The sequence below is a fragment of the Triticum urartu genome, chromosome 5 (genome assembly GCF_003073215.2).
Source record: "Triticum urartu cultivar G1812 chromosome 5, Tu2.1, whole genome shotgun sequence".
In the NCBI taxonomy this organism is placed as follows: Eukaryota; Viridiplantae; Streptophyta; class Magnoliopsida; order Poales; family Poaceae; genus Triticum; species Triticum urartu.
Genome location: NC_053026.1, coordinates 620,901,247 through 620,973,335, shown reverse-complemented (window position 1 = coordinate 620,973,335; position 72,089 = coordinate 620,901,247). Strand labels below are relative to the sequence as shown.

Below are 72,089 nucleotides of genomic sequence, written 5' to 3'. Positions count from 1 at the left end.
ATAAGTTCATCGACCAAGGCTTTCATCATTTTAGATGGGCGACTGAAGGAGCTTTCAAAAATCATTATTGGTAATGTTCGTGCGGGTGAAAAAGTGACAACATCATTGTTCCAGTCTAATCCAACCTCTTTAGCAAAGTCTTTAGAGTATTCTTCGACTAGAGATTGATACCAGTAAGAAGGTGTTTACAAAATATTTCATTGTAATTCTTACTCATAGGAATTACTTTGTTTTTTCTTAGATCTTAGGTCCAAATCAGTGTACCCGTAAATTTTATGAGTATGAATAAAACTACAGGTGTTTTGGAAAGAAAAGAAAAACTAATACTCCCTTCATTCATAAATATAAGATGTTTATTATAGGCTACATACGGATTTAAATGAGTAAACAAACACGGTAAAATGTGTCTATATACACGATTCAAAAAAGAAATTAGAACATCTTACATTTGCAAACAGAGAAAGTATTTCGTTCTTCTAAAAACTAATATTTCTTTCCGCCCGCCACACTAACGGCCCATCACCACTAGTCTACCCTAGCGCAGCTTTCTTTAATCCCTAAACATACTACGTACTACTACATGAAGCAAAGCATCCTCTAACCTGTATCTGTATGTGTGACCACAGGAACAGCATCACCCCAGCTCGTTATAGCATGATCTTTATCTGCATCCACACACACGCGCACACACGTACAAATATCACTCGCCCAGCCACGCTCCCCACCATAATCTAACCGGCGTCGCCATCGCCGGTGAGCTCATCTGGGAATCTCGTGCGATGATTGGCACAGCCGGCCGGGAAGGATCTCTCGGGGGGACCGGGAATCCGTAAGGCAGGCGTTAATTACTCCTGATTAGCAGCGGAATCTTGGACCAGTGGTGTGATTAGGGTAGACTTAGACCCTCAATAATCCTTCCCGCGTCGCATTAGTGTTTGCATTAGTGTCGGGTGAGTGGCCTCGCACGGGGCCGGGCCACGCTCTGGCCCTTGTTGATCTCTCCCTGGCCTTGCTGGGATACCTCCATGCATGATCTCTCCCTAGCTTGCACAAGCTGTTGAATTGTTTTCCCCTCAGAGGATGATCAAGGTACACGAGAATACAGGATGATTTTCTATGTGCATATGTACTTGGAATAAACACGGTGCACACTACGTACTACTACTACTAGGTGGATAAGACCGAACAACCTAACCTAGACCGTAGGACCGTCCGTCACATCTTAACCAACTGCCCCCTCCAGCACTTTCATTCATTCCGTATCCATTTTTTGCAGAAGGAAAAAACATCTTTTAATTGTTAGTTTGGTGTGTCTGAACTGAACTATTTAGGATTATGGTTAATGGTTGGGTTTGTTTTATATCCGGCAGTTGCTTGGTGCGCCCGGAGGTGGTAGGTACCAATGGCGAGCCAAGAATATGATTCATGATCCACAAGTTGCAACACTACCAATTTTTTAACAATTTGGTTGTAGGGTATTAGCTACTAACTACTCCCTCCGTTCCAAATTACTCGTCACAGAAATGGATGTATCTAGAACTAAAATACATTTAGATACATCCATACCTGCGACAAGTAATTCAGAACGGAGGGAGTATTATTTTCAGCATCCAGTGAGCTATACAACTTTATTGGATTGTGATGTTAATTGGTGTGTGCTTGGACGCGCAAATGCCAGATTTAGTACATTGGTTATCCGTCCGGCACTACTTGCAGGGTTTGAAAGCGTCGTCGATCTCGATCTCCAGACCAAAACTGCAGCAAGATCGAGTGACAGGGGTTTGCAATTATGCTGAATCAAGTAGCTAGGAGTATACTAATCTAGTACTCTGCTAACCATTCACGTGAAGCCACACGTCACACTTTTACTAGCTAGAAGATGCCGTGCCAACAGCTGCTTGAGTAGCACCAGTATGCAAATTGTGACTAATGAAGCAACTCCGCGACGGATGCATAGCATAATTGGTCCCCGGCCATGGCATTTGCAAGCTGCGTGCCGCCCGCGGGTTCGCTCCGGTCTGGTCCAACAACAGGCACAAAAACGTAGAGATGTTTACATCAACTTGGGGCAACTTTTGCGTTTGTTGTCTACATATAGCGAGAATCTTTCCGGCGAAGAAGCAATGAAGCGTATAGATTGGCACATCTCTGGAGAGAGAAACAGTATCAGGGAAGCAAGTGATTAGCTTTAGTTTATTTACTCCTGCCACTACTTTGCTAGAGATTGGCACTTGGCCACGCACGCGCACACGTATGCAAACCCAAGAATTGCAGATGCAGCAACCTGACAAGCAATCAGCTAGCTAGTTAAGTGTCAAATCTCTCGTTGAGGCAAGTAGGCATCTTGATTTCTTTAGCGGTTCGCCAATGAGAGGAGATTCACATGCACGTACAGATCGCAAGTAGGAGTAGAAAGCAGCGACTTACCGTCAAGGAATAAACAAGCATCCCCCTATGTAAAGCATCAATTACCAAGTTGGTCGACGTAGCCACTAACTAGTAATCAACATGAGCCAAGCTATGCTCTCTCTAACACGCACCGTCCAGCACACGCTCCACGTACGCCGCACATAATGGATTCAGAGTCCCCGTAAACAAATCCCGTGTGGATCTTGGACCAGCGGACCACCATGTCCATGTCCATGTGAATGTGATATACCCGGCCGGCCCAATGACCTCATCGCCATGTGGCCCTGCTTTCCTTCAACTTGTTTTTTCATTCTATACTTTTTTCATTGCACAAAACAAGTGGCCCTGCTTTGTGTCCCACTAACTGGGAGACGGATCAGCTGATTTTTTTTACTTCCTCATTTCTTAGGGCATATACAATGGTGGCATATGGATACATATGCCTCGTGACAAAAAGTAATTTGAGGCATCTATGTTTATTTTTTCTCCCCAATGCAAGCTACTACTAGTGGGACTCATTAAGAAATAGATAATAAAGACTCTAGTATACATGCATCTCTACTTTTCACTCCAACCTTTTCAGCTTTTGTCATCGGGCCACACTTTTTCACTTCAAGCACCCGCCTCCTGAAGAGGATCCCACTTCTCTATCCGAACCTACTTTACGTCATATCCGATCCTACATGACATGCGAGGCATCACCTTGAAACTATGCATTATACATGCCCTTAGTCTTCATCTATCTTTTTTTTTGCGAGAGGTCTTCACCGATCTACATTGGTAGGGGAACAAAAAACTCATCAGGTTTGGACACCGGTTGCTGGTTTGATTCAGGATCAGATCAATCAGCTTAAGCTTCCTTTTCGGCTTCCATTCTCTCAGGAGACCATCATTCTGGTAGCTTGGGCCATCTTGAATACTCGCAATGAATTCACTTTCAAGGCAATTGAGTGGATCTAAATTATATGCTCGCTGGAAAAAGAAATGGAGGAGTTGAAGTGGATTACATATTTAACTCAGAGGAAGAATATAGTTGTTTCAAACATTCGGTGCAGGCCTTCCAATAGTGTTGGCACCTCGATGTAACTTTTATTATGTTTGAGGTGGTTTGTACTTCCAGTAAATCTTTATGATAGATCTGATATTTTTTGTAAAAAAAATAGTGTTGGCACCTTGCTCGTCATATTTTTACCCATTTACCTTTGCCTTTTCTTTTCTTTAGCTAGCCTTCTACTTGTTGTACATACCTTTTTATTAATTAAAGTACCCAATATGAGGAAATTGTCCAGGACAGGACACAAACCCTAACAAAACTCGAAGAACATCTAAAAACAGAGCCCCCCCCACGCGTGCACGCGTCGGCATGGTCGGTATCTGCCGTGCCCAATGGCCCTAAGGCCACATGAGACGAGGCAAATCGGCGACAGCACCGGGGAGGCAGAAACCATAGCTACCTTTTTCCTTGGGAGGAGAGATATGTGTGTGGTCCTCGCTCTTTGATACCGGATAAAGTGGCTCCACATCTTTTCAAACCAAACAACTTAATTTGGTCTAATAAAAGTGGTTTGTGTGACATGGTTTTTGACACGAATTGGAACTTTGTTGTCCAAATTATGCAGTTCGCAGTTGACCTCTCCTATGAAAATTCATAACGCTGGTCATAGTGAGGAGTAAATTAGGCTAGTAATATGCATATGTTACTACTTCTATAATGGGTAGTAACATAAGTGTTGTGTCATGCAAGTGTTTATTTAGATGTACATTCATTTTGCCTCGGGGTGCATCATGTAATGGTAACATATTATGTTACCACAGTAGTCTCTCTCCTCGTTAACTATGTCATGTAAGCAAATTTGCCTTGGGGTGCTCTATATTACTAGGTACGTTACTCCCACTATGGCCAACCTAATTGTACCAATTCAACAAGTGATGCACCTAACCAGCTCTTTATGAAGCTAGACCACCTGGAGAACCGTATTAGAACATAACACACAAACAAAAATGAGTAAGAGGGAAACAAACCATCTGAAGAGAGCACTCAAGATGGCATACTGCAAAGACTAGGCCTCTTCTTTGGTTCATAAAATAGGAAAGTCACGGGAATGGGAAAGTAATAGGAAATGAGATGACATGTATCTGAGTTCCTATAGGAAAGAGATGTCAGTTGGTTCATATGATAGGAATTTTGCCATTAGATCTGAGCTAATATTTCTTTTCTTTGAAATGTGAAGGATAGGAACCAATCCTACACATGAACAGTGATTAATTCCTACAAATCAAAGGGCTATATTGGAAATTTTCCTAAGAAATCATATCCGCTACCTACCCTTTAGAAATGAATGGGTTTGCAACAATACTTAGAGTGGTGATTTGCTTTGTTATACTAATGGATCTCATGAATGTTATGTTAGGTTTTGTGTGATTGAAGTTTTCATGTTTTGGGTGAGATCACGATGGATGGAGGAATAAGGAGTGAAAAGAGCCTAAGCTTAGGGATGCCCCATGGCACCCCAAGTTATTATTCAAAGAGAACCAAGCAACTAAGCTTGGGGATGCCCCGGAAGGCATCCCCTCTTTCTTCTAAGGACCATCAGTATTTTACATGGAGCTATATTTTTATTCGTCACATATCATGAGTTTTGTTTGGAGCGTCTTGTATTATATGAGTCTTTCTTGTTTTGCTTTTCAGTTTGTGCCATCTATGCTTGCTGGACACACCTATTTGAGAGAGCCAAATTATGCTATGATTTGTTAGAATTGTTCTATGTGCTTCACATAAATCTTTTGAGCTATGGAATTGCTCTAGTGCTTCACTTATATCTTTTTGAGCACAGTGTGCTTTAATATTTTTGAAGAAATGCTCTCATTTCACTTAGATTTGTATGACAGTTAGTAATATTTTGAAGAAATTATCTCATGCTTCACTTATATTATTTTGAGAGAAGAAAAATTTTATGCTCATGTTCTTCACTTAAATTTGTTTGAGCTTATCAAAAGCAACATACGAAACTAGTCCCAAAGTGATAGATATTCAAGAGGGATATAATAAAAACTTTCATGAAGATCATTGGAAAAAAATAAACTTGATTCTTTGTAATGGTTTTGAGATATGATGAACAAAAAACTCATCAGGTTTGGACACCGGTTGCTGGTTTGATTCAAGATCAGATCAATCAACTTAAGCTTCATTTTTAGCTTCCATTCTCTCAGGAGACCACCATTCAGGTAGCTCGAGCCATCTTGAATACTCGCAATGAATTCACTTTCAAGGCAATTGAGTGATCTAAATTATATGCTCGCTGGAAAAAGAAATGGAGGAGTTGAAGTGGATTACATATTTAGCTCAGAAGAAGAATATAGTTGTTTCAAACATTCGGTGCAGGCCTTCCAATAGTGTTGGCACCTCGATGTAACTTCTATTATGTTTGAGGTGTTTTGTGTTGGGGAACGTAGAATTTCAAAAAAAATCCTACGATCACACAAGATCTATCTAGGAGAAGCATAGCAAAGAGCGGGGAGAGTGTGTCCACGTATCCTCGTAGACCAAAAGCGGAAGCGTTAAGTAACGCGGTTGATGTAGTCGAACGTCTTCGCGATCCAACCGATCAAGTACCGAACACACGGCACCTTCGCGATCTGCACACGTTCAACTCGGTGACGTCCCTCGTACTCTTGATCCAGCTGAGGCCGAGGGTGAGTTCCGTTAGCATGACAGCGTGTTGCCGGTGATGATGAAGTTACCGACGCAGGGCTTCGCCTAAGCACTACGACAATACGACCGAGGTGTAAAACTGTGAAGGCGGGCACCGCACACGGCTAAAGATCAACTTGTGTGTCTATGGGGTGCCCCCTCCCCCGTATATAAAGGAGGGGAGGAGGAGGAGGGTCGGCCACAAGGGGCGCGCCCAAGGGGGGGATTCCTACTCCTAGTAGGAGTAGGTTTCCCCCTTTCCTAGTCCAAGTAGGAGAAGAAGGAAGGCGAGGAAGAAGAGAAGGAAAGGGGGGGCTAGCCCTAGTCCAATTCGGTTTGGGCTAGGGGGCGCCACACCTTGGCCTGCCTCCTCTCTTCCACCACTAGGCCCATGAGGCCCAATAACTTCCCTGGGGGTTCCGGTAACCCCCGATACTCCCAAACTTATCCAAAACGACCCGAACCATTCCAGTGTCCGAATGTAGCCTTCCAATATATGAATCTTTATCTCTCGACCATTTCGAGACTCCTCATCATGTCCGTGATCTCATCCGGGACTCCGAACAACCTTCGGTACATCAAATCACACAAACTCATAATACGAATCGTCATCGAATGTTAAGCGTGCGGACCCTACGGGTTCGAGAACTATGTAGACATGACCGAGACACATCTCCGGTCAATAACCAATAGCGGAACCTGGATGCTCATATTAGCTCCTACATATTCTACGAAGATCTTTGTCGGTCAAACCGCACAACAACATACATTGTTCCCTTTGTCATTGGTATGTTACTTGCCCGAGATTCAATCGTCGGTATCATCATACCTAGTTCAATCTCGTTATTGGTAAGTCTCTTTACTAGTTTCATAATGCATCATCTCATAACTAATTCATTAGTCACATTGCTTGCAAGGCTTATAGTGATGTGCATAACCGAGAGGGCCCAGATATACCTCTCCGACAATCGGAGTGACAAATCCTAATCTTGATCTATGCCAACTCAACAAACACCATCGGATACACCTGTAGAGCATCTATATAATCACCCAGTTATGTTGTGACGTTTGATAGCACACTAAGTGTTCCTCCGGTATTCGGGAGTTGCATAATCTCATAGTCATAGGAACATGTATAAGTCATGAAGAAAGCAATAGCAATAAACTAAACGATCATAGTGCTAAGCTTACGGATGGGTCTTGTCCATCACATCATTATCTAATGATGTGATCTCATTTATCAAATGACAACACATGTCAATGTCTAGGAAACTTAACCATCTTTGATTAACGAGGTAGTCTAGTAGAGGCATACTAGGGACACTCTGTATGTCTATATATTCATACATGTACTAAGTTTCTGGTTAATACAATTCTAGCATGAATAATAAACATTTATCATAAGGAAATATAAATAACAACTTTATTATTGTCTCTAGGGCATATTTTATTTAGTCTCCCACTTGCACTAGAGTCAATAATCTAGATTACATTGTAATGATTCTAACACCCATGGAGTCTTGGTGTTGATCATGTTTTGCTCGTGAGAGAGGCTTAGTCAATGGGTCTACAACATTCAGATCCATATGTATCTTGCAAATCTCTATGTCTCCCTCCTTGACTTGATCGCGGATGGAATTGAAGTGTCTCTTGAATTTCTTGGTTCTCTTGTGAAATCTGGATTCCTTTGCCAAGGCAATTGCACAAGTATTGTCACAAAAGATTTTCATTGGACCCGATGCACTAGGTATGACACCTAGATCGGATATGAACTCCTTCATCTAGACTCATTCATTTGCTGCTTCCGAAGCAACTATGTATTCCGCTTCACACGTAGATCCCGCCACGACGCTCTGCTTGGAACTGCACCAACTGACAGCTCCACCATTTAATAAAAACATGTATCCGGTTTGTGACTTAGAGTCATCCGGATCAGTGTCAAAGCTTGCATCGACATAACCGTTTACGAAGAGCTCTTTGTCACCTCCATATACGAGAAACATATCCTTAGTCCTTTTCAAGTATTTCAGGATGTTACCGCTATCCAGTGATCCACTCATGGATTACTTTGGTACCTCCCTGCTAAACTAATAGCAAGGCACACATCAGGTCTGGTACACAGCATTGCATACATGATAGAACCTATGGCTGAAGCATAGGGAATGACTTTCATTTTCTCTCTATCTTCTGCAATGGTCTGGCATTGAGTCTGACTCAATTTCACACCTTGTAACACAGGCAAGAACCCTTTCTTTGCTTGATCCATTTTGAACTTCTTCAAAACTTTATCAAGGTATGTGCTTTGTGAAAGTCCAATTAAGCGTCTTGATCTATCTCTATGGATCTTGATGCCCAATATATAAGCAGCTTCACCGAGGTCTTTCATTGAAAAAATCTTATTCAAGTATCCTTTTATGCTATCGAGAAATTCAGTATCATTTCCGATTAACAATATGTCATCTACATATAATATCAGAAATGCAACAGAGCTCCCACTCACTTTCTTGTAAATACAGTCTTCTCCAAAAGTCTGTATAAAACCATATGCTTTGATCACACTATCAAAGTGTATATTCCAACTCCGAGATGCTTGCACCAGACCATAAATGGATCGCTAGAGCTTGCACACTTTGTTAGCACCTTTTGGATCGACAAAACCTTCTGGTTACATCATATACAACTCTTCTATAAGATATCCATTAAGGAATGCAATTTTGACATTCATTTGCCAAATTTCATAATCATAAAATGCGGCAATGGCTAACATGATTCGGACGGATTTAAGCATCACTACGGGTGAGAAGGTCTCATCGTAGTCAACTCCTTAAACTTATCAAAAACCTTTCGCAACAAGTCGAGCTTTGTAGACAGTAACATTACCGTTAGCGTCAATCTTCTTCTTAAAGATCCATTTATTCTCTATGGCTTGCCAATCATCAGGCAAGTCAACCAAAGTCCACACTTTGTCCTCATACATGGATCCCATCTCAGATTTCATGGCCTCAAGCCATTTCACGGAATCTAGGATAATCATCGCTTCCTCATAGTTCGTAGGTTCGTCATGGTCAAGTAACATGACTTCCAGCACATGATTACCGTACCACTCTGGTGCAGATCTTACTCTGGTTGACCTACGAGGTTAGGTAGTAACTTGATGAGAAGTTTCATGATCATCATCATTAGCTTCCTCACTAATTGGTGTAGGAATCACTGGAACTGATTTCTGTGATGAACTACTTTCCAATAAGGGAGCAGGCACAATTATCTCATCAATTTCTACTTTCCTCCCACTCACTTATTTCAAGAGAAACTCCATCTCTAGAAAGGATCCATTCTTAGCAACGAATATCTTGCCTTCGGATCTGTGATAGAAGGTGTACCCAACAGTCTATTTTGGGTATCCTATGAAGACATATTTCTCCGATTTGGGTTTGAGCTAATCAGGTTGAAGCTTTTTCACATAAGCATCGCAGCCCCAAACTTTAAGAAACGACAACTTGGGTTTCTTGCCAAATCACAGTTCATGCGGCGTCGTCTCAACGGATTTAGATGGTGCACTATTTAATGTGAATGCAGCCATCTCTAAAGCATAACCCCAAAACGATAGCGGTAAATTGCTACCTCTTGAACACTGCGTTGGTTTTTCCTTGAAGAGGAAAGGGTGATGTAGCAAAGTAGCGTAAGTATTTCCCTCAGTTTTTGAGAACCAAGGTATCAATCTAGTAGGAGATCACGCTCGAGTCCCACACACCTACACAAACAAATAAGAACCTCGCAACCAACGCGATAAAGAGGTTGTCAATCCCTTCGCGGTCACTTACGAGAGTGAGATCTGATAGATATGATAGGATAATATTTTTGGTATTTTTATAATAAAGAGAAATAAAGATGCAAAGTAAAATAACGGCAAAGGAAATAACTAAGTGTTGGAAGATTAATATGATGGAAGATAGACCCGGGGGCCATAGGTTTCACTAGTGGCTTCTCTCAAGAGCATAAGTATTACGGTGGGTAAACGAATTACTGTCGAGCAATTGATAGAATTGAGCATAGTTATGAGAATATCTAGGTATGATCATGTATATAGGCATCACGTCCGCGACAAGTAGACCAAAACGATTCTGCATCTAGTACTATTACTCCACACATCGACCGCTATCCAGCATGCATCTAGAGTCTTAAGTTCATGAGAACAGAGTAATGATTTAAGTAAGATGACATGATGTAGAGGGATAAACTCATGCAATATGATATAAACCCCATCTTTTTATCCTCAATGGAAACAATACAATATGTGTCGGTTCCCTTTCTGTCACTGGGATCGAGCACCGCGAAATTGAACCCAAAGCTAAGCACTTCTCCCATTGCAAGAAAGATCAATCTAGTAGGCCAAACCAAACTGATAATTCGAAGAGACTTGCAAAGATAAACCAATCATACATAAAAGAATTGAGAGGAGATTCAAATATTGTTCATAGATAAACTTGATCATCAACCCACAATTCATCGGATCTCGACAAACACACCACAAAAGAAGATTACATCGAATAGATCTCCAAGAGAATCGATGAGAACTTTGTATTGAGATCCAAAGAGAGAGAGGAAGTCATCTAGGTAATAACTATGGACCTGTAGGTCTGAAGTAAACTACTCACACATCACCGGAGAGGCCATGGAGTTGATGTAGAGACCCTACGTGATCAATGCCCCCTCCGGCGGAGCTCCGGAAAAGGCCCCGAGATGGGACCTCTCGGGTACAGAAGGTTGCGGTGGTGGAATTAGGTGTTTGTGGTGCTCCTAGATGTTTGGGGGATACATGGATATATATATAGGAGGAAGAAGTACGTCGGTGGAGCAACGAGGGGCCCATGAGGGTGGAGGGCACGCCCAGGGGGGTACTTCTTGCTACCTCTTGAGCACTGCGTTGGTTTTACCTTGAAGAGGAAACGGTGATGCAGCAAAGTAGCATAAGTATTTCCTTCAGTTTTTGAGAAACAAGGTATCAATCCAGTAGGAGATCACTCTCGAGTCCCACGCACCTACACAAACAAATAAGAACCTCGCAACCAACGCGATAAAGGGGTTGTCAATCCCTTCACGGTCACTTACGAGAGTGAGATCTGATAGATATGATAAGATAATATTTTTGGTATTTTTATGATAAAGAGAAATAAAGATGCAAAGTAAAATAAATGGCAAAGGAAATAGCTAGGTGTTGGAAGATTAATATGATGGAAGATAGACCCGGGGGCCATAGGTTTCACTAGTGGCTTCTCTCAAGAGCATAAGTATTACGGTGGGTAAACGAATTACTGTCGAGCAATTGATAGAATTGAGCATAGTTATGAGAATATCTAGGTATGATCATGTATATAGGCATCACGTCCGCGACAAGTAGACCGAAACGATTATGCATCTAGTACTATTACTCCACACATCGACCGCTATCCAGCATGCATCTAGAGTATTAAGTTCATGAGAACAGAGTAATGCTTTAAGTAAGATGACATGATGTAGAGGGATAAACGCATGCAATATGATATAAACCCCATCTTTTTATCCTCGATGGCAACAATACAATACGTGTCGGTTCCCTTTCTGTCACTGGGATCGAGCACCGTAAATTGAACCCAAAGCTAAGCACTTCTCCCATTGCAAGAAAGATCAATCTAGTAGGCCAAACCAAACTGATAATTCAAAGAGACTTGCAAAGATAAACCAATCATACATAAAAGAATTCAGAGGAGATTCAAATATTTTTCATAGATAAACTTGATCATAAACCCACAATTCATCGGATCTCGACAAACACACCGCAAAAGAAGATTACATCGAATAGATCTCCAAGAGAATCGATGAGAACTTTGTATTGAGATCCAAAGAGAGAGATGAAGCCATCTAGCTAATAACTATGGACCCGTAGGTCTGAAGTAAACTACTCACACATCACCGGAGAGGCCATGGAGTTGATGTAGAGGCCCTCCGTGATCAATGCCCCCTCCGGCGGAGCTCCGGAAAAGGCCCCGAGATGGGATCTCTCGGGTACAGAAGGTTGCGGCGGTGGAATTAGGTTTTTGTGGTGCTCCTAGATGTTTGGGGGATACATGGATATATATAGGAGGAGGAAGTACGTTGGTGGAGCAACGAGGGGCCCACGAGGGCGGAGGACGCGCCTAGGGGGTACTTCTTGATACCTCTTGAGCACTGCGTTGGTTTTCCCTTGAAGAGGAAAGGGTGATGCAGCAAAGTAGCGTAAGTATTTCCTTTAGTTTTTGAGAAACAAGGTATCAATCCAGTAGGAGATCACGCTCGAGTCCCATGCACCTACACAAACAAATAAGAACCTCGCAACCAACGTGATAAAGGGGTTGTCAATCCCTTCACGGTCACTTACGAGAGTGAGATCTGATAGATATGATAAGATAATATTTTTGGTATTTTTATGATAAATAGAAATAAAGATGCAAAGTAAAATAAACGGCAAAGGAAATAGCTAAGTGTTGGAACATTAATATGATGGAAGATAGACCCGGGGGGCATAGGTTTCACTAGTGGCTTCTCTCAAGAGCATAAGTATTACGGTGGGTAAACGAATTACTGTCGAGCAATTGATAGAATTGAGCATAGTTATGAGAATATCTAGGTATGATCATGTATATAGGCATCACGTCCGCGACAAGTAGACCGAAACGATTCTGCATCTAGTACTATTACTCCACACATCGACCGCTATCCAGCATGCATCTAGAGTATTAAGTTCATGAGAACAGAGTAATGCTTTAAGTAAGATGACATGATGTAGAGGGATAAACTCATGCAATATGATATAAACCCCATCCTTTTATCCTCGATGGCAACAATACAATACGTGTCGGTTCCCTTTCTGTCACTGGGATCGAGCACCGCAAAATTGAACCCAAAGCTAAGCACTTCTCCCATTGCAAGAAAGATTAATCTAGTAGGCCAAACCAAACTGATAATTCGAAGAGACTTGCAAAGATAAACCAATCATACATAAAAGAATTCAGAGGAGATTCAAATATTGTTCATAGATAAACTTGATCATAAACCCACAATTCATCGGATCTCGACAAACACACTGCAAAAGAAGATTACATCGAATCAATCTCCAAGAGAATCGATGAGAACTTTGTATTGAGATCCAAAGAGAGAGATGAAGCCATCTAGCTAATAACTATAGACCCGTAGGTCTTAAGTAAACTACTCACACATCCCCGGAGAGGCCATGGAGTTGTTGTAGAGGCCCTCCGTGATCGATGCCCCCTCCGGCGGAGCTCCGGAAAAGGCCCCGGGATGGGATCTCTCGGGTACAGAAGGTTGCGGCGGTGGAATTAGGTTTTTGTGGTGCTCCTAGATGTTTGGGGGATACATGGATATATATAGGAATAAGAAGTACGTCGGTGGAGCAACGAGGGGCCCACGAGGGTGGAGGGTGCGCCCAGCGGGGAAATTCTTGCTACCTCTTGAGCACTGCGTTGGTTTTCCCTTGAAGAGGAAAGGGTGATGCAGCAAAGTAGCGTAATTATTTCCTTCAGTTTTTGAGAAACAAGGTATCAATCCAGTAGGATATCACGCTCGATTCCCACGCACCTACACAAAGAAATAAGAACCTCGCAACCAACACGATAAAGAGGCTGTCAATCCCTTCATGATCACTTACGACAGTGAGATCTGATAGATATGATAAGATAATATTTTTGGTATTTTTATGATAAAGAAAAATAAAGATGCAAAGTAAAATAAACGGCAAAGGAAATAGCTAAGTGTTAGAAGATTAATATGATGGAAGATAGACCCGGGGGCCATAGGTTTCACTAGTGGCTTCTCTCAAGAGCATAAGTATTACGGTGGGTAAACGAATTACTGTCGAGAAATTGATAGAATTTAGCATAGTTATGAGAATATCTAGGTATGATCATGTATATAGTCATCATGTCCACGACAAGTTGACCGAAACGATTCTGCATCTACTACTATTACTCCACACGTTGACCGCTATCCAGCATGCATCTAGAGTATTAAGTTCATAAGAACAAAGTAATGCTTTAAGTAAGATGACATGATGTAGAGGGATAGACTCATGCAATATGATATAAACCCCATCTTTTTATCCTCGATGGCAACAATACAATACGTGCCTTGCTGCCTCTGCTGTCACTGGGAAAGGACACCGCAAGATTGAACCCAAAGCTAAGCACTTCTCCCGTTGCAAGAAAGATCAATTTAGTAGGCCAAACCAAACTGATAATTCGAAGAGACTTGCAAAGATAAACCAATCATACATAAAAGAATTCAGAGAAGATTCAAATATTGTTCATAGATAAACTTGATCATAAACCCACAATTCATCGGATCTCGACAAAGACACCGCAAAAGAAGATTACATCGAATAGATCTCCAAGAGAATCAAGGAGAATTTTGTATTGAGATCCAAAGAGAGAGAAGAGGCCATCTAGCTAATAACTATGGACCCGTAGGTCTGAAGTAAACTACTCACACATCAACGGAGAGGCCATGGAGTTGATGTAGAGGCCCTCCATGATCAATGCCCCCTCCGACGGAGCTCCGGAAAAGGCCCCGAGATGGGATCTCTTGGGTACAGAAGGTTGCGGCAGTGGAATTAGGTTTTCGTGGTGCTCCTGGATGTTTGGGGGGTAAGTGGATATATATAGGAGGAAGAAGTACGTCGGTGGAGCATCAAGGGGCCCACGAGGGTGGAGGGCGCGCCCAGGAGGGTAGGCGCGCCCCCCTGCCTCGTGCCCTCCTCGATCGTTTCTTGACGCCCACTCCAAGTCTCCTGGATCACGTTTGTTGAGAAAATCACATTCCCGAAGTTTTCATTCCGTTTGGACTCCGTTTGATATTCCTTTTCTTCGAAACCCTAAAATAGGCAAAAAAAAATATCAATTTAGGCTGGGCCTCCGGTTAGTAGGTTAGTCCCAAAAATGATATAAAGTGTAAAATAAAGCTCATTAACATCCAAAATAGATAATATAATAGCATGGAGCAATCAAAAATTATTGATACGTTGGAGACGTATCAAGCATCCCCAAGCTTAATTCCTGCTCTTCCTCGAGTAGGTAAATGATAAAAGAAGAATTTTTGGATGTGGAATGCTTTCTAACATATTTCTCAATGTAATTTTTCTTTATTGTGGCATGAATGTTCAGATCTGAAAGATATAAGATAAAAGTTTAATATTGACATAGAAATAATAATACTTCAAGCATACTAACTAAGCAATCATGTCTTCTCAAAATATCATAGCCAAAGAAAGTTATCCCTACAAAATCATATAGTCTAGCTATGCTCTGTCTTCACCACACAAAATATTTAAATCATGCACAACCCCGATGACAAGCCAAGTAATTGTTTCATACTTTTGATGTTCTCAAACTTTTTCAATCTTCACGCAATATATGAGCGTGAGCCATGGGTATAACACTTTGTGTGGAATAGAATGGTGGTTGTGGAGGTGACAAAAAAGGAGAAGATAGTCTCACATCAACTAGGCGTATCAACGGGCTATGGAGATGCCCATCAATAGATATCAATGTGAGTGAGTAGGGATTGCCATGCAACGGATGCACTTAGAGCTATAAGTATACGAAAGCTCAACAAAAGAAACTAAGTGGGTGTGACTTGCTTGCTCATGAAGACCTAGGGCATTTTGAGGAAGTCCATCATTGGAATATACAAGCCAACTTCTATAATGAAAAATTCCCACTAGTATATGAAAGTGATATCATAGGAAACTCTCTATCATGAAGATCATGGTGCTACTTTGAAGCACAACTGTGGAAAAAGGATAGTAGCATTGTCCCTTCTCTCTTTTTCTCTCATTTTTTTATTTAGGCCTTCTTTTTTTGCCTCTTTTCTCTTTCTTTTCGTCCGGAGTCTCATCCCGACTTTTGGGGGAATCATAGTATCCATCATCCTTTCCTCACTTGGTACAATGCTCTAATAATGATTATCATCACACTTTATTTACTTACAACTCAAGAATTACAACTCAATACTTAGAACAAAAATATGACTCTATGTGAATGCCTCCGACGGTGTACCGGGATGTGCAATTATGCATGAGTGGCATGTATGAAGAATTATGAACGGTGGCTTTGCCACAAATACGATGTCAACTACATGATCATGCAAGCCATATGACAATAATGAAGCGTGTCATAATAACGGAACGGTGGAAAGTTGCATGGCAATATATCTCGGAATGGCTATGAAAATGCCATAATAGGTAGGTATGGTGGCTGTTTTGAGGAAGGTATATGGTGGGTTTAAGGTACCGGTGAAAGTTGCGCAATACTAGAGAGGCTAGCAATGGTGGAAGGGTGATAGTGCGTATAATCCATGGACTCAACATTAGTCATAAAGAACTCACATACTTATTGCAAAAGTCTATTAGTTATCGAAACAAAGTATTACACACATGCTCCTAGGGGGGTAGATTGGTAGGAAAAGACCATCGCTCGTCCCCGATCGCCACTCATAAGGAAGACAATCAATAAATAAATCATGCTCCGACTTCATCACATAACGGTTCACCATACGTTCATGCTACGTGAATCACAAACTTCAACACAAGTATTTCTCAAATTCACAACTACTCAACTAGCATGACTCTAATATCACCATCTCCATATCTTGAAACAATTATCAAGTATCAAACTTCTCATAGTATTCAATGCACTTCTATGAAAGTTTTTATATTAAAGCAAATTTCCATGTTGTTCTAAAGGACTCTCAAAATAATATAAGTGAAGCATGAGAGATTAATTATTTCTATAAAATAAAACCACCGCCGTGCTCTAAAAGATATAAGTGAAGCACTAGAGCAAAAATTATATAGCTCAAAAGATATAAGTGAAGCACATAGAGTATTCTAATAAATTTTAGATCATGTGAGTCTCTCTCAAAATGTGTGTACAGAAAGGATGATTGTGGTAAACTAAAAAGCAAATACTCAAATCATACAAGACGCTCCAAGCAAAACACATATCATGTGGTGAATAAAAATATAGCTCCAAGTAAAGTTACCGATAGACGAAGACGAAAGAGGGGATGCCTTCCGGGGCATCCCCAAGCTTAGGCTATTTCATTTCCTTGAATTTTACCTTTGGGTGCCATGGTCATCCCCAATCTTAGGCTCTTGCCACTCCTTGTTTCATAATACATCAAATCTTTACCCAAAACTTGAAAAGTTCACAACACAAAACTCAAAATAGAAAATATCGTGAGCTCCGTTAGCGAAAGAAAACAAAACATCACTTCAAGGTACTGTAACAAACTCATTCTCTATTTATATTGGTGCTAACCCTACTGTATTCCAACTTCTCTATGGTTTATAAACTCTTTTACTAGCCATAGATTCATCAAAATAAGCAAACAACACAAGAAAAACAGAATCTGTCAAAAACAGAACAGTCTGTAGTAATCTGTAGCTAACGCAACTTATGGAACCCCAAAAATTCTAAAATAAATTGCTGGACGTGAGAAATTTATCTATTAATCATCTTCAAAAGGAATTAACTAAATATCACTTTCCAAATAAAAATGGCAGCAATTCTCGTGAGTGCTAAAGTTTCTGTTTTTTACAGCAAGATCAAAAAGACTTTCCCCAAGTCTTCCCAACGGTTCTACTTGGCACAAACACTAATTAAACTCAAAAAACAACCAAAACAGAGGCTAGGTAAATTATTTATTGAATAACATCAAGGAAAAATATTGGGTTGTCTCCCAACAAGCGCTTTTCTTTAAAGCCTTTTAGCTAGGCATTGATAATTTTAATGATGCTCACATGAAAGACAAGAATTAAAGCACAAAGAGAGCATCATAAAACATGTGACAAACACGCTTAAGTCTAACATACTTCCTATGCATAGGCATCTTATAGGCAAACAAATTATCAAGGCAAGCAAAAACTGGCATATGCAAGGAAGCGGAAAGAAACAATAGCAATCTCAACATAACGAGAGGTAAATTAGTAACATGAAAATTTCTACCACCATATTTTACTCTCTCATAATAATTACATGTAGGATCATAATCAAATTCAACAAAATAGCTATCACATAAAATATTTTCAACACGATCCACATGCATGCAAAGTTGACACTCTTTCAAACCCACTTTCAATATTATTGCAAACATTATTATCAATCTCATATTCATCATGGGGCTTAAATAAATTTTCAAGATCAAAAGAAGAATCATCCCAAACATGATCATTACAACAGACATAGCAAAACTAGCATCCCCAAGCTTAGGGTTTTGCATATTATAAGCACAATTGACATTAATAGAATTTATACTATCATCATTGTAATCATGCTTTCTATTCAAAGATCCATCGTGAATCACTCCATAAAGTACTTCATCACAATTTTCAGATTCACGAATTTCAAGCAAAACTTCATAAAGATAATCTAGTGCACAAAACTCACTAGCAATTGGTTCATCATAATTGGATCTCTTAAAAAGATTAGCAAGCGGATGAGGATCCATAGATCTAAGGTTCTCTGTTTAGCAATAAATAAACAACTACTCCAACCAAACAAGCAAACAAGCCAAGTAAGACATCAAAGCAAATGAAAAGACGAACAGAAGAAGGGAAAATAAAACGGCAAGGGTGAAGTGGGGGAGAGGAAAACGAGAGGCAAATGGAAAATAATGTAATGTGAGGGATAAGAGTTTGTGATGGGTACTTGGTATGTCTTGACTTGTGCGTAGATTCCCCGGCAACGGCGCCAGAAATGTCTCGCTGTCGGGAGTCAAATCTTGACTTGACTTGGCACGAATCTCCCTGGCAACGGCGCCAGAAATCCTTCTTGCTACCTCTTGAGCACTGCGTTGGTTTTCCCTTGAAGAGGAAAGGGTGATGCAGCAAAGTAGCGTAAGTATTTCCCTCAGTTTTTGAGAACCAATGTATCAATCCAGTAGGAGATCACGCTCGAGTCCCACGCACCTACACAAACAAATAAGAACCTCGCAACCAATGCGATAAAGGGGTTGCCAATCCCTTCACGGCCACTTACGAGAGTGATATCTGATAGATATGATAATATAAGATTTTTGGTATTTTTATGATAAAGAGAAATAAAGATGCAAAGTAAAATAAACGGCAAAGGAAATAGCTAAGTGTTGGAAGATTAATATGATGGAAGATAGACCCGGGGGCCATAGGTTTCAGTAGTGGCTTCTCTCAAGAGCATAAGTATTATGGTGGGTAAATGAATTACTGTCGAGCAATTGATAGAATTGAGCATAGTTATGAGAATATCTAGGTATGATCATGTATATAGGCATCACGTCCGCGACAAGTAGACCGAAACGATTCTGCATCTACTACTATTACTCCACACATCGACCGCTATCCAACATGCATCTAGAGTATTAAGTTCATAAGAACAGAGCAATACTTTAAGTAAGATGACATGATGTAGAGGGATAAACTCATGCAATATGATATAAACCCCATCTTTTTATCCTCGATGGCAACAATACAATACGTGCCTTGCTACCCCTGCTGTCACTGGGAAAGGACACCACAAGATTGAACCCAAAGCTAAGCACTTCTCCCATCGCAAGAAAGATCAATCTAGTAGGCCAAACCAAACTGATAATTCGAAGAGACTTGCAAAGATAAACCAATCATACATAAAAGAATTCAGAGGAGATTCAAATATTGTTCATAGATAAACTTGATCATAAACCCACAATTCATCGGATCTCGACAAACACACCTCAAAAGAAGATTACATCGAATAAATCTCCAAGAGAATCGAGGAGAACTTTGTATTGAGATCCAAAGAGAGAGAAGAATCCATCTAGCTAATAACTATGGACCCGTAGGTCTGAAGTAAACTACTCACACATCCCCGGAGAGGCCATGGAGTTGATGTAGAGGCCCTCCGTGATCAATGCCCCCTCCAGTGGAGCTCCGGAAAAGGCCCCGAGAGGGGATCTCTCGGGTACAGAAGGTTGTGGCAGTGGAATTAGGTTTTCGTGGTGTTTGGGGGGTACGTGGATATATATAGGAGGAAGAAGTACGTCGGTGCAGCATCGAGGGGCCCACGAGGGTGGAGGGCGCGCCCAGGGGGTAGGCGTGCCCCTGCCTTGTGCCCTCCTCGATCGTTTCTTGACGCCCACTCCAAGTCTCCTGGATTACGTTTGTTGAGAAAATCACGTTCCCGGAGGTTTCATTCCATTTGGACTCCGTTTGATATTCCTTTTCTTCGAAACCCTAAAATAGGCAAAAAAACCAGCAATTTGGGCTGGGCCTCCGGTTAGTAGGTTAGTCCCAGAAATGATATAAAAGTGTAAAACAAAGCCCATTAACATCCAAAATAGGTAATATAATAGCATGGAGCAATCAATAATTATAGATACATTGGAGACGTATCATAAATCAGTAAGAGACATCAGATCGCACCATATCTAATAAAGTGTGGTTATGACGTTCGGACACACCATTACGCTGTGGTGTTCCGGGTGGCATGAGTTGTGAAACTATTCCGCATTGTTTCAAATGAAGACCAAACTCGTAACTCAAATATTCACCTCCACGATCACATCGTAGAAACTTTATTTTCTTATTACAATGATTTTCCACTTCACTCTCAAATTCTTTGAACTTTTCAAATATTTCAGACTTATGTTTCATCAAGTAGATATACCCATATATGCTCAAATCATCTGTAAAGGTTAGAAAATAACGATACCCGCCGGGATCATCAACACTCATCGGACCGCATACATCAGTATGTCTTATTTCCAACAAGTCGGTTTCTCGCTCCATTATTCCGGGGAACGGAGTCTTAGTCATATTGCCCATGAGGCATGGTTCGCAAGCATCAAGTGATTACAAAAGCCCATCAGCATGGAGTTTCTTCATGCGCTTTACACCAATATGACCTAAATGGCAGTGCCACAAATAAGTTGCACTATCATTATTAAGCTTATATCTTTTGGTTTCAATACTATGAATATGTGTATCACTATTATCGAGATTCAATAAAAATAGACCACTCATCAAGGGTGCATGACCATAAAAGATATTACTCATATAAATAGAACAACCATTATTCTCTGATTTAAATGAATAACCGTCTCACATCAAACAAGATCCAGATATAATGTTCATGCTTAACGCTGGCACCAAATAACAATTATTCAGGCCTAAAACTAATCCCGAAGGTAGATGTAGAGGTAGCGTGCCGACGGCGATCACATCGACTTTGGAACCATTTCCCGGGCGCATCGTCACCTCGTCCTTAGCCAATCTTCGCTTAATCCGTAGCCCCTGTTTCGAGTTGCAAATATGAGCAACATAACCAGTATCAAATACCCAGGCGCTACTACGAGCATTAGAAAGGTACACATCAATAACATGTATATCAAATATACCTTTCACTTTGCCATCCTTCTTATCCGCCAAATACTTGGGTCAGTTCCGCTTCCAGTGACCAGTCCGTTTACAGTAGAAGCACTCAGTCTCAGGCTTAGGTCCAGACTTGGGCTTCTTCACTTGAGCAGCAACTTGCTTGCCGTTCTTCTTGAAGTTCCCCTTCTTCCCTTTGCCCTTTTTCTTGAAACTAGTGGTCTTGTTGACCATCAACACTTGATGCTCCTTCTTGATTTCTACCTCTGCAGCCTTTAGCATCGCGAAGAGCTCAGGAATTGTCTTATCCATCCCTTGCATATTATAGTTCATCATGAAGCTTTTGTAGCTTGATGGCAGTGATTGAAGAACTCTATCAATGACACTATCAAACGGAAGATTAACTCCCAGCTGAGTCAAGTGATTGTGGTACCCAGACATTCCGAGTATATGTTCACTGACAGAACTATTCTCCTCCATTTTGTAGCTGTAGAACTTATTGGAGACTTTATATCTCTCAATCCGAGCATTTGCTTGAAATATTAACTTCAACTCCTGGAACATCTCATATGCTCCATGATGTTCAAAACATCGTTGAAGTCCTGGTTCTAAGCCGTAAAGCAAGGCACACTCAACTATTGAGTAGTCATCAGCTTTGCTCTGTCAGGCGTTCATAACGTCCGGCGTTGCTCCTGCAGCGGGTTTGGCAATCAGCGGTGCTTCCAGGACATAATTCTTCTATGCAGCAATGAGGATAATCCTCAAGTTACGGACCCAGTCCGTGTAGTTGCTACCATCATCTTTCAACTTAGCTTTCTCTAGGAACGCACTAAAATTCATCGGAACAGTAGCATGGGCCATTTATCTACAACAACATAGACATGCAAAATACTATCAGGTACTAAGTTCATGATAAGTTAAAGTTCAATTAATCATATTACTTAAGAACTCCCACTTAGATAGACATCCCTCTATTCATCTAAGTGATCATGTGATCCATATCAACTAAACCATGTCCGATCATCACGTGAGATGGAGTAGTTTTCAATGGTGAACATCACTATGTTGATCATATCTACTATATGATTCACGCTTGACCTTTTGGTCTCAGTGTTCCGAGGCCATATCTGCATATGCTAGGCTCGTAAAGTTTAACCCGAGTATTCTGCGTGTGCAAAACTGACTTGCACCCGTTGTATGTGAACGTAGAGCTTATCACACCCGATCATCACGTGGTGTCTCGGCAGGACGAACTGTCGCAATGGTGCATACTTAGGGAGAACACTTGTACCTTGGAATTTAGTGAGAGATCATCTTATAATGCTACCGCCGTACTAAGCAAAATAAGATGCATAAAAAGATAAGCATCACATGCAATCAAATAAGTGATATGATATGGCCATCATCATCTTGTGCCTTTGATCTCCATCTCCAAAGCACCATCATGATCACCATCGTCACCGGCTTGACACCTTGATCTCCGTCGAAGCATCGTTGTCGTCTCGCCAACTATTGCTTCTACGACTATCGCTACCGCTTAGTGATAAAGTAAAGCAATTACATGGTGATTGCATTTCATACAATAAAGCGACAACCATATGGCTCCTGCCAGTTGCCGATAACTGTTACAAAACATGATCATCTCATACAACAATTTATATATCATCACATCTTAACCATATCACATCACAACCAGCCCTGCAAAAACAAGTTAGGCGTCCTCTACTTTGTTGTTGTAAGTTTTACGTGGCTGCTATGGGCTTCTAGCAAGAACCGTTTTTACCTATGCATCAAAACCACAAGGATTTTTCGTCAAGTGTGTTGTTTTAACCTTCAACAAGGACCGGGCGTAGTCAAACTCGAATCAACTAAAGCTGGAGAAATAGACACCCACTAGCCACGTGTGTGCGAAGCATGGCGGTAGAACCAGTCTCATGAACGCGGTCATGTAATGTCGGTCTGGGCCGCTTCATCCAACAATACCGCTGAATCAAAGTATGACATGCTAGTAAGCAGTATGACTATTATCGCCCACAACTCTTTGTGTTCTACTCGTGCATATAACATCTACGCATAGACCTGGCTCGGATGCCACTGTTGGGGAACGTAGTATTTCAAAAACAATTCTATGATCACGCAAGATCTATCTAGGAGAAGCATAGAAATGAGCGGGAAGAGTGTGTCCACGTACCCTCGTAGACCGAAAGCGGAAGCATTAAGTAACATGGTTGATGTAGTCGAACGTCTTCGTGATCCAACTGATCAAGTACCGAATGCACGGCACCTCCGCGATCTGCACGCATTCAGCTCGGTGACATCCCTCATACTCTTGATCCAGCTGAGGCCGAGGGTGAGTTCCGTCAGCACGACGGCGTGTTGACGGTGATGATGAAGTTGTCAATGCAAGGCTTCACCTAAGCACTACGGCAATATGACCGAGGTGTAAAACTATGGAGGGGGGCACCACACACGGCTAAAGATCAACTTGTGGGTCTATGAGGTGCCCCCCCTCCCCCGTATATAAAGGAGGGGAGGAGGAGGAGGGCCGGCAACAAGGGGCGTGCCCAAGGGGGGATTCCTACTCCTAGTAGGAGTAGGTTTCCCCCTTTCCTAGTCCAAGTAGGAGAAGAAGGAAGGAGAGGAAGAAGAGAAGGAAAGGGGGGCCGGCCCCCCTAGCCCTAGTCCAATTCAGTTTGGGCTAGGGGGGCGCCACACCTTGGCATGCCTCCTCTCTTCCACCACTAGGCCCATGAGGCCTAATAACTTCCCGGGGGGCGGTAACCCCCGGTACTCCGAAACTTATCTGAAACGATCTGAACCATTCCGGTGACCGAATGTAGCCTTCCAATATATGAATCTTTATGTCCCGACCATTTAGAGACTCCTCGTCATGTCCGTGATCTCATCCGGGACTCCGAACAACTTTCGGTACATCAAATCACATAAACTCATAATACGAATCGTCATCGAACGTTAAGCGTGCGGACCCTACGGGTTCGAGAACTATGTAGACATGACCGAGACACATCTCTGGTCAATAACCAATAGCGGAACCTGTATGCTCATATTGGCTCATACATATTCTACGAAGATCTTTATCGGTCAAACCGCACAACATACGTTGTTCCCTTTGTCATCGGTATGTTACTTGCCCGAGATTCGATCGTCGGTATCATCATACCTAGTTCAATCTCGTTACTGGAAAGTTTCTTTACTCATTCCGTAATGCATCATCCTGTAACTAACTCATTAGTCACATTGCTTGCAAGCCTTATAGTGATGTGCATTACCGAGAGGGCCCAGAGATACCTCTCCGACAATCGGAGTGACAAATCCTAATCTCGATCTATGCCAACTCAACAAACACCACCGGAGACACCTATATAGCATCTTTATAATCACCCAGTTATGTTGTGACGTTTGATAGCGCACTAAGTGTTCCTCCAGTATTCGGGAGTTGCATAATCTCATAGTCATAGGAACATGTATAAGTCTTGAAGAAAGCAATAGCAATAAACTAAACGATCATAGTGTTAAGCTAATGGATGGGTCTTGTCCATCACATCATTCTCTAATGATGTGATCCCGTTTATCAAATGACAACACATGTCTATGGCTAGGAAACTTAACCATCTTTGATTAACGAGCTAGTCTAGTAGAGGCATACTAGGGACACTCTGTATGTCTATATATTCACACGTGTACTAAGTTTCTGGTTAATACAATTCTAGCATGAATAATAAACATTTATCATGATATAAGGAAATATAAATAACAACTTTATTATTGCCTCTAGGGCATATTTCCTTCATTTTGTACTTCCGGTGAATCTTTATGATATATCTGATATTTTTTGCAAAATAAGAAATAGTGTTGGCACCTGCTCGTTATATGTTTACCCGTTTACCCCTCCCTTTTCTTTTCTTTAGCTAGCCCTTGTACTTGTTGTACGTACCATTAATTAAAGTACCCAATATGAGGAATTTGTCCTGAATAGGGCACAAACCCTAACAAAACTTGAAAAACATCTAAAAACAGAGCCACCCCTCCCCCCCCCCCCCCCCCCCCCCCCCCGCGCACGCGCGTTAGCATGGGTCGGGATCCGCCGTGCCCAATGGCCCTAAGGCCACAGGAGACGAGGCACATTGGCGGCAACACCGGGGAGGCAGAAACCATAGCTGCCTTTTTCCATGGGAGGAGAGATACGTGTGTGGTCCTCGCTCTTTGATACCGGATAAAGTGGCTCCACATCTTTTCAAACCAAACAACTTAATTTGGTCTAATAAAAGTGGTTTCTGTGACATGGTTTTTGACATGAATTGGAACTTTGTTGTCCAAATTATGCAGTTTGCAGCTCACCTCTCCTACAGAAATTCATATCACTAGTCATAGTGAGGAGTAAATTAGGCTAGTAATATGCATATGTTACTACTTCTATAATGGGTAGTAACATAACTGTAGTGTCATGCAAGTCTTCATTTATTTAGAAGTACATTCATTTTGCCTCAGGGTGCATTATGTAATGGTAACATATTATGTTTCCGTAGTAGTCTCTCTCCTTGTTAACTACGTCACGTAAGAAAATTTTACTTGGGGTGATTTATGTTACTAGGTACGTTACTCCCACTATGGCCAGCCTAATTGTACCCATGCATCAAGTGATGCACCAGCTCTTTATGAAGCTAGACCACCTGGAGAACCGTATTAGAACATAACATGCAAACATAAATGAGTAAGAGGGAAACAAACCATCTGAAGAGAGCACTCAAGATGTTGTACTGCAAAGACTAGGCCTCTTCTTTGGTTCATAAGATAGGAAAGTCATAGGAATGGGAAATTAATAGAAAATGAGATGACATGTATCTGAGTTCCTATAGGAAAGAGATGTCAGTTGGTTCATATGATAGGAATTTTTCCATTAGATCTGAGCAAATGTTTTCTTTTCTTTGAAAGGTGAAGGATAGGAACCAATCATACACAGGAACAAGGATTAATTCCTACAAATCAAAGGGCTATATTGCAAATTTTCCTTTAAAAATCATATCTGCTACCTACCCTTTAGAAATGCGGGACGACCAAGCTCATTATTCTCGCTTCGATAAAACTAGATCGGACCCCGCGTCGCTCACTTGAGCGACACAAGCGGTGGCTTGCTCATCCGCCGTCGGCTCTGCCTACTCTCCCCACTTTGCCGTCATCGGAGGAGCCTGCTGACGAAATGTCACGCGGAGAACGATGTCAGTGGTGCGTTTATTGATGCATGGTGGTGGCTGGTGCAGTCCGTTAGACAACGGAGGGATCACTGATTCAAAGATGCTCAGAGGCCGGCGGGCTTCCGGTGCTTTGTCGCGTGACGCAAGGGCAGCAGTCCCACAACATTGGGAATTGGCAGTGCATCTCCCACTGACACCTGAGCTGCAGCACGCATGGTTGATCTCGTGCGGAGAGGCATGGCGGCTTCGGAGTAGGTGGCATCCAGCTCGGGCAGCTAAATGTGGTTGGTTGTCCGCCAAGATCTTCTGCTCTTTTCTAGGAGGCGGACCACGGTAGTGTGGTGCTAGCCTTCTGCGAGGGTGGTGGCCGGCCGACGGTGCTATGGTATGATACGTCTCCAACGTATCTATAATTTTTGATTGCTCCATGTTATTATAGTACCAATCTTGGATGTTTTATATACATTTACAAGCACTTATATATCATTTTTTGGGACTTATCTATTAACTTAGTGCCCAGTGCTAATTGTTGTTTTTGCCTGTTTTTTGTTTTTCGGAATATCAGTACAAAACAAAGTCCAAGTGCCATGAAACTTTTTGGTGATTTTTTCTGGACATAAGCGACCCTAGAAGCTTCGGGAGGAGACGAGAAGATGGAGCAGTGTCCCATGAGGCATCAGAGTGCGCCCTGGGGGTAGGCATGCCCTGGTGGCTCGTGGGGCCCATGTGGGTCCGTTTGACCTAACTCCGCCTCTATAAATTCTCAAAAATTGAGAAACCAACATAAAGCCACCCGAAATACTTTTTCCGCCGCTGCAAGTTCCTATTCTCGCGAGATCCCATTTGGAGGCCTTTTTGGCACTCTACTAGAGGGGGAATCAATTACAGAGAGGCTCTACATCAACCTTGATGCCCTTCCGATAATGTGTGGGTAGTTTACCATAGACCTACGGGTCCATAGTTAGTAGCTAGATCTCTCTCTCTCCCTCTCTTTGATCTTCAATACAATGTTCTCCTTGATGTTCTTGGAGTTCTATTCGATGTAATCACTTTCTGCGGTGTGTTTATTGAGATCCGATCAATTGTGACTTTATGATCAAATTATCCATGAATATTATTTGAGTCTTCTCTGAACTCTTTCATGCATGATTATTATAACTTCATAATTCTCTCTGATCTATTGATTTGATTTGGCCAACTAGATTGATTTTTCTTGCAATGGGAGAGGTGCTTTGTGATGTGTTCAATCTTACGGTGCTCAATCCCAGTGACAGAAGGGGACATGACACGTATTTGTATCGTTGCCATTAAGGATAAAAAGATGGGGTTTATTCATGCGTGAGTTTACTTTGTCTACATCATGTCATCTTGCTTAAGGTGTTGCTCCATTCTTTATGAACTTAATACTCTAGATGCATGTTGGACACCGGTCAATGTGTGGAGTAATAGTAGTAGATGCAGAATCATTTCGGTCTACTTGTCTCGGACATGATGCTTATATACATGATCAGTGCCTTGGATATCATCATGATTATTTGCTTTTATATCAATTGCCCAACAGTAATTTGTTTACCCATCGTATGCTATTTTCAAGAGAGAAGCATCTAGTGAAAACTATGCCCCCCAGGTCCTCTTTTATCATATACTAAATATCCTAAAAATACCTTGTTGCAATTTTACTTTATTTAATTTATTTTGTATTTTTGTTCAACCTATCTATCAATTACTACACAAATTTATCTTGCACGTAACCGCCAAGGGATTGACAACCCCTTGTTCGCGTTGGGTTGCAAGGATTTGTTATTTTGTGTGTAGGTGCTGCTAACGAGGTGTTGTGTGGTTCTACTGGATTGATAACCTTGGTTCTTAATTGAGGGAAATACTTATCTCTACTATGCATCATCCTCTCCTCTTCGGGGAAATACCAACACATTCTACAAGTAGCATGGTCCACTACATGGGGGTGATGATCCACATCTGATCAGCCAGGTGTGGGTTGACTGCAAACTGTGTTGCAACGACCTCTGATACGTCTCCAACGTATCTATAATTTTTGATTGCTCCATGCTATTATATTATCTATTTTGGATGTCAATGGGCTTTATTTTACACTTTTATATTATTTTTGGGACTAACCTACTAACCGAAGGCCCAGCCCAAATTGTTGTTTTTGCCTATTTTAGGGTTTCAAAGTAAAGGAATATCAAACGGAGTCCAAACGGAAAGAAACCTTCGGGAACATGATTTTCTCAACAAACGTGATCCAGGAGACTTGGAGTGGGCGTCAAGAAACAAGGGAGGAAGGCACGAGGCAGGGGACGCGCCTACCCCCCTGGGCGTGCCCTCCACCCTCGTGGGCCCTCCGTTGCTCCACCGACGTACTTCTTCCTCCTATGTATATCCACGTACCCCCCAAACATCCAAGAGCACCACTAAAACCTAATTCCACCGCTGCAACCTTCTGTACCCGAGAGATCCCATCTTGGGGCCTTTTCCGGAGCTCCGTTGGAGGGGGCATTGATCACGGATGGCCTCTACATCAACTCCATGGCCTCTCCGGTGATGTGTGAGTAGTTTACTTCAGACCTACGGGTCCATAGTTATTAGCTAGATGGCTTCTTCTCTCTCTTCGATCTCAATACAAAGTTCTCCTCGACCTTCTTGGAGATCTATTCGATGTAATCTTCTTTTGCGGTGTGTTTGTCGAGATCCGATGAATTGTGGGTTTATGATCAAGTTTATCTATGAACAATATTTGATTCTCCTCTGAATTCTTTTATGTATGATTGGTTTATCTTTGCAAGTCTCTTCAAATTATCAGTTTGGTTTGGCCTACTACATTGATCTTTTTTGCAATGGGAGAAGTGCTTAGCTTTGGGTTCAATCTTGCGGTGCTCGATCCCAGTGATAGAAAGGGAACCGACACGTATTGTATTGTTGCCATCGAGGATAAAAAGATGGGGTTTATATCATATTGCATGAGTTTATCCCTCTACATCATGTCATCTTCCTTAAAGCATTACTCTGTTCTTATGAACTTAATACTCTAGATGCATGCTGGATAGCGGTTGATGTGTGGAGTAATAGTAGTAGATGCAGAATCATTTCGGTCTACTTGTCTCTGACGTGATGCCTATATACATGGTCATACCTAGATATTCTCATAACTATGCTCAATTCTATCAATTGCTCGACAGTAATTCGTTTACCCATCGTAATACTTATGCTCTTGAGAGAAGCCACTAGTGAAACCTATGGCCCCCGGGTCTATCTTTCATCATATTAATCTTCCAACACTTAGTTATTTCCTTTGCCGTTTATTTTACCTTGCATCTTTATTTCTCTTTATCAAAATACCAAAAATATTATCTTATCAAATCTCACTTTCGTAAGTGACCGTGAAGGGCTTGACAACCCCTTTATCGTGTTGGTTGCGGGGTTCTTATTTGTTTGTGTAGGTGCGTGGGACTTGAGCGTGATCTCCTACTGGATTGATACCTTGGTTCTCAAAAACTGAGGGAAATACTTACGCTACTTTGCTGCATCACTCTTTTCTCTTCAAGGGAAAACCAATGCAGTGCTCAAGAGGTAGCAACCTCCTATGGCTGCACGACTGCGATGGTCACAAAAAGATATTCAGGAGTGTTCATATCTCAAGATCCAGCGGTTGACTTCGGCGGTGAGATGCAAATTATGGATGATGTTGGACACAAAGGGATGGTTGTACATCGACGACGGTCACATCACATGTAGATGCTAGGATCGCAGAAAAAGTGATGGCAACAACACTTGAATGACTTCGACGGTGGTGCTACTGGAGCACACGGTCTCTAGCTGTGAGGTCAAAGACTGGGTTTGACCCAACTTGATTATACATAGCAATGGCGATGTTTATTTTACGTTGTTAACTTGTTGAAGGCATTGCTCGTATATGCTCAAATTGGTTCTCCGAGGTGGAAACCTAGATTATGCCCTTCATGCTTGGATTCGGTGACGATGACACTTTAGTATCACTCCCTTCTTGAGGCGTTGCTTTGAAAAAAATCTCATCATTTGTGTGGTGTCATGAGATGGTTCGTGCGGATATGGCCATTACTGCAATTTGCCTATCACACATTGGTTTAGGGATTTTTTTTCCTTTTTCCTCGCCTACGCATAGTTTTGGTCGTATATGACTTTGCTAGTTGTTGGGTTGTTTTCGTGCATGTGTGTTGGGTTGGTTGTGTGCATCCGAACTATGTAGTGACTAGGTCTGTGCTCATTGTGTTATGTATTCTCTTTATGTGTGATTTTGAGCCAATAAAATCCACCCTTTGTACGAAAATCCTCTAGAATTCCTCTAATATTTATACAAACCAAAAGGAGGCCCAAGACACTAGTTGCTTGCGCACCGATGTCACTAGCTCGTTGTATTCTAGTAGATGAAGTGTAGACAAGGTGCGGAGTCAATGTATAACAGTATATAGTATGCTATATCATGACCCATATTCCTGTTAGAATTTATGTGTTTTGATCATTATAAAAAATAGACAAAATAGAAAAAAATTGTTAACTAGGTTCATCAAACATCATCACGTCCCCGGCCATTTGTTGGGAGAATATGGTGCACCGGTGTTTGTGGTGCATCTGGTGCACCGAACTTCCATAGCATATTTTTAAATGTTTGGAAAATTCTTTAAAAAAAGTTAGCACATCACACAACATCAATGCATGTTGTCACCAAATATGAAATGAAAATTTGAAACATAGCCCCAAACACACAAAAATAAGAAATTCAAAATTGAATAGTACATAACATAAGTTGTCTTTAGATTTGGCCAATTAATTATGACAATGATGTCAAATTTTTCATTTTTGTATCTCTTGAAATATTTCGAATTTTGATTTGAAATTTGTGTGGCAACATACATTTATGGTGTGTCAATGTGCTAGATGTTTCTAGATTCTTCAAACATTTGAAAATATGCTACGACATGAGGTCCACTGGTAGCACCACAAGGTGGGTGCACTAGATACATTCCCATGATTGTAAGCGCTCATCCAATGCACTAGATCGACATACAACAGACCAAGACAAGCCCGTCAAGCTCATCAGACACATCTCGACCATCGCGCCATGGTCGGTCGGGTCACCCCTGGCATGAGCACGCGGGTCATTCCCTTTGCAATTTCATGTTTGGCCTATCAGCTTGTGTAGTCTATTTTACCTACCACACAGTGCTTTTACATAATAGGGTCGTGCTACACTTGTATGGCTTACACACCTAACCCTCCATATACACCAAGTATAATTCTAGCTTAATACACATATTCAATACTAATTTCAATGCATATCCTGACAATGGACGTAGATTTAGTGACATTGCGTCACCTGACTTTGGGCAACTAACATGTGGGACAGTGACCAAATGAGCCACATGTTTGTGACCCAAAGTCATGTGGCATTATGTGACTGAATCCTAATCACCACACAAATAATCCATGTCATCGTGATATTACCTTATGTGGTTGTCGCAAAGACACGCGTGTGCGGGCTACACGACAAAAGTGCGACTACAAACCAATCATCCCGTGAGATAAAATTCCTCACAATCACACAATATTAAAGCCAGCTGGATATATAAATCAACCATGTCATTAAAATCTAGTCTTATTTGCAACGGGGCATAAATATTCTAGTGGTTCAACATCAACATATCCGGCGTATAACTTACACTCACCGTATTCTAGATTTTGATAAGATTTAATTTGATTTGAGTATATGTAGGGGAACGCAAGGAAATGTTTTATTTAGTTGAGGTTTTGTTAAGATTTGATTTGATTTGGGTATTAGTGGGGAAGGCAAGAAAAGTTTTGATTGAGTTGAGATTTTGGTAACAAATTATTTTATTTATTTTTATTGAGTTAACGCATGACGTGGTTTTGGAAAGTACCAATTTTGTATTGATTATTTCAAGTTACTCTATTTACTTTGTTTTTTATTTTGTGTGGCATCTGTTGAGATTATTCAGAAAAACAAAATAAAACCAAAGTGAAGAGGGAGGCATGGAGAGGAAAAAATAAGGGAGGAGGTGGAGGCAACGCTACCAACCCCCCTTTAATAGTAGAGATTTAATAATGCAGATGAAAGAGTTGGCTACAATTTTGGATATTAAGTTAGTATGCAAACCACTTTCTCTTTTCTCTTTTCTCTTAATCAACATTTTTATCTATGAGTACACGCGGAGATTGGCTCTTACATGAGAGCTCACTCTTCGATTTCATTGTCTCTTAATTATAAGGCTAGTCATAGTGGGAGTAATAGCTAGTAACATAACATATCCCAAGACAAGTTTGCTTATGTGGCAGCTAGTTAATAAGGAGAGAGGTGTTTAGAGTAACATATTATGTTAACATCACATAGTGTTTACCAAAAAAGTTTGAGTCTACAAGCTAATAAATGCAACCATATATGATACTAGTACTTTTATGTCACTTTGCACTATGAAGGTAGTAACATAGATTAATGTCATAGACACTAGTCTAAGTTATTCCACACTATGACTAGCCTAACCCACTTACATGACATTTACAATGCAAAAAAGAGAGAGGAGTGAACTCTCATGCAAGAGTCAATTTCTACACGCATTCCTATGCAAAATGAGTAAATTAATGAGAGGAAGGAGAAATTTAGAAAGTGGAAAAAAATACTAACCTAATAGCCAACCAAATTATATGCCATGGCACGGTATTTTGTAGGTGGCTATATTATTATGAGTAATCCTAGACTTACGAAGACTAGCGCAAGTTTTTACGTAATTTTCCATGAATACTTCTCTCCCTCCTGAATTTAAGTGGGTTGCGGCCCGTCTCTCCCTAACCCCAGTCATAACTTGCCAGTTGTCTAGTCACATAAAAATTGTGTGAACCCCTTTGTAGGTGTAGCATTACTCTAATATTATTTTCTACTCTAATCTACAACACGCTTCTGTTCTCTCCCATCTTTTCTTTTTTCCAACCCATCAGAAATACAATATGACAATTTTTATAGTTTGCCTATATCACAATGATGCACGTCCTACAACGATTGAAAATAAAGAAACCAGACTCCAATTTATCATTTCAAAGTCGCACATTTCGAAACAATGGTGGCAACAGCTACGTATAGGCACTGTTGTTGTAGAGATATTTCGCTGCCACCCACGTATACCACAGCTACGATAAGTCCAAAGCGCCAGCCCAGCGGTATCTGAATCTCCCGTCAAGCAAAACAATGGCGTCACTGTAGACAACAGCAAGCACCACGATTCCAAATCCATCCGTATCTCAACCATCTCCGCTGCCAGCTTAGCCTCTTGCTTCGATCATTACCTAGACTTCCCAGCCCCCATGGATCACATTCACATCTCTCATACTATTATATATACTGCACAGAATATGAATCAAGTTGAGAGTTTCTTTTTTCCATTTTTCCATGGCCGAGAGAGTTGAAACGCGAACATGTCTCGAGATCCACGACAGCTAATCATAGAGCAAAAACAAACCCGCCCAACAGCCAGCACCGCGCACGTAGCTCGTACACGGCGGCGTATTATACGTACGTACGCACCTCGCCGGAGTTTTGTAGTACTGCTGCCCGCCCGATGACACCACCGGGCTGATGTGACAGTACCGGTGTTCATATTTGTCCTGTGCGTCGACGTATCCCGGCCGGCTGGATCCCGATGAACAGCGGCTAGATTCCAGCACGTACGTACATACCGCAAATAGTCAGAGCATAATATCGGCCGGGAAACTCTATGTAAACTGTTACCGTCTCGATCGAAGACTCTGCAGGCTAGCTAGATGACAAGAACGCATGAGGATTTTATAGGCCGGAACTTAGTTAAGTGAGTGAGTGATGTCTGTACACCACCTCCTACAATCATGGAGCTAGCGTGAGAGTTATAAACTCCTCCTACCGGTCCCTGTCAAAAAAAAAAAACTCATGCTACCCAGTTAGAGGAGGACAGTGGCTTGCGTCCGTACGCGTTGGTACATTTTTCTGGTGAAAAGTATGTATCATGCATCCGTCTCACCGACTGTGATGACTAAGAAATGACAGACCAGTTACACAAGCACACCAGCGTGAGCTCCTCTCGTCATCGTCGCCCACCTCGTGGTAGTTCACAGGATAGAACCATGGAAGGGAACCAGCGGTATTCGCACGGCTTGATTGTTAGCTACTGCCTCTAAAACGCTCGTATATTAATTTACGAAAGGAGTACGTACCTCGCATTGAAAGTAGGTTCGATTGTTAACAAGGTCAGATTCAAACTCGGCTCAACTCCGGTAACTCGCGAGCTAGCTCATATTAGTCGAGAGCATAATAGTATTAGTTATTTTTTAGCGAACTTTGATAGGACTGAGGATCGCATTGTTGTTCAGATCCAGTCCGGGCTGGACAAAATCCCTAGCTAGTATGTGTAGGGATGAACTGATTTGCTCTTGATTAATACACCCTTTTTACCCCTGCAAAAGAAACTAGCTAAGCTTGTTATAAATGTGAATAACAAAATATGCGTATCATGTATGCAATTAACCTAAAAAAATGTAGACACATATTTTTTCTTCACAAATCACAACAATCGATAATCTACGTTAAAGAAACAGTTGGTGCACTCCATGTATGACAACAATCAACAACAATATTGGTACTTATCGCATGTCACTTCTGATTAATGAGCTAAACGAGTAACTCGTTAGCTCTGTTCGTTAAACTCATTATGTTAACATGTTCAAATCAAAACTCGACTTGACTCATTAGCCACCAAGTTCTAGCCGAGTTGTGCTGATTGAAGTAACATAGAAACTCGGGTTCTGCCAAGGCAGGAGCAGGAGGTGTTGCTCGATCTTCCACTACTTTGCTAGGCATTTGGTATAAACCACACCTTGGTGTTGCTTCATCATTTATTTCTTTGGACTCTGAACCATCCTTCATGATCATCCGCCTTTTGGTTAACTGTCCCAGGAGCACTTTTGTTTGAATAAAACTACACTGCTCGTCGATGAACATTCCCAGCAAAAAAGTAACATAGAAACATGGACTCTTGTCGCTTGAATGTTGAAACTACTAACATACAACAATAACACAGAGAGCGGCAGGGGCACAAGGCCGCACGGAGAGGCGACCGGCGACGCAACATTCACTAGGACTAGGAGTTAGCAGAAAATGATCAATTCAGTATTGGATCGATAGCTTGGTGGCTGCTTATGAACGTTTGGTGCAATTCAAAATTGGGCGTTCAAAGCAATTACTGCATCCCAGTTTAGCGTGCACTCCAGCCCAAGCCCAAACTCCTCCCCTCCTCAACCTCACGTCATGTATCACTTCACAGAAAGACGCACACGGCCGCACCGCCGGAGGAAAGATAGGTGCTCAGCAGCCAGCGACCCGGGGGGGGGGGGGGGGGGGGGGGGGGGGGGGGGGGGGGGGGGGTCATGGGGGCGCGCCAAGGGGTGGCCACCCCGGGTCGCTGGCAGCCCTGGGAGTCGAAGCTCAGCTGCCAGCAACCCAATGTGGCCACCCCTGCTCCCCCCAATGGTATATCTGACACTGCTCGTCGATGAACCCTCGGGGCTTTGAAATTGACGAAGTCATGTGCATCACGGGAAAAGCCGCGGCCTACAGCAGGTACACCTTCCAAAACACCAAACATGTAGTTTTTTTTCTTTTTTGACGCTGTCTTGAAAGTCTCATTTTGCTATTTGAAGAAGTTCATTCAATCAAAGGCCGTTTCGTCAAAAAGAAAGAAAAAATGTTTAATCCAAGGGAGAAAAATAACAGCAGTGGAGCGAGGGAGAATCTTTCTTTCACCCACCACGGAATCACGCCTCACGGGTTCGCGGTCTCAGCCACGGCGGGGCCCGATAGATGCACGTTCTGCCCTCGTCAGCCCCCACGAGGAGGAATTCCCCGTCCTGCCCCTCGCGCCACGCCCAAGCCCGGTTGACTTCGGGCCCCCAGCCAGGCCCATTCCCGTCAAGCTGGCCCGCTCGAAGATTCCGTCGTCGTCGTCGTCATCGTGCGGATGCACAAACAAAGATGCAGCCGAGGAGCGCATGTCATGTCATGCCACGGCAGCAGCTCGTCGCTGGAGGAGTAGGAGTAGAAACTGAGAGCGCACTCCGAGGAGGAGAGGCAGACGCAGAGGCTACTTGCGCGCCGTCCTCAAGTACAAATCCACCACCCCCACCCCGGCCAGCCCACCAACCCACATCCTCCCGTACTACGTACCCTCCCCACTCGCGCGCAACCGCGGCTAACTTTATTCCTGGCGGCGGCGGCTGCGGCGGGATCCGTCTGGTACCGCACCCCGCAGTCCTAGTGCGAGCCCGAGAGGAACGGGAGAGTGATCCGGAGCCGCTCATCGACTGACTGCTTGTCGGGCCCTATCGCCATGGGAGATCGCCTCCGCGTGCCACCGAGCTAGGTGAGCTCCTCTCCTCGGCGCCCGATCTGATCTGAGCTGCTCTGGTTTCCTTGTCGTTTTCTTCGTGAGCACTGCCCCTCCTCCTCCTCCGTCTCCGCGGGGAAGACGAGACGCCATGGCTATGGCGCCTATGGCTATATAGCTAGGAGTTGGAGGGGCACTAGCGCGCGCGCTAGTCGGCCGGCGGCCAGCTAGTTGCACGGCCACGACAACGTGGTGGGGGTTCACCGGGGGGGCTGCCTGCGGTTGTCTACCGTCTCGTCTCTCTCTTCTCTTCACTTTCCTCCCAGGGCGTGGCTGGGGCGGGGCGGGGCTAGCTGACGGCGATGTGCCCCGCTTTAGTTTCCATCATGGATGGGGATGGGGATGTCTCGTCCGCTACCGCTACTTGCTCGTGCCTGCCGATGGAGTGGTGCGGCCGGGAACGGCTTCCCGCGAGCTAGTGGCGTCCGTCGTGGCAGCCATGCGCATCAAATCTTATTGCCTGCCTGCTGCTAGATTCCTTGGATTGCATCGTGACGAGATTTTTCCTCTCCTCTCTTTTTCCCCTTGTGCCCAGCGAGGAGTTGATCCGAGGTTCGTGGCTCCCGTCGCTCCGCCCCGTCCCCGTCGCCGGCCGGTTCGTTCTTGGTTGGTGCGTATGCGGCGGAGGGTCTGAGGATTGCCGAGCGAGCTGGTTGTGGCCATGGAGCATCCGATGCAAAGGAGCGACGAGGGCGGCCTGCGCGGCAGCAGCATGCGTGCCGGCATGGACGAGCTGGATCTCATGGAGGAGTTCCTGCTCGCGTCGCCCGGGCCAGACTTCCCCGAGTTCCTGCACCCCGGCGGCGCGTCGCCGAGCCCCTTCTCCCCGCTCTTCGACCTCGGCAGCACCATCACCACCGCCCCGGCCGGCGGCGGCGACGACGACGGCGAGGACGGGGACGACGAGTCGCGCCGCGCTTGGCTGATCCGGCCGCAGGAGGCGCCGGCGTCGGTGAAGGAGCGGCTGGGGCGCGCGCTGCAGGGCATCGCGTCGCGGTCGCGCGGGGCGGCGGGCGAGCTGCTGGTGCAGGTGTGGGTGCCCACGCGCATCGGCGACCGCCAGGTGCTCACCACCTGCGGCCAGCCCTTCTGGCTCGACCGCCGCAGCGACCGCCTCGAGAGCTACCGCACCGTGTCCGTCAAGTACCAGTTCTCCGCCGACGAGACCTCCTGCGCCGAGCTGGGGCTCCCCGGCCGCGTCTTCGTCGGCCGCGTCCCCGAGTGGACGCCCGACGTGCGCCTCTTCACCGACAACGAGTACCCGCGCGTCCGCTACGCGCAGCACTTCGACATCCGCGGCAGCGTCGCCATGCCGGTCTTCGAGCGCCGCACCGGCGCGTGCCTCGGCGTCGTCGAGCTCGTCATGACCACCCAGAAGATCAACTACAACGCCGAGATCGACAACATCTGCAACGCTCTCAAGGTAGATTACATCTTAGCGCATTGCTTGTCGCCCTTTCCATTCTCCAGACCCCTGTGTGCACCGTGCGTATCATGTTATGCGCTTAACCTGTTCGATGAAATGCCCTTAGGGGGAAGATGTGATAACTACCGGGCACGCCGATCCCCGAAGTAATCAGCCTTTTCGCCCCTCTTTCCTTGATGATTCCCTTGTGTTCTAAAGCTACATCTGTGAAAATTTGCAGGAGGTTGATCTCAGAGGTTCTGATGTTTCAAGCGATCCTCGCGCACAGGTGGGCTGAAAGAAAGACACCAAGTTCCTGGTTGTTTTGCGGTAGAATGCCGAAATGTTGGCGTCGCTAACATATGCTCTGCTTCATTGTTGTCAGGTGGTCGATACTTCCTACCGAGCAATTGTACCAGAGATCGCGCATGTTCTCAAAGCTGTTTGTGAGACCCATAAGTTGCCACTGGCCCAGACATGGATACCCTGCGTCTGCCAGGCCAAAAGGGCGAGCCGCCACTCCGACGAAAAATACAAGTACTGTGTCTCCACCGTGGACGAAGCGTGTTATGTCGGCGATCCCGCCATGACTGGCTTTCACCAGGCTTGCTCCGAGCATCATCTGTTCAGGGGTGAGGGTGTTGTCGGCACGGCGCTCGGGACAAATGAGCCATGTTTCTGCCCAGACATTACTGCCTACAGCAAGGTCCAATACCCTCTCTCACATTATGCAAAGCTTTTCGGCCTAAGGGCCGCGGTGGCAATTCGGCTGCGAAGCGTCAAGACCGGGAGTATGGATCTTATCTTGGAATTTTTCTTGCCAAACAACTGCATAGATAGTGAAGAGCAAGGGAACATGCTCAATTCTCTGTCCAATACCATACAACAAGCCTCCTGTACACTGCGAGTTGTCGGCGTGAAAGAACTGGCGAATGATGGATCGCCTGAAACTAGCTCGCCAACCCCACCAGAAGTTTGTGACAAGCCTGCTGAAATCTTGGATGAGCTTGCTAGTGGCATTGATATTCCTGCAAGGACAACATCAGTGGATGCTTCCGAGGAGGTATCTTCATGGATTGCAAGCCTTGTGGATGTTCAGAATAATGCGGCGCAGGCAGAAACAGATTGTGGCCTGCCATTTGGGTTCAGGAAACAAGAGGATGAAGGGTTTAGTGTAACAGCTGGCTGGCCAACTTCACCGGTGCTAGTACCTGAAGATAAAAGTTTCTTTCCAGGGTTTAAGAAGCATGAAGAATATGAGGCCAAGGGTTCACCTTTTTCCAGTGATCGAAGCCTCTCAAACTCAGACAAAGCAATAGAGAAGCGGCGAACTAAAATTGAGAAAACGGTGAGCCTGCAAGAACTCCGGAAGCATTTCGCTGGTAGTTTGAAAGAAGCTGCAAAGAATTTAGGAGGTAACTTATGACTCTCTCAACTCTACTCTTCTTTACCGTTCTTTTTGTTGTTTCACTTGCATTTTCTCTCTTTGGATGCGTAGTCAGTAGATTTAGACAACTTGCTAAAAACCTGGCACCACTATTCCTTCCTAATACCCATATCTTTACTTGGGTGGCTCAAATAGGAGTGCGCATCTTGCTATGCAGAGCCCAGATTTTGTACTCATTGCAGTCGTATTGCCTCGATGCTACGTCTGAGTAAATATTATTCCCTTTACCAAAAAGGGGAGTGTATAATCACTTAATAATTAGACAGGGACTCTTAAAAACAGACTTATACTCTAATAAAGTTAGTTCTCAATAACTCAGCTGATGCTGTTCTTGCAACAATTTGCAACTGAAAGACACACTGGTCTAGATTCTTCACTGACTGTTTGCATACATACAAACTGGCAATGTCTATAATTGACTATAACTTATTGTCTTTATACCATTCGTTCCAGTGTGCCCTACTACATTGAAGAGAATATGCAGACATCATGGAATTGATCGTTGGCCATCAAGGAAGATCAAGAAAGTTGGGCACTCTCTAAAGAAATTGCAAATGGTCATTGATTCGGTACATGGAGCTGAAGGAACAGTTCGGCTGAGTTCACTCTATGAGAATTTCACCAAGACTACATGGTCAGAAAGAGAATTGCACGGAGATCTGAGCTATCCAGCATCAGAGCAAAAGGTTCAGCTGGAGCCTTCAGTTCCTGATCGACAGTGCGAGAGCAGATTCAGTCCCCATACCTCTGGCTCTAATTCCCTCTCACCCACCTACAGCCAGAGCTCAAATTCTAGCCTGGGCTGCTCCAGCGATCCAAAGCCTCAACAACAGCAAAGCAGCGCTCCTCAGCTTGCGGTGAAGCAGGAATTTTTCATGGAGGAGAATCAGAGTTCGACACAGATGAAAGCTGCGAGCCACGACGAACTGCAGTTATTCACTGAAGAGAAACCTGTCACCCTTTGTAGGTCTCAGAGTCACATGCTATTCAGTGAACACAAACCAATGGCAAACATGTCAGGCATGCAAGAAGCCAAGCCTGATTCTCTCAAGATAAAAGCCATGTATGGCGAGGAAAGATGCATATTCCGGCTTCAGCCGAGTTGGGGCTTTGAAAAGCTAAAAGAAGAAATCGCAAAGCGGTTCGGCATTTCTCGGGAAATTTATGACCTCAAGTACTTGGATGATGAGTCGGAGTGGGTTCTTTTGACATGTGATGCAGACCTTCTGGAGTGTATCGATGTGTACAAGTCATCAAGTGCTAAAACAGTTAGGATCTCTGTGAACCCTACAGTTCAACCGGCACTCCGTGGTTCCTTCGGTTAATCCTGACACTGCTTCTTCAACATTGAAAACAACCACCCCTTCTTCCAAGTTTTCAGTTATGGTACAGACCACCTTTGTAAATATTTGGAGTCTGTGGACTGTGGTCCATCCAGTAGTCATATGCTTGGTGAGTTATCTGTCAGCCTGATCTGTGATAACTGAATATGACACTTTGTACTTGTAGACTAGGTCATATTCAGCCATAGGGAAACTCGTTTACCGCAGTTACCAAACTAGTGTACAGAATAGGAAAGAATAGGAATTTGTCAAAATGAAGCTTCGCATTAGGTCTAGAACTCATGTTCAGGTTACCTGGCAAATGTAAGTTCTTTCTGGGCTTGTTTGATCCGTCTTGCAATTCTGAAGCACCTTCAAGGTTTCAAACATTCGAAAGCTTGCTTGAAGGCATGCGCTGTGGAATTGAGAGAATTATGTCTCCTGCCTTCACGCGTCAGTTTGAGCGTCATGAAGAGTCGAAGATGCATCCTTACGGTGTTGAAACGCCTTCTCGCTTGTGTAAGTATTGCTGGACTGAATTTTCTTTTCAGAAATAGTATAAATCATTTCCCTTGTAAAATTCGATGGCACGGTTAACTGATCTTACTTGCATCCACATATTTGCAGATGAGTGCACTCGGATTGTTTTGCTCGCTGTAAGAATACATGCGTCCATCAATCTCATCTCTGGTCTCGAAAAATGCAATCCTGCTGATTCAAGATCAGTGCTGCTCATGTGTGAGGCAGGGAGCTGTCTAGACTCCTAGACAGCCTCGGGCCGACGATGGTGCATGCATAATAGGATGATAGGAGATGTTTTATTTTCCTCCCTTTTTTTGTTTGAGAACAACGGAATGCTAGAGTTTTTTTGGTGGTATTATTTTTGTATAATAATTACTCGGGATTACACCTGTACACCTTGCTTCAGAAATCCATAACATGTATGCAACAGTCTGTGATTGCTTATAGACTGATGTTTCTTCTCCTTTCTTTTTTCTCTGAATGTGCATCGAAATGCCTGCCATTTTTTGTTACTCCTACTAGACAAAGTACACAAGAATACAAAGCCACAAGTTCGGCAGTGACCTAGTAATTCAAAGGCAAGTAGTATGAAGCGAAACAAAACTGACTAGCTAACAAAGAAATCAAGAAATTAATCATCAAAGGCCATTCGTTAACAGATGGAATTATCAGTTCGTCGTCAGGCCGGCTTGGATGAACCGCGGTACGGCGACCTTTGTGATGTCGCCGGGACGGGCCTCGGCCTCGGCGGCAGCGCGTCGCGGCTCCCTCTGGCGTCGATCTCCTCGAGCTTGGCGACGACGTCGTCCATGGAGGGCCGGGCCTTGGGGTCGCCGCAGAGGCAGCGGTGCGCGAGCCTGGCGGCCCGGAGCGCCGCCTTGGGCGGGTACTGGCCGGCGAGGCGCTGGTCCATGAGCCCGGTGAGCTTCCTACCGCCGGCGATGTAGGGGCGCGCCCACTCGACGAGGTTGGCCTGGTGGCTGGGCCGGTTGGGGTCGTGCGCGCGGAGCCCCGTGAGCAGCTCCAGCAACACCACGCCGAAGCCGTAGACGTCGCTCTTGACGTAGAGGTGGCCCGTGGCGACGTACTCGGGCGCCGCGTAGCCGTAGCTGCCCATGACCCGCGTGGTGACGTGCGACCGCCCCGCCGCCGGCCCGCTCTTGGCCAGCCCGAAGTCGGACAGCTTCGGGGCGAAGTCGTGGTCGAGGAGGATGTTGGACGCCTTGAAGTCCCGGTAGATGATCTGCGTCTCTGGCGAGTGCAGGAACGCCAGCCCCCGCGCGGCGCCGGCGGCGATCTTCAGCCTCGTCGCCCACGACAGCGGCTCGAACGAGCCGCCCCCTGCGACATGCATGGATCGAGGAGAGGTCAGCGAAGAGCAAAGTGCAGCGTGTGGATGGATCGAGATCGACCAATGGCGATGGATGCATTGCATGGTGGATGGATTACGTACTTCGGAAGAGGTGGTTCTCGAGGCTGCCCTTGGGCATGAACTCGTAGACGAGGAGGAGGTCGCGGTCCTCGCCGTCGCCGCAGTAGCCCAGCAGCCTCACCAGGTTCGGGTGCTGCAGCCGCCCCATGAAGTTCACCTCCGACTGCACTTGCCATACACAAAAAAACACAAGTTGCCGCGTTAGCACGGCACGCCGGTGAGGTTTTCAATTTCAGTGAAATTACCATGAAATTAAGTGAATTTCATAATTTCAGTAGACACTTAAATATTTACCTTTCGACCCAGCAATTTCAGTAGTACACATGGATTCAAGTATTTTTCAAAATAGTTTACAATTTTCACACATTTAACTGAATTCAAGCGTTCGTGGAAATCACTGAATTTCGGTGATTTCGATTGGTGCTGAAATTTTTCTGAAACTAAAGGTGAAACCCAGCTCATGTGCTGGCCAGTAGTGCCAGAGAGCACACAACCCAAAATGAACATGGACAGCTGGGAATAACTAATGCTCCCTCCGTTTCTTTTTAGTTTGCATATAAGATTTGGTCAAAGTCAAACTTTGTAAATTTTGACTAGCTTTATAGGAAAAGATATCAACATTCACACTATGAAATCAATGTTATTAGATGCATGATAAAATTAATTTTCATGACATATAATTTTAGTATTGTGGATGTTGATATATTTTTTTTCATAAAGTTGACTTTGATCAAATCTTATATGCAGACTAAAAAGAAATAGAGGAAGTACATACACGAGGTGCAATCGATGAACTACGAGGTGACGGCATGGATTGGAAGCAAATTAACCAGCAAATTGATGGAGTTGAAAAATGCAGCTTGTTGCTTACTGGCATTAATTATCACGCATACTACTAGTACTTGTCAACTATAGGTACAGGGGAGGTTGACCAGAATTGTACACACACCTATACTATAGGCCATAGCACAAGACAACGACCAGCTGGAAAGGGGTGAACCCGCAGGGAAATGTTTTCCATTGACATTATCATGTAAGTAACAGTAACAGAAAGGGATGGACTTTTTGTTGGCTTTTTCATCCTGGTCTCCATGAAGGCCGGATTTTTGAAAAATACAACAGAACATTTTGAAATACAACAAAATGTATTTTGAATACGAACACTCGGCCAGACCGGGTGGTGCTCTCGGCCCGATGCGGGGCAGCTGCGTGAGGCCACCGGATTAGATAGTGCCCGTTCATGCAATTCAGACAGATTATCATTATCATGAATGTAGGTATTGCAACTTTGTTCCCTACATAGGTGGCTTTTGGGTTGATCCATGTATGCATGTTGTCAGACTCTGTTAAATAATAATAAAGATGACCGCATCAATCAATCTCAATCATAGCCAAGGTACATACATACATACTAGCACCTATATTTCAAAATACAAGCCATACTTTGGCTGTCTAAATTCGAGTTATGCGTGAAATATAATCATGGATTCAGACAGATGGTATGAATAATGCTAGAGATACATAGTTACAGGGAATTACAACAGGGAATTACAAACCAGTAAGTTTTGATTGGAGATTAAGGGGAGGAAGGGCCCACCCCGTGAAAAGGGGGGGCTAGCTAGAAAGAAAAAAAATCCTAATCAACATGTGATTGCGTGTAACTCTTTGTGCATAGCATTATTAATTTAGAAGCAGCATGCAGGAAGCACACCAACAAGCACATGGAGTTGAAAAATGCAGGTTGTTGCTTGCTGGCATTGGCAGCGAGTTACTTATCAGCTAGGTACATACAGGGTTGACCAGACTTGTACACCGATGACAGGACACGATAACGACTAGCTCAAGAGTGGTGAGCCGCAGGGAAATGTTCTCCGGTGAGAGCATCTCTAACAAGCGCCTAAAAAATATCTCACGCGCTATAATCTAGCGTTTTTGTGCGTCAGGGACAAAAAACAGCGCTCTAGTAGACGATGTAAAATAGAGTGCACACAAAAAACTTTAGCGCACAGGTGTGCACGCAGGTTGTTGGGCTGCAAAATTCGGGTGCCGAATTATGCGCGCGGGCTGCTGCTGGTGGGGCCACCGAATTGGACGCAGTGTTTTTGTGCATCTAGAAAACCTCTTCATATCGCGCCAAGGCGAAGCGCGCCTGTTGGAGATGTTCTGACATTATCGTCTAGTGCCGGATTTTTTTCTTCCGTGATCAATTGTTTGCCATGCCTGCCTCTCGGCTCCCTTCCTGGAGCTGAGGAGCAAGAAATCCACACATGAAAATTGACTTGTTCCATATGTAATTTTTATATATTCATGCCACTTTTATAAAAGTAGCTATATATTAGGGCAAACAAAGTTCATGTCACTTTTATAAAAGTAGCTATATATTAGGGCAAACAAAGTTAGTGAAGTGCAAATTGACCAAGAAAATGAATCAACCAACCCAAGCATAAGCATACGAGCAATGGAATTGATAGCAAAGTGGCATGGACCCGATCATAGCCAAGGTACACACATACTAGCACCTACATTTCAAAATACCAGCTACAGTTTGACTGTGTAAACATAATCATGGATTCAGACAGTTGGTATGAATTTAGAAGCATGTTGCAAGCACACAAACAAGCACATGGAGTTGAAAAATGCAGCTCGTTGCTTGTTGGCAATGGCACGCGAATTACTTATCAGCTAGGTACAGACACGGTTGACTAGACTTGTACACCGACAGGCCAAGACAACGACTAGCTGAAGCATGGTGAGACGCATGGAAATGTTCTCCATTGACATTATTATCACATAGAAAGGGGACGGGTTTTTTCTAGCGCAACCCAACCCGGAGACGAAAATAATGAAGTGCATATTGACCAGGAAAAATGCATGGATGGGAGGCGAGACCGACTGAATCATGGAATGTTCACAGATGTAGGGTGTACATGTGTGTGTTCATGGGTATGAATGCATGTGGATATACGTAAGCACTTAGTACCATGTTAAAAAGAATCACGGATTTAAACAATACCACTCCCTCTGTAAACAAATATAAGAGTGTTTAGATCACTATTTTAGTGATCTACACACTCTTACATTTCTTTATGAAGGGAGTATGAGTTTAGAAGCATGTTGGAATTGGCAGGCGAATTACTTATCAGCTAGGTACATGCAGGGTTGACGAGACTAGTACACCGATGACACTTGACAGGCCACGACCAGGACTAGCTCAAGAGTGGTGAGCCGCAGGGAAATGTTCGCCATTGACATTGTCGTCTAATGGAAAGGCATGGGTTTCTCCTTCCCAGCTGCTAGTGCAACCCGGAGACAAAATTAATGAAGTGCAAATTGACCAGTAGAAATGCCATGGATGGGATGGGAGAGGCTGACTGAATCAACTCGGAATGGGAATGGAGCCGCGAGGGAGGCAGGCAAGGCAAGCAACAGAAACCGGCGGCCGGGGGATGAGATGAGCTCACCTGCCACTCCTGGAGGCCCTGGACGCTCTCGGCGTTGAGCCTCTTGACGGCGACGACGACGCCGGCGGAGCTCTTGGCCGGGTTGAGGGTGCGGTCGTCGACCCAGCCCTTGTAGACCCGCCCGAAGCCGCCCTCCCCGAGCACCATCTCCGGCTTGAACCCGCGCGTGACCGCCCGCAGCTCCGCCAGCGTGAACACCCGCAGCCTCGGCGCGTCCAGGACACGCCCGCCCGCGCTCGGCCACCGGCGGTATGACTCCAAGGACTCCTCCTCCCTCCCGCCGCCGCCGCCGCTCTCCCTGGTGGACGACGACGGCGACGGCTTCCCTTTGGCCGGAGGGCTTGTGGGTTTGCCGCCGGACCGGAAGCAGTTCCCCATGACAGCTGAGCTGAGCTGATCTAGCTTCCCTCCTCTTCTTCTTCTGGCTGTTTTCGTGCGCGTGTGTGTTAGCCTGTTAGGTGATCGTGTGCGCGCGTTTGCTTATGTATATGCAGTTGGGTTGTGGCGGAAACGAAATGATGGGGCCGGCCGACGTTGACAAGGGGAGGACGCGAGGTCGATGGCGCCAAGGAAGTGAACTGGTCGTGGCCGAGGACATGCCGTAGGGGCCAAGTTCACCGCCACAGCGAGGATGGAGTGGCCTCGCAAGCAGCCGGAAATTCCCGGCCGGTGACGCGCGCGTTGGAGGGAACACCTGGCGGTGACGCGCGCGTTGGCTGGTCAGTGCAAGTGTGCAGGTGCTCCTGGCTGCTGCTGCTGCTTAGATCGCGCTGGTTGCCTCGTCGTCTCGGGTAGCTGGACAGAGCGACGGCCTCCGGTGAGTGACTACTCGTGTGCATGCATGGAAATCGAAGTCAAAAACAAAAAAAGGAAATTGACCAGAGTGGGATTTGAACCCACGCCCTTTCGGACCAGAGCCTTAATCTGGCGCCTTAGACCAACTCGGCCATCTGATCAGCTGTTGCTCTTCTGTTTTTACACGTTACTTGAGTGCGCGACGAAAAAATTATGGCAATAGCAAGAAGCTACTCGGTGGCCACACGCTGGCTGGCTGATGCGCAAACCATTTGATTTGACATGAGCGAAAATACTACTCGCTCCGTTCATTTTTATAAGTCGTTTCAGACAAATGAAATTGTGATATTTCGCGCACCGTCTGAAACATCTACAAAGCCTTGTAAAAATGAAAGAGTACAAGAAGAAGAAAGATATACCTGATCGCCTGGCTAGATCCTGCCCCTGCCGCCCCTGGGGATGATATGTGCTTCATAGCTGATCTCTTGGTTATTGCCTTTTGGCGTTTAATCCCTGGCTTGTGATGTCTTAAATCGTCAAGTATCGTGGATAGCCCTTTGGTTGCCGAAAATGCATAGGAGCTCTCGGGTGCTACGCCCCCCTATATTAAAAAATAATTTGGTAATTCAAAAAAAGTCAAAAAATCCCGGAACTTTTTACGGAATCAAACATGACCAGGTATTGCACTCGTATAAAAATATTTAAATAGGAAATGTCTTTTATTGTATCCGGGGTCAAAGATTTCCTAAAAAATGCTAGATACAAGTACTATTCATGCTATATTGTCGTCATAAATTTGTTCTTTTTTGCCCTGAAGTCAACGAGAATTATTCCTTGGCCAAACATTTTCTATGAGTACAATACCTAGTCATATTTGATTCAAAAATATATCCAAGATTTGTTTTGGCTTTTTTTGAATTATTAAATTATTTTTGAATATAGGGGAGTGGAGCACCCGAGTGCTCCTAATCCGCTTCCTTTGGTTGCCTGCTTGTTATGCCGGTCTTACTTGCCACTTTGGCCAAGTTTGAATGATGTGAACTGTTGTGGTTTCATTTTAATAATAAAAATGGGACCGGGGGAAACTCCCTTTTGATTAAAAAAAGATATACCAGCAGTTGACATCCATTAAGTTGGGAGCAATATTTCAATTGCAACCTTCACGTGTATACACGCCGTGCTTATTGTATCTCCGGCGTTTACTACGTTGCCTACTACTACACTGGTAAAGAAAGCAGTAAATGTTTAAAAAGAACAAAACTGCTCTGCACACGGCAGTCCACGGACGAAATCTGAACGATGCCTATCTTCAACGGAGCTGATTTTCGAAATGATCCAATCTAATGGATGATTTGATTCATCGTTCACAATCGTGTGCAGAGGTGTCGTCCGTATAGCACTGGTCGAAAAAATCGCAAGGCACAAACTGTTTGAGATCTTATCTTAGTAATAAATACAAAAGGAAATAATCGCAACCTCTGTTGCTTGCCCATTGTGCGGGGCTTGTGAGAGCATCACACACCTTCTTCCTCCGGCCTCTCTGGACGAGCTGAAAAGCTTATATAATGGATTTTCGGACAACCTAGAAGATGTTTGGAGGGGAACTCTGAGCGGCAAAGTGCGCTCAATCGTGATAATTGCCACTCTTTGGAACTCTTGGAAACATCATAATGCCAAAGTTTTTAGCAATGAAACTCCGGGCATCCACCACATTGCCATGGTCGCAACGGACGACCTTGTGCTTTCGTCTCATCGATGCGACCACACTCAATATCAATCGCTTCTCCGCAACTGGGGCGCTATGTTGTCTCACCTAGCCACGAGATTATAGTCCCTGTGTAATCTTCCTTTTTCCCCTTTTCTGCTCTCTTTCTTTTTCCTACACCACCCCCTGTAACTCTACTCTCTGTAATGACGTTGGTTTCGGTAATATAAATTCAGGCCGGCGTAAGCCCGCCGTTGACGTGTCAAAAAAAAAAGATAACTAAGATAACACTCCGCAATGATTTTGGGTACATTCCTGTTTCACCACCTCTTAACCCGGCACATGTCCCAAGGTCCATTTATTTTTGTTTTTGCAGATGTCCAAGGAAAAGACGATATACTCCAAGAGTAACCAAGTTGTGCTAGCTATTTTACTAACCATTTTGTCCCTTCCCTTGTGTAGATTTGGTCCTCCCTATATATGTTCTGCGTCACACACGGAGTATTTATCAATCTGAAGAAACTCTCACACCGCCACATGTGCAAGCACAATCTCCCACTGGATCATCGACATTGATAATTTTTCTCTTTTTTGAAACCAGAAATCTTATTCCTACGCAAGAGTTTTACTTGAATCTTACGTGTTATGAGAGGAGTAACTACCTAGAGCAAATTGAATTAATAACCGTCGCCCAAGTCGGTCCCATAACATAATACGTTAGCTTGCAAAAATGTCTCATATTATCGGACAGACGGAGTTTTATGTAAAACACATACGTAAGAATAGCATTGCTCTTTTGGAAGATACCCCCCACCCCCCCCCCCCCCCCCCCAAAAAAAAATACTCAATGATGACAATAACAACTTGACCAAAAACCAAAACAGCAAATACATTGCTGTTCCCCTATCATCCCAGGAATGACCAATACGCATGACTGATCATATGTACAAAATCGCCACACAATTTATGAAGCTACTAGAACCAACAAACAACACGAAAAAACCAACAGTCACACACACACACAGTCAGCTGCAACTCTATGACATTTCACCGGTCTCCTTCATACCAGCCCTCTGCCGCGACTCTATGACATTTCGACAGTTTCAGGTTGTTCAACGACCTACCGCACTCATCTCTCTCGCCAGGCCCAGTGAGGCCTATAGGAGGCTAGGACGCGTACTGCGAGACCCTCCTGCTGCCGCCGCCGCCTCCTCGCCGTCTGGACGGCGTGCGGCTGTACTGCGGTGAGCCGCTGTATGCCGGGGAGCCCATGGAGGCCAGGGAAGCATAAGGCTGGCTGGCGACATGGTTCAGGCCTATCGCAACGTCTGCGATGATGGGGCGGACGTGGGGCTGGTCCTGCAGGCACATGATGCTGATCACCACCAGCTGGTTGAGCGCCGAGGGCGGGTAGCTGCCGCGGAGGGCTGGGTCAGCCAGCCGGTGGAATTTCCTCTTGTCATGCATAAATGGCCTTGACTGCAAAAAGATAAATAAAAGAAAGGTGTGAGTAACCCTCCAGAGCTTTACAGAAACAAATTTGATGATACTCAAATTAACCATTCCAAATTTGATGTTCAATGGCAGCAATGATGCAATGTGGGTAAAAATGAGAAAATTATATGTTTTTTCTTTTGCCAAGGAACAGAGAAACTTATGTGAACATCATCCAAATAGAAGGAAAATTAACATGTCTATGAAAACAGAGTACTCTCAAGATATAATTGGATTCTAAGAAAAGACAGCTATTCTGCAGACAGATTCTGAGAGGATGCATATAAAGTATGGAACGAGGTAGAACTGCTTACCCATGTTAGCAAACTCTGCTCTGGCTTAGGCCTCGAAGCATCATAGATCCTCCTCCCGGTGATCAGCTCCAACAGAAGAACACCAAAGCTGTAGATGTCGGATTTCATGGTAAGCTTGCCACTCACCACGTAATCAGGAGCGCAGTATCCATAGGTACCCATGACCCTGGTAGACACATGAGTCCTGTCACCAACGGGCCCAACTTTTGCCAGTCCAAAATCGGAGAGCTTTGGGCTGAAGTCCTCATCCAGCAGAATGTTGGCAGCTTTCATGTCGCGGTAAATGATCGGTGGGTCTGCCACGTTGTGCAGGTATGAGAGCCCTTCTGCTACCCCAACAGCTATCTTCACTCGTGTATTCCAGTCGAGTGGTGGCTTGCCATGAGGAACATCTGTTCAAAGGTGAAAATTTCTATCAGTGAATGAAGTGTACACGATGTTTCATTCAGTATACAAATAACCAAATTGATGTATAAGTAAAAGATGTATCAAGCATAGTGAGACAAGAAACAGAAAGTACGCAAACGGTTAGATAAAAAAATCAAGTCGAGTAACGATAACACATTTTTGGAAGACTGGAAGTATTGGCCTAAGTTTAGCAGGAGCACATCACTGAAACAGATTACATGTTAGGAAAATAAAGGAACTTTGCAGAAAAGTTCAGATGGTTCACATCATGCCCATCACCTAGTACTGCTATCATTGTGCAGACCATGTGATGTTCAGGCATGAGACAAAGCACGAGGACCTGAGAGCTTCAATAATTTACGTGGGGACAATTCTGGCTAACCTTAGGCATTATGTGCTCAATAATTTTGGCATGTAGGAAAATGTTCAATCATCAAAAAGGTTGCTTTTCAGGTAAGAAACATATAAGCGAGTATGACAAAGTTTTTGTGCGGATTGCACGCTGAAACCAGTTTATTTTGTAGTTTTCCAGAATACACAAAATGGATGGTTCACACTTCACACTACCCAACTAAGCGATTAGCCAATAATACTTACCAACTTAATAACTATACACAACAAAAAAAAACTCGACCCTCACGTGGGTTGGTGTCTCTGTGCGTGCCAGCGAGAGGGAATTTTTTTATGCGAGACCCAGGCTTTGAACTGGGGTCAGTCGCTCCAGAGGCGTTACCATCACACTCAATACTTAATAGTGTTTGTAAATGGACATGAACATAAATGACAATAACAAACTACATTGTCCCCTGACTTTAATCCCTTGAAAGAGGAGACAGCATACCCATAGTTTCAGAAATCTTGCAAAGTATTCAGCCTTACAAGAGAACAAATCAGGAAGACAAAGGCGATGGCAGAGGACATATGGGGAATGCAAAGTAGTACTGTAGTGTATATTTTAAACGGTGGGGAGCTATTGCCCCTATTATTCTTGAACATTATAGTGCATAGATATACTATACCATGTCTGACCTTTTTTAACTTATATCTTTGTCCCAACTTTGACTTTCTTAAATACAAAATCCGGATTGCAATCAAGTACTAAAAAACACAAAATTCCAATCTGAATCCATGCACTAAGAAACAGAGGTGGAAGGTTGGTTGATTCACCAACAATTAATACAGAAAAAATACCTGCCATATTGTTTCTTCATGATTTTTGTAGAAATAGAAACTTCAACATATAAAAGATAGACCTGAATTCTATTAAAGCAGAAAATGAAAGCGACATGGAAAAAGAACCGAGCAACGCTCGATTGTCTAGGTGCACCGACAATTAATACAGAAAAAATATCAGCCTTATTGTTTCTTCATGATTTTTTAAGAAATGAAAACTTCAACATATGAAAGATAGATAGCATCCTGGATTCTATTAAAGCAGATAATGAAAGCGACATAGAAAGAGAACCGAGCATAGCCCGATTGGCTAGGACAGGTCTGCATGCTCGTTGCTCACCGACCCGCGTTCGAGGCCCAGTGTCAGCAGGGTGCTAAAGGTTGGTTGATGCACGAACAATTAGTACAGAAAAAAAATCTGTCTTATCGTTTCTTCACAATTTTTGTAGGAATGAATACTTCGAGATATAGAAGAACAGATAGCATCCTAATTGTAGTAAAGCAGATAATAAAAAAGACAAATAAAGAGAACCGACCAATGCTCGATTGGCTAGGAACGCAGGTCGGCTTAATTATCTGTCTAATTGTTTCTTCATGATTTTTGAAGAAATGAATACTTCAACATACAGAAGAATGGGTAGCACCCTGAGTTCTATTAAAGTAGAGAATAAGAGAGACAAACAAAGAGAGAACCAAACACTGCTCGCTTGGCTAGGAGCGTGGGTCTGCGCACTCGTTGCTCGCCAACCCGCGTTCGAGGCCCGGCATCAGCAGGGTGCTCAAGGGTGGTTTATGAACCAACAGTTGATACAGATAAAATATCTACCTATTGTTTCTTCATGATTTTTGTAGAAATTAATACTTCAACATGTAGAAGAACAGGCATCCTGAATTCTATTAAAGCAGATAATAAAAGCTAAAAAGAAAGAGAACCGAGCATCGCTCGCCTGGCTAGGAGCGCGGGTCTGCGCGCTTGTTGCTCGCCCACCCGCGTTCGAGGCCTGGCGTCAGCAGGGTGCTCGGTTCTTCTTAATATAAGTTATTCTCTGGGTGCTATTGCCCATGGGTCGAGTTTTTCTTTATTGGAAAAGAGAAAATGGAGGCGATTTTGATTTCTTTCTTTTTGCTCATGTGTGAGGACCCACATGTATTGCCTGAATGCACATAAAAGTAAAAATTTCAACACTTGAAGGTTTAACTTTTGGTACTCAGATGTTTTTCCTCCAGTGTTCGTACTAGCAAAAAATACCCATGTGTTGCTACAGAAGTTTTTTTTTTCTTTTTATATCGCATCAGTCATTTAAACATTTGTGCCATCACATCCATAATTTTGTGCAAAACAAAGAAAGATATATCTCAAAGTATACATCAGTTGAATGAACCTTATGTCCTCCACATAATGGATGACAACAGGTAATGTCCTAATAACACAACAGGAAATCTTGATGATGGGTGAATGGACCACCACCAACCCAGATCTTTATAAGAAGTAGGTATGAAGACAACTAAATATTTGTTTTCTTATGAAGTGAGTAACCCGATCAAAATACCATCTGTTTCATAGTTAAAGGAAAAAAAACACCATGATCCTGAGAAAGTGAAACTCCAATAAATCCTCATATCGGTGTACCGGACAAGAAGAATCTTCGAACAGTTGGAGCATGACCTTTTGTTTTTTCGACAGAAGTACGACCTTCTATTTTGTTTGGTAATGGTAACTAGACTTTTCATTCCACCATTATCAGAAGTTATCATAGACTAACAGACAGCAGCACAACCATGGATGGTTCCCAAAAGTGAACCCCCAAAAAGCAAATCCTCAAAGTCACCTCTTTCCCAGAACTGAGAGAGGGGAACCATAGATGGTTTCTTCTATGATCTCCATTTCTTTTCCCCTTTGATTTTCCCAAATCCACACGAATTACTTTCGAGAGCGAGTGCGAGTAGCGTGAAGGTTTACCACACAAACTGAACTGTACCATAACACGCACATTATGAAGAATAGCCAATACATATCAACATGGATATTAACTGCATTGCACAGATGAACTGAACCAAAAACAGAGAGCGAGTCTGAAGAATTCTGGGAAGAAGTATTACCAAAGAGGTGGCTCTCGAGGCTGCCGAAGGGCATGTACTCGTAGACCAGCAGGCGCTCGTCCCCCTGCGCGCAGAAGCCGACGAGGCTGACGAGGTTGGGGTGGCTGAGCACCGTGAGCATGAGCACCTCCACCAGGAACTCCTTCCTCCCCTGCACGCTCTCCCGGGCCAGCTGCTTCACCGCCACCATCTGCGCATCGGAAGCGCCCTGTGAGGAGGAGGAAAACAGTCAATCGAATCTTTTTTTCACCGGAAACCAGGGCCGCCGGAGGAACAGAGGTGAAACAGGGGAGGAAGAGTGGGGACTCGCCTGCGAGTTGGTCTTGGAGATCTTGCCCTTGTACACCTTGCCGAAGCCGCCCTCGCCGATGAAATTGGCCTCGTTGAAGTAGCCGGTGGCGACGAGCAGATCCTTGAAGGTGAAGCTGTGCGCGCAGCCGCTCCCCACGTCCGGCGCCACCTTCCTCTGCGCGTCCGCGACTGCTCCAAGACCCAACAACACAACACGGATAAGAAAGATGAGGAACAAAGAAGAGCGCTTTGCACCACGCGGCGGCGGGGCGGGGAGGGGACGGGCAGAAATCAGTCGAGAAAGGAACCTGAGTCGTCGTCGGTGCAGTGGTGGGCGAGCTTGGAGGGCTTGAGGTCGCCGGCCCCTCGGCGCGCCGCCGGGGCGAAGCAGCCGAAGCAGCCCATCCCCCCCAAATCAGAACACCTGTCAGATACTTGCGGCGCGAGGGCAGGGAGGAGGATCAATCTCGCTCGCCCAGGGGAGGGAGGGGGGCTATAAATGTGCGACCGAACCCGTCGGCATGGGCCCCGTCCCGGGGGAACTCCAATCCAGGGGCCAGGATTGGTTGGACCGATCGATCGAGCGGCGGCCGACGAGCGGGCGAGCGAGGGATTGCGGGGCTAGCAGGCAACAGCGCGCCGGGGCCGGGGGGCTGCGCAAATTAGGCAAGAAGTAATCGCCGGCATCAGCAGCAGTGGGGAGTAGGAGGAGGAGGACAGCGGCGGCCCCAGCGGTGGCGGGGCGGAGGAGCAATTCGGGAAAGCATTAACCAGCGGGACGAAACGAAGTCCACACAGACTCTCTGGCTGGCTCCTGCGGGAAAGCGGAACCAAGACCGAAATCGAATCCCGGTTTGGAAGCCGGCCGGCAGTCTCGCGGCCTTGTTCGCTCTTGCTCCGTCCGGACGGAGGGAGGGAGCGAGCGAGGGTGAGGGAGAGGGACTCGTGGCCGGTTTCTTGGTCGGGCTGGCTGGCTGGGTTTCCCGCGAGATGAGGATGGGGGAGTGGAGTCGAGCGTGAGCGTGACTGCTGCGTGCGTACGGTTTTCCTGGCGTGGACTGTGCTGGCTTAATTGCGCGGTGGCGGAGGAGTAGATCTGATGAGCCACCGCCGCGCTCTCTCTCTCTATCTCGTGCTCCTCGTAGGACACGACGATGATATTTGTCCACCCTTCTTCCCCTTCCCCCTCTCGCTGTTTTTGCCTTGCCATGTGTGAGAAACTCCGCCCGGGCCCACGTGTCACCCTCAGTTTACGCAGAACCATTTTTTTATGCATTCGGCGCGTATTTGTGTCGCCCGCTTTATGCTGTCGGATTTGTCTTGAGATAGAGCGGTATGCATAGCGTATCATGACCGGCGCGCCCGCCGCTAAGGTATCGCGGCGGATGTTTATTGCAAGATATATTGTCGTAATTGCAAGTGCTATTGGATTTTATTTTCTTTGCTACGAAGGAACGACGCCATTTGGCATAGCCGTATCTGTAGAAGCTTTGATGGTTTCTTCGATGGAAATCGGCGGAAGGGCGCGTTGTTTCGCAAAACATTTATTCATGTATTCGGCGCACATTTTTCTTAGCCACTTTAACACGTTGGCTCTTTTGGATAGAAATGGTATGTGCCTACAGACAATGTGTGACGATTGCGCGCCTACGTCGCTAAGATATCAGAGGAATGTTTTTCTTTAGCATCAGTACAGACACAAGCGCTCATATACACACGCATATACTCACCCTTATGAACACCTCTGAAAGACTGAGCCGGCACATCATCTTGACGGAAACGTCTCCTCCCACTGAAAGCGCATCGCCATCCTGAAATAAATCCAGAAATAATGCGAGCACCAGGATTTGAACCCTGGTGGGTTGGGGATACCACTGTCCACCTAACCATCTCAACCACATGTTGATTCGCCAGAGAGATGTTTGTTACAAGATGTATTATTGTAACTAAAAATGTCGCTAGGTTTTTGCTACAAACCACGACGATATTTGACGTGGTTGTATTTTCAATAACCTTCATGTTGTTTTGAAAGAATATCCGAATGAACTGCATTGATGTAATGAGTGGTAGATTTTGCCTCTCTTCTCTCCGCGGTTATTGTTGAAATTTCTAACTTAACCTATTTTTCTTCAGGTACGCGACACATCATGAATCAAATGGCCAATAAAGCCAAAGGCTTATCAATGTGTGTACGTTTCTGCACTGGCTAAAGTGTTATACACAGTGCAGTGTATATTATCCGGCTATGCTAGCTCCCTCCTCTGATTAAACCAAGGTACAACGGGATTGACTAGTCAATGGAGTCATAGCCACTTTAACCCGTCAACTCTTTCGGATTAAGCAATATGTACATATAGACAAATGTGTGATGACCGATGTGCCTGAACCGTAGAGATATGGCAATAGATGCTCGCTACAAAATATATTATCATAATTGAAAAATGACGTTAGATTTTTGCTACAAAGCATTGCAGATATTTGCCATAACTTTATTTTCTTATAGATTATTTAATAAAAATCATCGATGACCCATTGTTTAGAAAAGTTATTATAAACTCTGTAATTGAGATATAGGGTGGTAGATTCCGTCTCTCTTTTCGATGTGGTTATTGTTGAAATCTTATTAGATATGCTCTCGACAATAATATTTGTCCACCCCTCTCTCCATGAATGTTGAGGTGTTTTGTTGCTTTGCTTTGGCATATGTGAGAAAATCCAATCGGACCCGCATGTCACTCTCGGTTTACGTGTGTTGTTTTGGCGCATTCCACAAGACCCTTTTTATGTATTCAAAGTGTATATACTGTTGTAATTGGAAATGCAATTGAACTTTTGCTATCCCACCGTGGCGATATTTGACAAAGCCATATCTTGATGATCTTCAAAGGTTTCTTTAATAGAAATCAGCAGGAGGGCCTATGTCTTAAAAGGATGTCTGAAATAGTATGTGTTGAGATAATGGGTGGTATCCCGCAAAAAAGAAGAGATAATGGGTGGTAGATTCTACCTCTCTTTTCGCCACGACTATTGTTGATCTCGGATGAGCTGCACTCCCTACGATATTTGTCCACCCTTCCTCTTGACGGTGAGATGCTTCATTTCTTTGATTTGCCATTGGTGAGAAAATCTAGCAGCGGGCTCACATGTCACTCTCGTTTTTACACGTGCCTTTTTGGTGCATCTCCCAAAAACTTTCTCTGGTGTATTTGGAGTACATTTTTTCTTAGCCACTGTAATCCGCCAAAATATTTTGGCTAAAGCATTATGTCACGATGGATGTTTATTGCAAGAAATATTATTGTAATCGGAAATCTAGTTGGATTTTTCCGACAAAGCCACGGCGATTTTTGGCATAACCTGTATCTGGGTAATCTTCGGCAGTTTCTTTAATAGAAATCGGCGGGAGAGCCCATCATTATTCAAATAGATATCTGAATAATTTGCACTAATATACAATGTTAATGGGTGGTAGATTTCGCCCCGCTTTTTCACCGTGGTTGGTTATTGTTGAAATTTCCCGTGTCTTTTTCTTTTCAGTTACACTACAAATGAAGAATCAAATGGCCAGCAAAAATTGAAGGCTTATCAATGGGCGTATGTGTCCTGCACTGACTGCACTGTTATACACAGTGCAGTGTGTATCATCTGGCCATGCCCCCTCTGATTAAACGAGGGTACAACGGGACTGGCTGACTGGTCGACAGGGAGTCATAGCTGAGTTTTTGCAGATGCATTGTATTCATTCAGACGAACGTGCATGCATGCTTGGCTGCCCTCTGCGACTGTTGCTGGACTCTGGAGTGCAAATGCAGGAGGTGCTCTGGACGCAACAACAGTACAGTACTGCCCTGAAACTGTTTCAGAAGTAATCATGGAAGATGCTGGTGCTGATGCATGCATGGCCGGGTGCATGACCATGCATATATAGTTATATCTCACATGATCGCTCTGAGCCAAAAAAATTGGCACTTGTTATGCTCTCTCAGAAAAGAAAAAGAATCGGGATGATGCTTTGCCTGGTTATATATATAGTTTTCTTGTTGGAGACTTCATAGGCCGGGGAGGGTTGGTGCATGCATTGCATAGTGAGTAGTGAACATGTTGTGTACTCTTCAAGGAAGACAAAGTGCGTCTTCCAAGAATTCCTGAATGAATGGATGGAGTAGGCAACAAGAGAGCCGGGCGCAACTCCAATGCTCGACTCACCAAGGACAAACCTGAAGCGGACACAATGGAACAATTGGTACTAGTTTAACCCAGCTGCCACCATTGACAGTTGGGAATAAAAGAGATTCTGCTAGGAGGCCTTTCTTAAACATTTGGCAAGACAGAAGAAGAATGAATCTGTCGGTGCCATGCATCCCGATCGATCTGCCTCCCTGCACCCTGTTCCTCGGTTGCTCTAGTGTGGTCTGCTCCGCTGGGCCAGGTCAGGGGGAAGTGTTCCCTGGAATGCAATGCCTCCCCAGGCTCTTGATTGATTGGCGTGCGCTGCACCAAAATTGCCACTGTGTTACCAAACTCTTGATCCATAATCATGCATGCCGCTGCCGCCGCCTGGCTTGGCCCGCGCACCCACGCACTTTGTGTGCGTGCCCATATGGGCGTCGTACTACAATGGTACTAGTACATGCGGTCGATTAGCATCGAAGCATTGATCGGATGCCATTTCTGGTTGCATTTCCGTCGACCTGAACCGTCGGTAACTACGCAAACGACACGATGATGATGCATTACTACGACTTTATTCGTTCACCCCTGCCGGGTTAACACTGACCGACATGGACACTCCTATGAATGAATGAATGAATGAATGAATGAATGATGCGTGGAAAGGACGTGTGTGTGTGGATGCATGATTGCAACGTGGGCGCATGCATGCATGCATGCATGCATGGGTCATGCGGATTTCTACCACCCACCCTGGTTAAAACCAAGCAAGCACGAGTGAATGTTGCAGCGGCGCGCGAGGACCGGAGTGGATTGCGGCATGGCCCGGGCATGACATGACTTGACATGATCATGCAAGATTTCATAGCCGGCCGGCCAGGGGTTGCCCGCTCTACAACCAGTGCAATAGTGGCTCTGGGACCAGACCAGTTCGGCACTGGTACGTACGTGAGTGCTGGTACAGTGGTTAGTGGTGTACTGCGTAGATCAAGATTAGTCCTAGCTAGTGTAGTACAGTGGTTGGTGGTGTACTACGTAGATCAAGATTAGTCCTAGCTGGTGTACTGCAGCGGCTAGTGGTGTAGACCAAGATTAGTCCTGGTGTTAGTAGTGAATATCAAAGTAGTGGCCTAGACGTTCTTATATTTCTTTATAGAGGGAATACCAAGAGCATTAGCTAGCTAGCTAGGAGCGGCGATCTGGCTGGCGCTACCTTGTACATAGACCGCGTGCGTAGAATGTAGGGGCCATCGATCGATCCAGCTGCACCGGTTTTTCATGCATGCATGTGAGGTTGCTTCGCGTCGTGTCGATCACATGCGTGTGATGTGAGTGGGCAATCTGGTCTAGGTTGTTAGAGCACCTTCAGGTCACGTATCTCTAATTCGATCTCTCAAACGTTCATTGATGGGTCCGGTCGTGACCGGACGTGTCCATTTTAAGCCATTATTTATTCATTCGTGCAGCCATAATTCTTTTTTTTTATATGTCCAGTCACTTGCACGTGATTGGTGGAGGTAAAGAGAGAGAAAGAAAAGAATGATTGAACAAAAAGAAAAGGTGATCCGAGGTGGGGTTGCGTCCTATGTGACGAATTGACCGGACGCATCCAGGCGTGTCCGTGAGCCCTCATATTCTTCCTATATTTGAAATGGAAATGAGGGTTCGCGGACAGGCCAGACATATAGGAAAGATATAAGAGATTCAGTTGGATCACTTTTTTCCTTCTTTTTTGTTCGGACACTGACCATGCACGCCCACGAGCATATAAGAGATGGTTTGAAGGATCCGGATGTAGATGCTCTTACTCTGGATCAGTGCCGCTTGTGTGTGGAATGGTGTGACGCGCTGGTTGGTTGGTTGATTGATTGATTCCTAGGACATGGCGTGATTAATCAGGTGTGCCGTGCATGGACCCGACAAAAGACCAACTAGTTACTGCCTAGCTTTTTTTAGCTTGCTAGGCTTCCTTGTGAAGCACTCCACTGCGTTGACGCTGACATTTACTTCCTCCGTCCGGGTTTATTAGGCTAGTTATAGTGAGGAATAACTTATACTAATGTCATGCATATGATACTACTATCTCTTTCAGTTTACAGGGCATGCGCGTACTCCTAGATCGTCAATTTGACCAACCTAATACAAGTCATATATTACAAAAAATATAACAATATAAACTTTAGATGTTCTATTTTCCAACGATATAATTTTTGTGTCATATAGTTTATATTAGGGTGATAAAATTGGCAACCTAGGTATACGCGTAGGACTTATAAACCGAAACGGAGGTAGTAGTCTAAGTTACCACCTTCATAATGCAAAGTAATATACTAGTAGTGTCATATGTGACTTCATTTAATGGTTTGTAGACTCATCTTATCTTGGGAAGCGCTATGTTACATTAACATATTATGTTACCACTTCTCATTAACTACATGCCACATAAGCAAAAGTTTCTCGAAGTGCGCTAGGTTACTATCTAAGTTACTCCCACTATGACTAGCCTTATGCCTAAAGACAACTTCTTTTAAACCAAGACACATAGTAATTTGCTCACATTAATTTTTCCATTCCACTCCCAATGCACTCTCTCACATGCATGCAGCCAATGAAAAAGCACACATGAAGTGTATTAACTTTTCAGCCATGGCACCAACAACAATAGCTTTCAATACAACCAATGAAATGGTTGCATGCATGCACTTTTCCAACGTGGGGCCTTATAAAAGAGGGCATGCTTGTGATGTTGAGAGGCCTAATAAACCCGGACGGAGGGAGTAGGTTCCAACCAATCTTTGCACCGATCTGCTCTCTCTTGAATTGCAGAAACCATCGACATTGAAGTCTAGTGTTGTATAAATCACACTTCTATAAAATTGTGCCAAAAACCACTGATTCCGAGGCTAGTTTTTTTGCAAATAACACTAGTCGCCCGATTCGGTCAATTTAAGCTTGTTAATGACAAGTGGGACCCGCTTAATAGGGTCGCATGGCATGATATAAGGAAATCGCAAATAGAACGTATAGCAAAGACTAAAGTATAAAAAAGCCTAAGAGGATTCATCTTTACAAAAAAAAAGGAAGATAAGGTGAACCACTCCACTGCGATGCGATGACAATTACTTCCAAGCCATCTTTGCTCCGATCTACTCCCTCGATCTCACTCCATCTCCATGTATACAAGGGCATCTGTAATCGAATCAAACCCCAAAACTTAACTCCCAAAAGGTCGGCCCAAAACCTAACTCCCAAAAGGTCGGCCCAAATCATACACACAGGGATATGATTGCAACGTGGATGAATGCATCATGCGGATTTCTACCACCGCCACCCTGGTTGACAAAGTAGTACAGGTCCATGCGTGGGCGCGTGAGAACCGGGATGGATTGCAGCTTGGGCCGGCCATGACATGATCACCTGCCTGCAGGATGGGCCTGGTTGCCTGCTCTATGCCGAGTGCAAAGGTGAAGGATCAGCATTGTTCATCAGGAAGGAGCTAGCGGCGATCTAGTATTCGCAGAGTAGACTGTGGAGTGTGGAGTGTGGAGGCACCAATTGTCCACGCATGTCAAGTTGCTTCGCATCACATGCGTGAGATGTTTTAGTAAATTATATTTATAAACTACACTAGTATAAACCATTGCGTCCGTCCTGTCATCAGGGGGAGCCAGTTGTGTGGCTGGCGCGATGATCGATCGATCGATTGATTGATTGATTGATTGCCTATTCCTAGGTTTCTCTGACGGGCCCGGCAAAATTAACGTCAACTACAGTAGTTTGCTCGGCTAGCCATGCTTGTGAACCACTCCACTTCGCTGACATTTCAATTACACATAATGCCAGAGTTAAGGACAAAAAATGTTGCAGATTTTTCTTGCTGAGTAGTATATAAGATAATAAGGGCATCTTCAAGGGAGATCCGCAAAGCTCCGGTATATGTCGGGGCGGATACATTTGTTCACTTTTGCAATCCTATGAAGACCCGTATTGGTCAAACCGTATGGACGTCCGTTTTTCGGCAAATTGAAGACAGAAGTAGGAGAGATGTACCGGAGTCTGGACATTCACTTGACCAACCAAAAGCCTCCGGATGGTCCTCCTCTTTTCTCTCTCTCGGCACATGCATGGTCCCGTTATTCTCTATCTCCTCTAAAACGGACAGCACACCATATGCATGGTCCTCATCTATTTCTCTCCTCCCAGCCGGATACTTTATAATTAGCGCTGGATGGCTCCGTCTCGTATCATGTCCGTGGACCACGTCTGGACACAAAAACGGACATATACCCTTGGAATTTACGGGTCGGCGTTGAAGATGCCCTAAGCAAGAAATAATAAGGGAGAGTCTCGGCCCGCAGCCCGCATCCAGGGTTGCTGCGTCCCCGGCTTGAGCTCGGAGTTGCCTAATCTTAAGGCTGGTTATAATGGGAAGTATCATATACTAGTATCATGCATATGATACTAGTCTATGATATTACATCTCTAATGCATAGTATCATAAGTTGGTATCATAGAGGACTATATTTATTGCCATGCATGACACAAAGTAGCACATCATTTAATATAATACGGTATCATGATATGATACTCAAGCCTTTCTTTCTTCATTTAATTCTATGTCACCTCATCAAAATTGCTTAGTTGGCATGCATAATACTACTTATGATACTCCCATTATGAGCAGCCTAAATGCACCAAAATGAAAAAGGCCTACTCCAGAATCAGTGAGCCTTCTTCCTCTCTCAGGTTGTGCCTTCATTACAAGCCGCGTCATCCCTGCCTCCAACGAGGTGCAGGCGATACCTCGTTGTCCATCCTCCTCAGCTCGAGCTTGGAGTTATGTTGCTGCTGGTGCTGCTGCTTTCTATCTCTCTCTTTGTCTACTGCCTACGAAATCTGACTGAACCGAAAATAAAATCCATTTGAGTGATTTTTAGGCCTACTCCAACGAATGAGCCCATTTTCGTCTGGTCATGTCTGTTGGGGTCCAAACGGACAAAAACGATGGCCCAACCATAGAATCATCTTATTTTTTTGTTTGTTTGGACCTATTTTCGGACCAAATTTGCTCTAGGTTTGGGTCGAAAGCAAGCACAACATGTATAGTCTGGGCCGTCCTTGTTCGCTCGTGTCTGGTCGGGTCCGCCTACCCTGCTTTTCTCTCTCTACTCTCTCTTGTGCGTCCCCGACCAGTCGTCGCCGCCTCCCCCAGTGACGCAGCCGCAGCAGGCCAGGCGCAGGCGCGGCTTGTGCTGGAGCACAGTATCCCGGCAACACAGCAGCAACAACAACATGTCGCAGCAGCAGGAGCGCCGCCACCTCCCATAACAGCAGCATCAGGAGCACCGTCTGGCTCCAGGGCTGCCACGCTCGACCAGGCGGGGCCGCCGCGAGGCGGGTGTGGGGCGCTTGGTCCCCGGCGGCGACGACGTGTGGTTGCTCCCGTGTGGGTGACTGGTCGCCGGCGGCGGCGCGGGGCTCCTCCCGTGCAGGGCGGCGACGTTCTTTGAAAAAAAAAAGTGTAGGTTGTCTGTCTTGGGTACATATGCTCTAAGAGTAATTCCAATGGGGCGATCCATTTCGTCCGCCGCCGTCCGTTTGGGTCGGCGCGGACATAAAAGGCGGCCCAACGCGCTGACCCAAACGGACGCGCATCCGCTTTTTGTCCGATGGCGACCCATTCCCGGCCCATTTTTGAGCCGGATTTGCGTCGGCGCGGACACGAGACGGACGCGCGCACACTCGCCTTCTCCTCCCTCGAGCCCGCTGGTCGGTGGCACATTGGCGTCCCCCTCCCACCCCCATCCAACAGCAACCCTCGCCTGCCTCCTTCATCGCCGACGCCGCCGCCCATTTTGGCCGGCGACTCTGCCAGCTGCCGCCGCCTCCACATTCGTCCAGCAACACCGCCCACTCTCACGTTGCCCGCCACCGCCGTCTTGCCGCCGGGGAGCCGACTGCTTCTCATCCCCGCTCCACCACCACACAGCCGCCCGCGGCCAAGAAGATAATACCCAACCCTCAGTAGACTATTGTTGTCAAGACAATACCCAACCCTGTCGGAGAGAAGAGGAAAAGATTTGCCCAAGAGCAAGAGAGTGCTAGGAAGGATGTCAAGCGTGTCTTTAGTGTTTTGCAATCTCGATGGGGCATCATTCGGTATCCTGCTAATACCTGAAGCACGCAGAAACTGTGGGAGGTGATGACTGCTTGTGTAATCATACACAATATGATCATAGAAGACAAGCGCCCGGAACGTCTGTACGATCAAGGGTTTCAGTTTTAGGGTGAGAATGCTGTGCCTGAGCATGGAGGAACGGCAACCTTTGAACAGTTCATCCAATTTCATCATGACATGCGTGACTGGGAAACTCACGTGCAACTTTATTCGTTTGCAGAACTATGTGAAACATTTTTATTTGTATTCGGCTTGTAAACTATACTATTTTATTCGGTTTAAACTATGTTATTTGACAATATGTTTGAATGCAATTCATCAATGTAAAATAGGGCAGCCAGCCGGCACATATGGGTCGGCGCGTTGCCGACCCATATCTAAAACCGGGCGGGCCGCCGACCCAAACGGACAAAAAGCGGACGAAACCGCCGTTCGTTTGGTTCATCCTATTGGAGTTGCTCTAACCGACGCGCATGTCTATATGATGTTCGTTTTGTGACCTAAACTGATAAAATCTAGACAAAACGAAACTGTCTGTTTGGGCTCGTGCGTGAAAATCAAAATAATGAACATGAAAAACTCCACGTTGGCTACGCTCAACAGAGAATGCAAAACTAATCCGCCTTGGACCCGATACGACATGGCTGGCGACAAATCCAAGCCGTGTACTGACAACAACACGGAGGCCGCCTGTACAGAGAAGGCGCGTGAGTGTCGAACACGGACGCGGTCTGATCAGAGAGTGAGAGCGAGAAAGCGAGCAGGAACAGCCAGTTTCGGTGTGATGATGGAGCGGGCGGTACACGGCCGCGATGAAGCCGGGCGTGGTGATGTCCACGACCACGCAGCACGCAGCACGCAGGCACACCGAGATGTACGGGGACGCACGCTGAATCACCGGCCGGGATGGAGGGATCCAGTTCTCCCCTTCACTATGGGGATTGTCTTTTTTTTTCTTTTTTCTTTTTGCTATGAACTGGGGATTGTCCTCCGACGGAGCGTCGCGTCACCAGCTGCCACCCCTGATCTACTACTACGCGTGTGTATCCGGTCTGTACGGACGGACATACTGTCGTACAGGTTTGGCAACGGCCACGGGCCTGGCGTGGGTCTTGGTAGCCCGCTGTGTCGTATCCTTACAACAAAAATTTCGTACCGATCCACAAGACACATACGTATTTCCTTCCGCCCCCTGGGTCCGACACATGGGCAACAATGGAGTCGGGTGCCGCGCTGTGCTCCCTGTCGAGCAGACAGACACGGCGACACGGTGACGCTCCACGGATTCCTTCTCTAATTTTTTTTTGTTTGCAAGAAAAGGAAATTCATCCCCGCGTCGCTCTCCTCCGCAACAATGCCGGTGTTCGGCTTCATCGGGCAGGTCACAAATGGTCACCTTTGGCCCGACGAGCTTCATCAGCATGGCGACGGCGGAGGGCTGCCGGATGCGCCGGAGCGACGGTCTTCGGCTTCAGCAGCGGGGCACGATGTGGGGGCGGCGGCGAGGTGTGAGGAGTAGATCCAGAAGTGGCGCGTGCAGTGGTCACGAATCTAGAGGCGACAGCGGCGATTGGGATGGTGGAGGTCAGGCAGGGGTGCGGCTAAGGGCATCTCCAGCCGAGCCCCCAGGAACGCCCCCCAGGCCATTTTTTTATCACCGGCGACAAAAAATCCTCCCAGTCACGCCCCCAAAGCATCACTTTTCGCCGGATTTATAGAGAAATAGCATCGGTAGTCTCACAGCGAACCCAGCCCCCCGGGGGGCAGCTGGGCATGCCGACGTCACTTTTTTGCCTCCTGCGGCCCACCTGCAGCCACTCCCCCGTCGCTTTCTCCACTTTTTCCTCGCAAAGCCCCCACCTTCCCTCTCTCTCCGTCCGCTTTCTCTCTCGCCATGCCCGGTGCCTTCCCGCAGCTCCCGCCGCGTCGCCGCCGCGCCCGGCCGCGCGCGCCGCCCTGCCCTGGTGCCTTCCCGCAGCTCAGGCCTGCTGCGTCGCCGCCGCGCCCGGCTGCGCGCGCCCTGCCCCGCCAGCCATCTGCGGCCGCGCCCGGCCTCCCGCCAGCCAGCCCGCCCCCCCACCCCTCCGCGCCGCGCGCCCCCCCACCCCTCCGCGCCGCGCGCCCAGCCGGCTCCGGGATGCAGAAGCGCATGGCCTCCTCGAGCCAGGCGGGGGTGCAGAAGCGCAGTGCGGAGGCTCCACGGGCGTAGCCGAGGAGGACGGAGCTCCACCGCAGGCGGGGGTCGGTGTCACGTACGCGTAGGCGAAGCGCATTGTGGAGAGCGCCTGCTGGGAGACGAGAAGGGGCGTGCCCTGCACCGGGGCAGAGTGGGGGCGGCAGGCGAGCGCGAGCCTCTCGGAGGACGATGCCGGACGGACAACGCGGTCGCGGCAGCTGGGGCGTCCGTGTGCTTGAGGGCGCGGCCTGGGCGAGTGGGCGGGCGCGGACGGGCGAGCGAGCAGGCACGGACGGGCGAGCGCGGCCGGCAGACTCGACGAGGCGGCGCGGGCAGACGAGGATGGCGGCGAACTCCAGGAGGCTGCACTCGTTGGGCAGCGACGGGGACTGCGCAGCCTCCACGTCGAAGAACACCATCTCCCTCTTCTTGGTGGTCGCCATTGGTTCCGGCAAGCAACTCAGTGGTGGTTTCTTGGCGATGGAGCTCTGTTTGTTTCTTGCTTGAAGGAATGAAGGAATGGAGCCTGTCGATGGAGCTATGGGGGCGCAACGAGTGGAAAAAATTCCACCCCCAGGCCGAAGTTTTCGCCGGCAGCCCCCCAGGAGGCGAAAAAAATGCCTTCTGGGGAGGCCAACGGCTGGAGATGCCCTAAAGGCTCAGGGTGGGGAGGGGGTTGGTTTTTCGGCAACTGCGCAACCGTTGTATATCTGCCGCACTTGGATCCCTTTTTCTTGTGCTGCCTAAAAATCTTTTGCAAAAAAATTACGCTAGGACAGCTGCTGGAGACCATTTTTTGCCTCAAATACCTTAAAAACTGCTAGTGCCCTATATTTTAGAACTGCTATTGGCGATGCTCCTACAGTTTTGATGCCACAGAGACTGCACATACACTTTTTTTTGACGGGTGAGAACACATACACACAACTACCCCCACATCCTGTCAGTGTCAGCAACGGTTACAAGTGCTGATAATAAGCACAAAAAGAACAAACTTCAAAATTTATGTCAACATCCTCCAGAAACATTTTGTGTCAACATTCATCGATTTGCTATCCGGGTGGACATAAAAACCAGAATGTGAATTACTCCCTCCATCACATAATATAAGAACGTTTTAGGCACTACACTAGTGTAAAAAACGTTCTTATATTATGGAACGAAGGGAGTACTTTGTATTGTTCTGGAAAATTGCTTGGTTTAATTTTTTTCTTTTCTGCACATCTCGCAAATGATTTGCGACTCCACGTGCTTGGAAAATCTGCAAGCAAACATATGGAGTTTTCTTTAAGAAAATTATTTAACTTTTTGAAAAAGGAGCAAATACACCCAAGCACATCCCCAAAAGGACGAAAACAACAACATCCATCCATCCCATTTCTTCATCACATACCAACAAGATTCCACAGCAAGAAATATATTCAACTTCAACAAATCATTACCACTACCACCACATAAGACATAACCATGTCAGGAGATTGGATCCTTACTACTAGTACTAGAACAGGATCATGCATGCCACAGGCTGCTGCTCAGGTCAAGATGGAACGGACGAAACGGCACAACTATTCACCTTTGCCCTCTTACCGCTTTGCTTGCTTGTATGCTAACTTCTTCTACTATAAATAATGTTACACATTCGATTCGATTACCACCACCAGTCGACCGCTGGAACATCGTCGTCGTCCTCAATAGGATTAGAATCTGTACACTACCTACCCTTTTACAACAATTTCATTCGCTCGCTCGCTCGCTAGGGGTCAAGCCCATGATTATTTCCTTTGTTTCCCGCAACCCTCACTTTTACCTCTCGTTTTATTCTCCATCGGGTGGTTAAGTCTTTGGTTATCCTTCCTTCCAAGCTCTTGGGCACAACTCAGGTGTACTATCAGCGGATCCGGAGCTGGATGATCGGCCCTGGAGAAGCAGGATTCTGAATTTCCGATCCATCTCGTTTCCATCAGGGGTGGCAGATACTAACTATGTATGTCAATGGCTGCTACTGCGCTCACAGCTGTAACACCAAGTCTGGTTGCTTCGGATTCGCTGCCGCTTTCCCCCTAGGCGGGGAACCGGCAGCATTGAAGCTTGGAGAAGCGGACCTGTTATCGTCTTGTGGATATGAACCCTTTGGATCATGATCTGCTTCTTGCAAGGGGCTGGTGGTGGTAGCTGCCTTTCCAATCACTCCATTCTGCACTATTTAACACTCTCCTCCGTCAGTTGGTGCCCATGACGAAACCCGTTGGCTCTGCCATTGACTCCAGAAAACATCCCGAGCACTTGGGCATGCGTCATTTGCTCAAATAAACCTTGTCCAGCATACTGACCCATGGCGTTCGGCGCAGCAGTCATTCCATTGATATTAGAGGGGACTTCTTGACTGTTACTCTGCCGCTGTAACGGAGGCGTTGGTCGAGTATTACCCACACCATCACCTGTCATGGTAGCTCCATTTTCATACGTGGGTATTTTACTGGCAGGTGTAGAGCTCCTTTCAATGCCTGCTGATGTAGACGCCACTGGCTGGTTTTTAGTCATATACTCTTCACCTGCGGCAGCATCCCCATCTGAAGATAGCTCAGAACTCCGACGTAGATCATCGCTTTTGGGTGGTATACCGCATGATGGAATACTGGACTTTGCGGTCGGGTCGGCAACTTCAGGAACTCGCGGGCACTGCGAGTTTTGAGGTGGCTCGCCATCTACAACCCATCCTGGGCCAAACTTTGTCCCGGGTGGTAATACACGTCTGATTCCTTTCGCTGCTATATCCCATCCAATTGGTCCAAGTTTTGCCGCAAACCGTGCCAAGCTCCTGGCATATGCATGTTGCTGCTGAAGCCCAATCTGTTTCCATTATGAAAAAAAATCAGTATAAAATTATTGATGTAGCATGTAAACTTTTTTCTTCCAACCCCAAGTCAATTTAATCCGAAACAAATGTAAAGTAGTAGCTGCGGATATTCACCTTAACAGCTAAGTTGAAAAAGGTTTCAATCAAGAGTTAAAGGTTCAATTTAAGCTGGTCAGAATGTGCTTACTGGAAGTAGTTGTTTCCGCTCACAATCAAGGGCAGAAAAAAGAGGACTATAATTTGAGTATTGCTGATCATATGTACTCCGCCGATCATCGTCTAAAATAGTAGTCTTCTTTCCATACTTCAAAGACCCTACACGATGGAAGTAGCATTAGCCATGTTTATTTATGCTCCACGAGTACAGCACTGCAAAGAAAACATGAGAAATGAACACTAGGAAAAACAAACCTGAGTAAACACCAGTTTTCTCTGTTTTTTTACCACTAAAAGAACCAAACGTGCTGTGGTGAAGAATGGATGAATCTCTCATGGTAATATTATTTCGAGTTCTCTCACTAGTCCATCTTTTTCTTGTCTCAGTGTTGTCTACAGATCTGTTTCCTTTTACATTGGATAAATCTGGTGAACCATCGTCCTCAACCTTCTCAACTGTTTTCTTTGCATTTTTTGGTGGCCTGCCTCTTCTAGGTGCTGTCTTCGGTTGTTCTTCTTCACTATCACTAGCTTGCCTCAAGTTCTCAAAATCCTTTCTGGCAAGAGCTTCAATAGACCGTGCCTATGGAGATGCGAACATTTTAGGTACAGCTAAGAAGACTGCAACTTTACATACACGACAAAATAGTGTAAGAAGCAAAAGAACAGAAACAACTATTCTGAAAATGTACCGGTTCGATTTTGCGCTTGTGAATGCACAATATTTTCAGGAAATATGCTGTGAAAAGTACTAAACTTGATGTCCTGTTGGTATACAAACTAACAGCAGAAGGTCAAGTTACACACTTAACACATAAGTTCCCAAAGAACTGCGCTGATCATACAAAAATTATGATACGTACCAATTGGAAAATAAATTAGCTAGCCAAAAATCCACAAACATTTTGGTTCCAATTGGCGCAAAAATGGTCAAAGGGCCATTGGCATGCCAAACTTGGCTGTCCCCCAAATTCTTAGGGGTTGCCAGAAAAATGGAAGGACCAATCAAGCACATCCTACATATTCCTAAGCAAAGAGCTACCAAGTAACCGTCCAGATAATACAGCAGTACATGTGCCAGGATGGATTGAAACATCTTTAATACGAGCAGCATGTGCACTACATCATAGTAAAATATATATACCTGGCGATAGTATACTGTGTCTTCTGAATTGTAGGACATGGCATTGGATGTAAGTAGAAATACATCATTCTGCACAGAAAAACATCGATATCAAAACAGATCCATGCCACGGAAGCAGAGTATTATTCCATTATGATTTGCATCATCCCTTAAGACAGTAATGAATCTCACATACAATTGCAACATATATATATATGCCGGAAAATTGTCATCATTGTTGCTGGTTTAATGGAACATATCAATTTCCAAAATACAAGCTCAACATAAAATGCACTTAAACTTGTAAAAAAGCACTCTCCAGTGCATCGACTATATCTCCGAGAAGGAGATATCTACATC

General features: G+C 45.0%; 3 protein-coding genes, 1 non-coding gene and 1 pseudogene across 6 annotated transcripts; 1 reads left to right on the top strand and 4 right to left on the bottom strand.

The window, feature by feature from the left end:
• Positions 1-36,817: 36,817 nt before the first annotated feature.
• On the top strand, positions 36,818-42,360 carry LOC125511326 (protein NLP1-like). Of its 2 annotated transcripts, XM_048676670.1 has the most exons (6): positions 36,818-37,176; positions 37,736-38,623; positions 38,847-38,894; positions 38,991-40,020; positions 40,506-41,893; positions 42,002-42,360. In XM_048676670.1, exons 2-5 carry the CDS (start codon positions 37,862-37,864, stop codon positions 41,375-41,377), a joined length of 2,712 nt encoding a protein of 903 aa, XP_048532627.1. In that variant the 5' UTR covers positions 36,818-37,176; positions 37,736-37,861; the 3' UTR covers positions 41,378-41,893; positions 42,002-42,360. The 2 variants fall into 2 exon arrangements, with proteins under 2 accessions (XP_048532627.1, XP_048532628.1); XM_048676671.1 differs by lacking the exon at positions 36,818-37,176 and having other exon boundaries at positions 37,411-38,623.
• A 146-nt stretch (positions 42,361-42,506) lies between these two features.
• LOC125511328 (probable serine/threonine-protein kinase PIX13) lies at positions 42,507-47,681 on the bottom strand. The gene is made up of 3 exons (XM_048676672.1): positions 46,790-47,681; positions 43,350-43,491; positions 42,507-43,237 (listed from the first exon to the last, which is right to left on the bottom strand). The coding sequence occupies exons 1-3, from the start codon at positions 47,165-47,167 to the stop codon at positions 42,576-42,578; spliced, it is 1,182 nt and encodes a 393-aa protein (XP_048532629.1). The 5' UTR covers positions 47,168-47,681; the 3' UTR covers positions 42,507-42,575.
• On the bottom strand, positions 47,665-47,745 carry TRNAL-AAG. The gene has a single exon. It is a non-coding gene; the product is annotated as a tRNA-Leu (tRNA).
• Positions 47,746-50,153: 2,408 nt separating this feature from the next.
• LOC125511329 (probable serine/threonine-protein kinase PBL21) lies at positions 50,154-56,148 on the bottom strand. Of its 2 annotated transcripts, none has more exons than XM_048676674.1 (5): positions 55,378-56,148; positions 55,089-55,258; positions 54,779-54,968; positions 51,098-51,489; positions 50,154-50,768 (listed from the first exon to the last, which is right to left on the bottom strand). In XM_048676674.1, exons 1-5 carry the CDS (start codon positions 55,472-55,474, stop codon positions 50,457-50,459), a joined length of 1,161 nt encoding a protein of 386 aa, XP_048532631.1. In that variant the 5' UTR covers positions 55,475-56,148; the 3' UTR covers positions 50,154-50,456. The 2 variants fall into 2 exon arrangements, with proteins under 2 accessions (XP_048532631.1, XP_048532630.1); XM_048676673.1 differs by having other exon boundaries at positions 54,779-54,986; positions 55,378-56,147.
• Positions 56,149-68,945: 12,797 nt separating this feature from the next.
• LOC125511325 overlaps positions 68,946-72,089 on the bottom strand; it is a 5,517-nt pseudogene continuing 2,373 nt past the window's right edge.

Bases quoted from the DNA above. Each gene is read 5' to 3' on its own strand.
- LOC125511326 (XM_048676670.1), top strand. From the start codon at position 37,862: ATGGAGCATCCGATGCAAAGGAGCGACGAGGGCGGCCTGCGCGGCAGC. The intron at 38,624-38,846 runs GTAGATTACATC...GAAAATTTGCAG, and splicing joins ACATCTGCAACGCTCTCAAG to GAGGTTGATCTCAGAGGTTC. The intron at 40,021-40,505 runs GTAACTTATGAC...CATTCGTTCCAG, and splicing joins AGCTGCAAAGAATTTAGGAG to TGTGCCCTACTACATTGAAG.
- LOC125511328 (XM_048676672.1), bottom strand. From the start codon at position 47,167: ATGGGGAACTGCTTCCGGTCCGGCGGCAAACCCACAAGCCCTCCGGCC. The intron at 43,492-46,789 runs GTGAGCTCATCT...TGGCAAGTGCAG, and splicing joins AGGGCCTCCAGGAGTGGCAG to TCGGAGGTGAACTTCATGGG. The intron at 43,238-43,349 runs GTACGTAATCCA...TGCATGTCGCAG, and splicing joins CGAGAACCACCTCTTCCGAA to GGGGCGGCTCGTTCGAGCCG.
- LOC125511329 (XM_048676673.1), bottom strand. From the start codon at position 55,474: ATGGGCTGCTTCGGCTGCTTCGCCCCGGCGGCGCGCCGAGGGGCCGGC. The intron at 55,259-55,377 runs GTTCCTTTCTCG...GTCTTGGAGCAG, and splicing joins CTGCACCGACGACGACTCAG to TCGCGGACGCGCAGAGGAAG. The intron at 50,769-51,097 runs GTAAGCAGTTCT...ATCTTTTTGCAG, and splicing joins AGCAGAGTTTGCTAACATGG to TCAAGGCCATTTATGCATGA.